Source organism: Nomascus leucogenys, chromosome 12, assembly GCF_006542625.1.
Source record: "Nomascus leucogenys isolate Asia chromosome 12, Asia_NLE_v1, whole genome shotgun sequence".
Lineage (NCBI taxonomy): Eukaryota > Metazoa > Chordata > Mammalia > Primates > Hylobatidae > Nomascus > Nomascus leucogenys.
The window spans coordinates 43,068,795-43,140,883 of NC_044392.1; the positions used below are offsets into that span (position 1 = coordinate 43,068,795).

At 39.8% G+C, this 72,089-nt stretch overlaps 2 protein-coding genes across 7 annotated transcripts in view; both read right to left on the reverse strand.

Annotated features, from left to right (window-relative positions):
* Positions 1-7,059: 7,059 nt before the first annotated feature.
* Positions 7,060-31,007, reverse strand: CD1A (CD1a molecule). 3 transcript variants are annotated; one of them, XM_012511529.2, is made up of 6 exons: positions 16,865-16,940; positions 9,978-10,244; positions 9,044-9,322; positions 8,268-8,546; positions 7,821-7,911; positions 7,060-7,651 (listed from the first exon to the last, which is right to left on the reverse strand). In XM_012511529.2, the coding sequence occupies exons 1-6, from the start codon at positions 16,887-16,889 to the stop codon at positions 7,642-7,644; spliced, it is 951 nt and encodes a 316-aa protein (XP_012366983.2). In that variant the 5' UTR covers positions 16,890-16,940; the 3' UTR covers positions 7,060-7,641. The 3 variants fall into 3 exon arrangements, with proteins under 3 accessions (XP_012366983.2, XP_003258697.2, XP_012366984.2); XM_003258649.3 differs by lacking the exon at positions 16,865-16,940 and adding an exon at positions 10,589-11,179; XM_012511530.2 differs by lacking the exon at positions 16,865-16,940 and adding an exon at positions 30,923-31,007 and having other exon boundaries at positions 7,066-7,651.
* Positions 31,008-64,644: 33,637 nt separating this feature from the next.
* The window catches only part of CD1D (CD1d molecule), an 8,400-nt gene continuing 955 nt past the window's right edge, over positions 64,645-72,089 (reverse strand). Inside the window, exons 1-7 of one of the 4 annotated variants that reach the window (XM_030823209.1) lie at positions 70,909-71,124; positions 69,909-70,252; positions 69,344-69,610; positions 68,755-69,033; positions 67,913-68,191; positions 67,033-67,132; positions 64,645-66,939 (exon numbers count right to left, since the gene is read on the reverse strand). In XM_030823209.1, the coding sequence (XP_030679069.1) occupies positions 66,918-66,939; positions 67,033-67,132; positions 67,913-68,191; positions 68,755-69,033; positions 69,344-69,610; positions 69,909-69,969 (1,008 nt within the window). In that variant the 5' untranslated portion in view covers positions 69,970-70,252; positions 70,909-71,124 and the 3' untranslated portion in view covers positions 64,645-66,917. Of the gene's footprint in view, positions 66,940-67,032; positions 67,133-67,912; positions 68,192-68,754; positions 69,034-69,343; positions 69,611-69,908; positions 70,253-70,908; positions 71,125-72,089 lie in introns of those variants that run through there. The other 3 variants (XM_003258648.4, XM_030823211.1, XM_030823210.1) reach the window with 3 other exon arrangements.

A 72,089-nucleotide genomic window follows, 5' to 3' on the forward strand; every position in this document is an offset into this window, starting at 1 on the left:
CGTCTCTGCCCGGCCGCCCCTCTGCCCGGCCACCCATCGTCTGGGAGGTGAGGAGCGCCTCTGCCCGGCCACTCATCGTCTGGGAAGTGAGGAGCGCTTCTGCCCGGCCGCCCCGTCCGGGAAGAAGTGAGGAGCACCTCTGCCCGGCTGCCCCGTCTGGGAAGTGAGGAGAGCCTCTGCCCGGCCACCCATCGTCTGGGAAGTGAGTAGCGCCTCGGCCCGGCCGCCCCATCTGGGAAGTGAGGAGCGCCTCTGCCCAGCCACCCATCGTCTGGGAAGTGAGGAGTGCCTCTGCCCGGCCACCTATCGTCTGGGAAGAAGTGAGGAGCGCCTCTGCCCGGCCGCTCCGTCTGGGAGGTCTACCACGAAGGCCAGAAGCAATGTGGGGGCTGGACGTGGTGGCTCATGCCTGTGGTCCCGGCACTCTGGGGGGAGAGGCGGGTTGATCACTTCGGGCTAGGAGTTCGAGACCAGTCTGGCCAACTTGGCGAAACATGAAAAATACAACAGACAAACCAACCAACCAACTCAGTGACAACAAAACAGGTCTACCATGGAGTCATACTCTAATTTTTTCTATTTTCCTCCCTTTCTGATCCTTTATCCCACTTTCTTTTTCTTCCTCTTCCTTCTCCCTATGAATGAGATTTCTGATCATATGTCCTCTCTTTTTTTACTAATTCTATTCGACTTCCATGTGTAATTCTAATATGTTTGTACCATCTTTTGTTTGTATGTATTTTTAAATGTTTTTTTTTTGTGCAAATTAATTATAGAAAACATATTTCCAAGCATCTGTGTCATGCTTGAACTTTCTGTTTTGTCCTAAATTTTTTTTAAAAAATTCATTTATTTTTAGGAAAAAAAAATGCTGTCAGATTGTTTTCTCAGCGGACACACATACACTGTTGGTGGGAGTGTAAATTAGTTCAACCATTGTGGAAAGAAGTATGGTGATTCCTCCACAGCTAAAAACAGAAATACCCATTCAACCCAGCAATCCATTACAAAGTATATACCCAGAGAAATATAAATCATTCTACCATAAAGACACATGCGCAGAAATGTTCACTGAAGCACTATTCACAATAGCAAACATGGATTCAACCTAAATGCCCATCAACGACAGATTAGATAAAGGAAATGTAGTACATACGCACCGTGTAATACTATGGAGCCATAAAAAATAATGAGATCATATCTTTTGTGGGAACATGGAAGGAGCTGGAGGCCATTATCTTTAGCAAACTGGTGCAAGAACAGAAAACAAAATACCACATATTCTCACTTTTAAGTGGGAGCTAAATGATTAGAATTCATGAACAAAAAGAAGAAAACAACACACACTGGGGCCTCCTTGAGGATGGAAGATGAGAGGAGGGAGAGGGGCAGAAAAAAATAACTATTGGGTACTAAGCTTAGTACCTGGGTGATGACATAATCTGTACAACAAACTTCCATGGACCCCAAACCTAAAATAAAAGTTTAAATAAATGTTTAAAAAAAAAGACTCTTGTACAAAATTATCCTCTCTTCTTTTTAACCTTTCTTGCCAAAAATACATCTTTATATCCTTAACTTTCTTCACATCTCTCTCCCCTACTTACTGGTTCCTTTCTACCTTATTTCATAAATAAGTTTTTCAAGTCCATAATTGGAATCAAACTTTAGAAAACATTTGAATTAGACAAAATTATTCTATTTCTCAATAAGAAAACACCTTATTTGGCAGGTTTTATATACTAAATTATATATTAACTACAATTCTTATTCTTAGTAACCTTAAATTTTAGTGAAACTAGGAAGCAAGAAATCTTTAACTGTCTATCAAATATTTGCCTTTTATAGATGAAAACATTCCACAATTTATAAAAACATGTTTCTTCATATCACAACCCTTTCTTAACTGAAAATGACCCAGACATCCAAGAAGAATCAAAAATAATTTTAAGATTTTAAATTACACAAAAAGCTCACCTACAAGCATGTATCCCATTTACATGTATTCAATTCTTTCATCTTTTTAAACAATTTATAGGCCGGGCGCAGTGGCTCACGCCTGTAATCCCAGCACTTTGGGAGGCCAAGGCAGGCAGATCACGAGGTCAGGAGATCGAGACCATCCTGGCTAACACGGTGAAACCCCATCTCTACTAAAAATACAAAAAAATTAGCCGGGCCTGGTGGCGGGCACCTGTAATCCCAGCTACTCGGGAGGCTGAGGCAGGAGAATGGCATGAACCCGGGAGGCAGAGTTTGCAGTGAGCCAAGATCGCGCCACTGGACTCCAACCTGGGCAACAGAGCAAGACTCCGTCTCAAAAAAGAAAAAAAAAATTTATATAAGTGGCTTCTGAAAACTGAGGTATTAGACAAAGGTAGTCATCATTTCAGGTTGCTCTGTTGACCATTATTTGTAGCCTATGAATATTAGGTGCTCACCTAAGTAAGCAACTTAAATACATAGGTATTTTTGCCAATAACTTAGAAGATTCAGCTGTTTTTATTAAACTAACAACATTTAATTAGTCTTATTTGCCAAAGAAGGCACACAAACAAAGATCATTTTGTTTTGGCTGGGTTTATACTTTTATAACCTTCTGTGCCAAACACTGACACCTCAAAGTATCTAGCAAAGACAATTATAAAACCCAGACGAAAATGTATTCTAACACTGTTAAGACATTCTTATTTTTATCTTACTAATGATTTTAAAGCCAGCTTTTTAAACAAACATTTACTTAAGTCACATAAAATTGAAAATTGCTTAGATTTATTTATTTAGTGTATAAGATGCTCTTTTATTTATAAGCCAATTTGGTAGACACAACATACAACATAATAAATGTACATACACATAAACCCATCTAAACATGTATACACATATACACACAAAGATCCAATAGCTTTTACCTTGGAACTCTAGCCATGAGATAGCAATACCAACCCACTGGTTTAGGAACATGTTCACATGGCTCAAGTTTGTTTGCCCCAATATGTAATCCAATGAAAGCTTTGAACCAAAATTTGGGTAAAGCAGTTTCCATGGCCGCTTGATTACTAAAGGTTAAATTTCCCCAGGCTCCAAAGAGCACTAGGGCCAAACAGCACTGTAGAAGAACATCATGTACTAACCAGGCCCAACCCTGCTTAGAACAGCAGCCTAAAAGCTCAGATACACGTAACACCGTTAACACCGTTCCACTGTCTCATTCAACAGCATGACCCATGGAGAAGCCAAACTTCTCCACATTCCAAAGAACACTGAAGACAAACAGTGTTACGAAATATTATCAGTTTATCAAATTCTGATTTCCTGTGACTATATTAACACACACAAATAAACAAGCACTCACTAAAACACTGTCCAATTGCTGCAGCAACCAACGAGTTCCAATATCAATCAGTTGGGCTTGTTCAACCTGCAAATGGAAATTCCTTCAGAATTCCCCAAATTGAGAGGAGAAGATCCCACTGTCTGGCACCCACAAAAGACATTCACCCATCCAGACTCAGATGACACATTTCAAAGGCTGCTCTTCCTAGGCAATCAGGAACACAGCTGGGGCTGGCAGAGGTAGGGCCAGAGAAAGAAAAACCAACACCCACCTGCAGCCAAAAAAGTGTTGGGCAGCTACTTAGGAGGACTTTCGAGAGTCTTCCTGCCCACAGCAGTCAAGTCACTAGCAATACATTCCTGGCCAAGGAACTAAACCTTGTCAAAAACAACTAAAACCTACCAAACTACTGCATCTGGACAACAAGATGCCAGACTCCTCACCCATCATGATTGCTTAAGCAACTACCTGCTTGCTGTTGACCAACTCTTCTTCCTTACCTCTCCCTAATTCCTATTTTGCCACACAGGGTTCTGTTTCTTCCCTGCCCTATAAATCCCTAATTTTTGTCAATCAAGGAAAATGGATTTGAGATTGATTTCCTATCTCCTCGGCTGCAGCAGTCAATTAAAGCCCCCTTCCCTGGCAATACTAATTGCCTCAGTAACTGGTCTTCTATGTGGCAAGCAGCAGGGCGTAGACCAAACTCCTGGCATTTTAATAACACTAGATTGCCTTTGCATTCCTATGAAAATCCTAAGAGTATATATTTTTGCCTCCATTTAACCGAAGAAAAGAAGGAAGATCAGGGAACCCTTCCAAAGTCACTCACTTAGCAACAGATGCAGCACTTTTATTCCTGGTCAGAAATATATGAAAAGTTCAGGAGAGTAATTAATTCAGGCAGCATAGTTAAAAACAGGACAGTGTAGAGTTTAAAAAGATAAGGACACATATAAGAAAAAAACTATGGGTCAGGTATTCCTAATGTGAAAATCTGAAATGCAAAATGCTCCAGAATTTAAAACATTTTGAGCACTGACACGATGCTGAAAGAAAATGCTCATTGGAGCATTTCAAGTTTCAGATTTCCAGATTAGGGATGCTCAGTGGATGGGTGTATGGAAATGTTCTAAAGCCCCCCAAAAATCTGAAAACTGAAATGCTTCCAATTCCAAGCATTTCAGATAAAGAATACTCAACCTGTGAAAGAAGAGAAATCAATTTTAAAGTATAGCCAATCCCAAGAAGGGAGGAAGAGGAAGATGGAAATAAAGAGGAATACTTCAACCAAGAGTAAAATCAGCTAAGCGTACCCTAGGGTCCATGTACATCAGATAGGATGCTTTCAAGCACAAACAAGAGAAAACCCAACTTGACAGGCTGAAACAGTAAAGGAAATGTATCACCTAACATCACTGAGAAGTCCAGGGTTCATTCCGGCTTTGCATACAGTTTAATCTGGACTCTTCTGAGAATCCATTGCCTCTACCTTCTTGCCTGTGTGATTTCTCTGGTGCTGAAAAAAAGTGACTTGAGCTGTTTCAAGCTTTATACCTCACATCGTACCATCCAGGACAAGAGAGAGAATCTCTTTTTCCTATTGTCAAACACAAGAATCAGGCGTCATGTAAACAGCGTCATTTTAGAACAGGTACATAGCCCTGAACCACCACTCTGAGCAAGGGTAAGTGGGATCTATACGATGATTGGCTTAAATCTCAGGTTACCTTCCATCCTTTAGCCTATCACACTGTAAAGAATGAGTTATCATGATTGCCTTAGGCTGACCACTAGAGCTGAAGGTGGTATCAACCAACCAAAAGCCAGATGACTACTATGCAAATGTGGCAAGGTGGATTGAAACCCAAATGAGTTGGAACCAATCATGTCAAACACAGGTAGAAAGACTGCAGCAGTCCCATTCTTTGCTCTCCTCTGTTGCATATTTTTCTTTTCCCCCTCACCCATCACAACTTCATTTTCCAAAAATTTCCATCTATGCAGCCGCTGCCAAATGCACCTGGTCTGCCTGGATGTTTCCCTTGCCTTGGGCCCCTTTTCTCAGTATCCTAAACAAATTAGACCTAAGTCCCTTTCCCCAAGTTCAACTCAAATAAGTTAGTATACTAGAGAACTGAGAAATAAACAACAAGAAATGAAAATGGCAACCTGCAGAATCATAAAAAATATTTGTTTAATTAATTCATGAATCCTAAAGTAATTGAAGTCTAGCTATGGATATCTTGACAAATACTACCATCTGGGGTCAAGAGTCAGTCCTCATTATTTAAAAATGTTATATTTGCTAATTCGTCTACTTGCCAAATTTTATTTGTAACCCCTAGATATATATTCATAGCACTTTCACAATCATTCATGAGTATGTGCAGAGAGGTACAAAATTCGAGTCCCCCAAAGAACATGTTCGTAACTAAGGTCGCAAAAGGTGGTGCTCTGTCTTCGTGCTCCAGCTCTCACACAGTAAACAAGTATCCTTTTTGTAGTCTATATAGTGCCAACTTTTCCACATTTTTGTGTTTTGGGTTGGTGATTTCACAATCTTAAATGGCTCCCAAGTGTAGTGTTTAAGTGCTGTCTCATTTTCCTAAGCATAAGAAGGCCGTGACATGCCTTACAGAGAAAAATGTGTGTGTTAAATAAGCTTTGTTATAGTTACAGGATTGTTGACTATGAATTCAATGTTAATAAATCAACAGTGCAGTACATGCAGGAAAGCGGGGAGGAAATTCACCCGTCTGTAGGTGAGGCTGCTTGGGAAAGTAACATCTATAATGCTATGCTGAAGCTATGGGAAAATAGCTACATTTGTGGATTCATGAAATGACAACCATTTTTTTTAAGTGTAGTGGACAGCAATGTTGTGAAGCTGAAAACCAAAGAAATTTACGATCATGTTAACCAAGGTCAGGAATAATTAAACACTTCTTAGGTAGTGTTTTATTATACAGAAATACTGCATATAATGAATTAATTATAAATATATGCATATATAAAATAAGATGTTTTTAAACAGAAACACACATAAAACAAGCTTATGTATTCATCAGTTAACAAAAATATTGTGAAAAATCTCACAAGAACCTAACACCTGTATTTCCCCTGGGAACAATGGCTCAGTGCTCACGAATTCAGTGTTTGCAGCAACTGCACAGAACATAACTGCCGTGAATAATGCAAATGTGCAGTAGGTACATTACTTGCCTTGATCTCACTTCAATCTTGAGGAGTGACACTCTTGTTCTCTTTTTTGCTCATTTTCAGTGACACACTTGTACTACATCTCAGGCATCACCAGCATCAGTGCCTCACAAATTTTAATGGACATGTGAGTATCCTGCTGATTTTCCAAAACAAAAATTATAATTCAGTAAATCTAAGATGAGGCCCAAATTCTACCTTTCTAACAAGCTCCAGTGTGAGAACTCTGCTGCTTGTCCCTGAACCACTGAATAGTAAAGATATACATCCTGCCTTGCATACCTGGAACAATAATTTAACTCGAAGAGCTCTCTATAGTTGAATGACAGAAGTAGTAAGAGGCAAAATTGTGTTTCTCCTCTGGAGCTCAGAGAACAAACTATAGAACTAGGAATGTGTAAAATTTCCTCCAAGAGAGAAGACTTTTAACCAGAAGAGTATCAAATGTCTCAACTACTTCAAAAGCACCAGGAAGGAAAAGAATAAGAAAACACTACAAATTTGGCATACATTCAACACAGAGTTTTATTGAGAACATGTTTCATGCAGGCAAGATCCTTCACCAGAGATGCATATATTAAAAATACATGTACTTTGCATTGAAGGAGCTGAAAAATTAGAAAGAAAGGGGGGACCTAAATAACTGCAACGAAGGAGAGGAAGTGAGGAGCACAGTTAGCAAAGTACGGCTAAAATGCGGCAGGAGTTCAGACCGGCGAGAGACTGCCTCCCACTTGTGAGTCAGGGAAGGCCCTCTGGAGTAAGGGATATGTAAAACAGGCCTGATGATCCATTAATAGTTGAACATGTGGAGGTTGCTAGGACCCCATTCCATTTGGAGATAAAATTTGAATTTTAGAGTCCCAGAACACAGGTCAGAACAACAAATCTTGCAAAATTAAATTGAGCTTATATTGACAAACGATCATTAATCGGAAACAAGCAAAAATAACAAAAGTTTTATTTTAAGGAGAGTTGAGAGGACGTCATCACCATGATGTGTTCAGGTGTGTCCTGAGCCCTTGGGCTGCTGGTCTCTCACCCTAAAAGGAGAAGGGTGACGAGGAGGCTCATGGTGTGTCTTAACAGAAACTGGATGAGAACAGAGACAGAAGTCACTCTGAATAAGGTGGAGCTGAGAATTGTGGAGTAAGAGGGAAGGGGACTGGGGAGAGAGGAACTGAGGAGAGAGAAACAAAAAACATAGGAAGAAAAGTGGGGTAGAGGCTAAGAGTAGGAAAGACACATGCAAATAACTCACCAGCATTTCCTGAACCAAAGCGCAAGACCTGTCAGAAGAAGTAAAGGCACTATCACCGCCAAGATGATCAAGCCCACGGAACTGTGATGTTCTGTGAATTTGGGGAGACACCAAGGATGTTATAATCCACCACATTTTACCTCATCCACTCCCTGTTTCACTGCATTCCCTGGGCTTCTTTTTTTCATTTGAGTATCCAACTTACCAATCTTCTTTCTTTCTATGCTTTTCTCTCATCCCTACTCAGAGATGGATTCTTCAGCTAACCCTCAGCATCCTCCTGCATCTACAGGGCCCTCATTTTCAACACTTCCATTTCTTAGATTGTCTATTTTTATTCGTGTTGGGGCTATAATCCCTGAAATCCTAAAATTTTCAGCTTGCCCTCCCTCTATGCCTGAGGACCACTTCCTGGCATTTGCAGCCTAGGCCTCAGCTTTTTCTCACCCCAGTAGAGGACGATGTCCTGGCCCTCTAGACTGCTGTGCTTCACCCGACAGGACAGGCCAGCTGCCTCCCCAGCGGCCACCTCCAGGGTTGCTCGGAGATACCATGTCCCATCAGCACTGGGCAGAATGTCCCCTCGCTGAGTGCCCTGCTGCTCCTGCTCACCCCGCGTCCACATCACCCACACGGGCTTTGGGTAGAATCCTGAGACATGGCACACAAGCTGCAGATGGCCAGGACCAGGACTGGGGCCACCGGACAGCCAGGCCTCAGGCTTCACTGCAAAGGACAGAAAAGATATTCAAATACAGACTTGGAGTTTCATATCTCCACAACAGTTTAGAAGTTTAGATAGACACATCGCTCCCATTTCTCTTTTTTTCGAGACAGGGTCTCACTCTGTCACTATGCTGCAGTGCAGTGGCATAATTATAAATTATAGCTCACTGTAACCTCAGACTGTTAGGCTCAAGCGATCCTCCTGCCTCAGCCTCTTAAGTAACTGGGACTACAGGTGTGTGCCACCATGACTGGCTAACTTATTTTTATTTTTTAGAGACACTGGTCTCACTATGTTGCTCAGGCTGGTCTGGGACTCTTGCCCTTAAGTGGTCCTCCAGCCTCAGCTTTCCAAAGCACTGGGATTACAGATGTGAGGCACTGCACCCAGGCTTTCCCACTTCTGGGTGGCTCTTCCTTATTCTAAATTGGAAGGGGGTGGTGGAGGGGTATGATTTTCAAATCAAAAGTTCTTGGAGCGAGGGTGCAGGACTGACCTTGCCGCTGGAGATATGCCTTTCCTGCATCAAGAAGACCCAAGATGAAACGTGGGCAGGTGTCACTGAGGAGACTGTGTGTTATGTCATTTTCATGCTGATTCTGATTGGCCACTTTGCAGAAATGCTTGGCCCTATTCCCAGCCGCTGGATATGGCAACCATGAATTGTTCTGGAATCTCACGAAATCTGATCCTTGATAAGCTAACCGTAAGAAGCTTCCTGAGACCTTTCCAGAGTGCAGCTTGCAGCCTCCTGTCACCTGTATCTCAAAAGGATCTGGGATTATGAAATAGAGGAAAGAGGAAGAAAAAAAAAGATAAAATGGAATGAGTAGAAGCAAAGATTGTAGAAGCAGAAGGGGGAAGTGTGCAGGGTTTGACATAATGGAATAAAATTTGGTTTGGTCAGGCATTCAAAGAAAGAGGAATTGGTGGGAGCTGTAGGTGGAGGAAAAGATTAATAACATGAGGAAGAGGGCAAATTGGTCAAAGAAGGTGCTGTGAATGCTGTGGGTGAGGAAGGACTTGGTGTAAGAGAACTGGGATTATAACAACTTAGGTTGAATGAAATGCAATGGGTTACAATTGAGTATGTATACAGAGACTGCTGAAGAGAATGAATGAGAAAGTGAGAAAGCTGAAGGTATCTGGTTGCAGGGCAGGCAAAAGGGTGGCCATGGGATACCTGTAAGAAAAGATAACAATGTGCAACCCTGCAATCAATGAGAGAGGAGTTCATAAGTAGCAGAAGTGTTTGAAGAATTAGGGTCTGGATGATAGCCCTTGCCCAAAAGTGTGCAATTACAGTTTTATGGTGGAAAGAATAGAATAAGATACAGAAGACAGTCAGGCTGTTTCCTACAGGAATAAGAAACATTGAGACAATCCCTCTCTCCCACCTCACCACTCTCCATGGAGGAAACTGAACTCACATTCAAACTGCAATTCATGGGCGTGTCTAGGAATTCCCTCAAATAACTGAATGGTGCGTATACGGAATAACATTTCCAGTTCCTTCCACTCCCCATTGCTGAAGTTTCCCCTGGACCAGGGCCACAGGAAAATGATGGTGCTGGAATTTCTGTCCCAGGCATGAGTCTGCAAATCACTCAGCCAACCTGAGGACAGACATCGTTTCCAGGAATGGTTGTAAAAGGATGCGATGTGGATGACATGGAAGGAGACAGGCTCCTCAAGCCCTGTGGCAAAAGAATAGATAGAATGGGGAGAAAGACATTGAGAAAGAGAATGGAGAGAGAAAGGTGCCAGAGTGGAGGAACTCAGAATCTGGAGAAAAGGGGATCCATCATGATCTTAGCAGACATTCACTTGCCACACAGTCCCATGCCTTATCAACCACCTTCATAAGAGCTCGGGGGCCTGCAGTCATGGATAGTCAGAATGGAACCAGCCTGGCACTCTCACTTTCCAGGTATATGCTAGGGAAACACCACACACACACACACACACACACACACAGAGAGAGAGAGAGAGAGAGAGACCTTCATCCACCACCCAACTGGGCAGTTGTCAGAGTTCTTACCGTCTGCATTGCCATCACCTGGGACAACAGCTAACAATGGAAGTAGCAAAAACAGCATGTCATTTGCAGATGTTATTTCCTTCTCTCAGAAAAATTGGTCTTTGATTTCTGTTCCAAACAAACCTACCCCACTATATCTCTATTCTGACTTCTTTCTGCAACCAACAGGCAAACCTCCCCTGACTGCAACAAAGAAAATCCACTCCTTCAAAAACCCTGAGATGCCTGCTCAGTCTCTCATTTCCCTCTGGTTCTGACTCTCTTCTCTGTTCCAGCTTCTCTCCTTGTCACCAACCTCCAACTTATTCACCTTCCCCTAATTCAACTGCTATGGAACAAGTCTGACACAGCACTGAAAAGCCACTTAACCACTATGGGCATTTTTTTCTCAATCATACAATAAGAGCATAAAACGAAATGGCTCCCAGTGTGCTGCCCAATGTTCCCATGTCTCTGCTCTTTTTGATTACTCTGTCCTTTACAATATTTTCCCATGTATTCTCTTCCCCTGTCTCTTCACCCCCTTACTACATTCACATTTCTGATTTAACATTGATTTATTTGCTTTTTCAGAGTCTCCTATGACTGCCCTGTGCGACAGTACAAACTAACACCTTTTCTCCATTATTCTTAGAGAAGAGCCAGTAACCATCACACAAAAAAAAAAACCACAGGAACACTAAAACATGTAAAGAAAATTTCCTCTGTTTGATTTTCACTGACATACATTCACTCACCCAACAGTCTCTCTTAGCACCTGCCTGGAGTCAAGCATCTTGGTACACTTAAGAATATGCAGTGGTTGACATTACAATCACTTTATTGAAGGAGCTTTTTCACTACTTAGGGAGAAAAACACGCCATGAACTATAAATCTTGGTGTACTGAGTTTCATTATACTGTATACACTCTCTGGATGAAAACAAGCCTGCTTGAAATAATATTTTCTAAAATGGGGGCTCCTAACTAATGTTTGCCAGCCCAGAATTTTGATTTCAATGTTTGACTTGGAGTGTTAGTTCCATACCGTTATCGTACTGTATCCCCACCTAACAGAGTACCTCGCAAGTGGTAGGTGCTTAGTGAATATTTGTCAAATGAATGAATGAATTCAGCCTATGCATCCATTTTTTAATTATGGAGGTGATATTCAACATGAAACTTTTTAAAGATATCATAAAAGTTACTTGTAACCCTACATAGTGAGATGAGAATCTCATACAGTTTTATTTAGGATAAAAGTACAAGTTACTAGCATGAGATTTACATAAAGGATCCTGCTATAAATTTCCTATTATAAGAAACTAGTCAGAACTTGTGAGCAGTGAAGTTAATGGAGTATTCCAAAGTCTTTATCCCAGGATCCCTTTTTATTAGTCCTATTTGGATGTTTCAGGGTTGTTTTGTCATAAATGAGTCTTTGCTGGACACATTTACATTCCTCTTTTATGCTGCTTGTAACTGTTCAAGGGCTTCTGAATATATGTTTGTGCTTTGTAGGTATGATCCATATAAATTTGTTTGGGCTATTTATTTTTTGGTTTTCAAAAAAAAGTATCTGAAGCTAATTTAGGGGGAAAATAATTTTTTTCTTGAGACAGGGTTTCACTCTTACTCAGGCTGGAGTGCAGTGGAATAATCATAGCTCACTGTAACCTCAAACTCTCGGCCTCAAGCAATCCTCCTGTGTCAGCCTCCCAAAGTCCTGGGTTTATTGGCATAAGCCACCAGGCATGGCCTGCAAATAATTTTTTTATTTGTGTTTTGTTTTGTTTTGTTTTGAGACAGAGTCTCACTCTGTCACCCACGCTGGAGTTCAGTGGCATGATCTCAGCTCACTGCAACCTCTGCCTCCCAGGTTAAAGCAATTATCCTGCCTCGGTTTTGCAAGTAGCTGGGATTACAGGTATGCACCACCATGCCTAGCTAACTTTGATATTATTAATAGAGATGGGGTTTTACCATGTTGGTCTCAAACTCCTGACCTCAGATGATCCACCTGCCTTGGCCTCCCAAAGTGCTGGGATTACAGATAATTTTTTTAAAGTTAAGATTAGCATGCAAAAAGCTGGAAAGAGCTTCCTTTTCATACTTATAATTTTTTGAAGCCGGACCATCAAAATCACAACTTGAATTTATCAAAGAACTGAAATATCAGGGCAACCAGTTAACCCAAAATATAAAGAAAGACAGACTCCTCCAAGGACACATGGAATGCAAACCCTTGTTTACTTGGGACAGATGCCAGATACTATACAAGCCAGTAAGAATAAGAATTCAGCTAAAATTTTAGACAAATTAGTAAAGGCTAGCATGAGTATATAGAAGCCCTGAGAGTCACAAAAACAGGGAAATTCGCATCAGTCTCTAAGCCCTTTTCTATGAACCTCACCAGGGTCTTCTGAAACATTAGGGTCAGAGATGTAAACCAGATAAATCCTCTCTCATGATGCAGGACTGAGGTATGAGAACAGCCACTGCATGGGAAGGGTAGTAAGTCCCAACCAGACCCATCTCCTCTACTGCAACATAGAAAAAAAAAAAAAACCCTGGCCGGGTGTGGTGGCTCACACCTGTAATCCCAGCACTTTGGGAGGCCAAGGAGGGCGGATCACAAGGTCAGGAGTTCGAGACCAACCTGGCCAACATGGTGAAACCCCGTCTGTACTAATAATACAAAAATTAGCTGGTTGTGGTGGTGCACACCTGTAGTCTCAGCTACTTGAACCCGGGAGGCGGAGGTTGCAGTGAGCCAAGATCGCGCCACTGCACTCCAACCTGGGTGACAGAGCAATATTCCATCTAAAAGAAAAAAAAAAAAGCCCTAACCTGGTGGGGAAAGGGCAGAAAGTCCTGCTGCCCTCAGGGCATATGTGAAAACCCACTGCAGCTGAGGAGGAGAAAAACAATGGGAAGGAACAAGAAAACATCCTGGTTCCAGATTATTAGAGGTCCCAAACTGCTGGAAGAAAGGCAGGAACACTTAACATGACAAAACTTCAAAAAATTCAAAAACAACTGACCTGCCTAAGAATGAGACTGCACCAGAACAAAAGATAGTGCTCCTACTCCTTCTCCCAAGCAGTATCATAAATATCAATTACAAGACAAGTCTGCAGCTAGAAGAATGGAAAGCATGGTGGTAGGTCCTCTAGAGATATTTCACAAAGGAAACACCAAAACCTGAGAGTGGAGACATTACCAAAACCTCTGGCAAACCAGCCCCACCCTAGGAACAGAGTAATGTAGAGGAACTTGAAGACTATTGTAGCAACAGCAAAACAGCAAACTCAGTTAGCTCCAGACTAGATTGACTCAAACCCTCACACTGCAGTTCACTCTTGAATAACATGGCTTTCAACTGCATGCGTTTACTCATATGTGGATTTTCTTCCGACTCTGCCACCACTAAGACAAGGCAACTCCTCTTCCTCCTCCTCTTCTGCCTACTGTACATGAAGACAATGAAGATGAACATGTGATGATCCACTTAATAAATAGCAGATATATTTTCTCTCCCTTCTGATTTTCTTTAAAATATTTTCTTTTCTCTTGCTTACTTTATTATAAGAATATCATATATAATACATATAACGTACAAAATATGTGTTCATCAACTGTTTATGTTAGTAGTAAGGCTTCCAGACAGTAGTAGGCTATTAATAGTTGAGATCTGGAAAAGTCAAAAGTTATACATGGATTTTTGACTGCACTGGGCCGTCATCACTCCTAACCCCCATGTTATTCAAGGGTCAGCTGTACAAGTTTAGCAAGCTTATCCTGATTTCTCACATGGAATGGCTCCTGGGGAAACCTTAGAGATATAGGGACTGTAATCCTTAAAAAGCTCTTTTAAAACTTTATAAGGCTTCTCCCTCATACAAATGAAATAGAGCTGCAGGGACGGCAGACTTCACGCCAAGGTAACAAAATGAGGGCACTAAAGCTAGCATACACACACAAATGTTTCCCAAGTTAATGCAAACAGCAGGGAATGAAAAGGTGAGGGAGATGGGAAGAGAGGAATAACATTGGTCTGATCAGGCACAAGACATCTGCACAACTCTGACCAAAGTGGAAGATGGCAGAAATGGTTGGCGAAGGCTGAGCTAACCAGGGTCGTAGGATGCAAAGTCTGAAAGAGGCAAAATTCTCTGAAGGTTGTAAAGAGGCAAAGTCAGGATCATCCCCCAAATAGTGAGTTAATTGGTGTATTGTATATCCCGGGCTTGCTTCATGGGGCATGCAACTAATGCAGCATCATAGTTGATGCCCTATGATCATCATCCTTAAATTCTTCATAATTTTATCTTAATGTGTGTTTTATAAATGAAGTCAAATGAGCCAAAAAAACTTGTGTGAGAGCTTCTCTACTGACATGTGGTCTTGGCTCCCATCACTTCACCTCCCCAGCACTGATTCTCTGCCATCTGCTCCCCAATGTCTGGGGCCACAGGCAATTCCTGCCCTCCTGTCCACCACTACCCTGCCACTGTCTGCCCATGCAGCCGTCTGATCTCATCAGCAGAGGTGGCCCCTTCTGCCATCACCTTTCACAATTCCCTTGCTTTTGGCAGGGACACAGGGAGAATAAGATTTGGGGGCATGCATCCCACAGTGTCTGCACAGAGCTTGGCTTTAGCCATCCCCACCCAGGCTGCACCACAGAGTGTTTTGAGACAGATCAGGACGACCTGCTTTCCCACCCTTGATCCAAGAATCAAGTGCATCTCCATACAGTGGTTGCAATTTCATGGTGGTCACCCATCTGTGGAGGGTTGGAGTGGCCACTGTGGGAAGGAGAGACTGACTTCCTCTTCCCAGCAAGGGGAACCCAGCAGCCAGTGGGCAGCTCGCACGCTCCAGAGTCAGGGAGTGGGGCCCCCGGGCACCTAAGAGCCTCTGTGCTCACCCTGTGAGTATCCCTGTGCCCAAGGGGTACAACATTAGCAAATTAAACAAATAAACAAAAATAACAAAACAAAACACCATAACAGGTTGAGACAGAGAGAAAGAGAGAAAAACTTTAGAAGGAATGAAAAAGTTTTATGTTTTATTACCTTTAAAAGCACTCTTCTCCTGCCTATTTGAATACAGACCTGCTATGTTCTGAATCTTTGTGTCTTCCCAAAATTCATATGTTGAAATTCTAACCCCCAATGTTATGTTATTAGGAAGTGGGGCCTTTGAGAGGTGATTAGATTATGAGATTGGAGCCCTCATGAATGTGATCAGTTCCCTTATAAGAGACTCAAGAGAGACCCCGATCCCTTCCACCATGTAAGGACACATCCAGAAAATGTACTCTATGTAACAGAAAGCAGGCCTCCACTAGACACTGAATCTTCCTTGATCTTGGACTTCCCAGCCTCCGGAACTGTGAGAAATAAATTTCTGTTGTTATAAGCCACCCAGTCTGTGGTATTCTGTTGCAGCAGCCTGAATGGAGAAAGACAGGGCCCCAGATTTTTGTTCTGCACAACCCCACAAATTATGTGGCATACAACCTTGAATATGGGGTCAGAAAAGCAAAGAGGAGTCAGCTTAGGTTTGATAAGGAAAAGAAAGAGAATTAACTAATTGAGAAATGGAGCTCTGGGACCAAAGGTTTGGGAGCTGATCAGAAACAGCAGGGGCATAAAAGATGCTAAACAAGGAAGAAGCAGGAGAAGAGGAAGTTGGGTGCAGATTGGAAAGAGAAGTGGAGCCAAGCCACAAGTATCTCCACCCCAGCTTTCTGTGGGCAGAGCTGATCTCTATCAGAGACCCAGGCAGCAGCTGGTGAGAGCTGTAGTCCTACTGTGGGTCTGTAAATTTCCCAGCCAACTCCACTCCTGAGTGTGCACTCAGCTATGATGGGTACAGGGCAGGATCTGAAGGAGGGGAAGGGAACAGGGCTTCTTGGGAGCTGGCTGGGGGTGCTGAGAAATTGGGGGTAGGGGCTGAGAAAGAGCAGAATGCTAGGCAAAAATCAAGAGACAAAATAGGTAAGGAAGGAGACCAGGACTGGAGAAAAGGAAAATAATTAAGAGAGAAGGGGATGGCTATCACTAATCACTGATAATTTTGTACTCCTTGGACACAGGGTTTCCCAGAGAAGCAAACTAGGGTGAATAACATATATCCCAATTAGAACTCAGTCAGACAGGCGTCCCAGCTATCCTAGGCAAGTCCATATACTTCTCTTTGCCACCAAACCTTTCCCCAGGATCCACTTTCTTGAACCATTGGTGTTCAGGCCAAAAGCATGTTCCTGTTCACTGTAACAGCGCTTACCTGTTGCTCCTCCAAACGCAAACATGGCTCCTAAATTCTTCCTTCCCCATTGAAGCTCTCCTCAGAACCCAGATATGAAAGCTCCCTCCCCACATGGTCTCATCTCATCTGACTTCCTCTTCACTAACAGAAACCTCAATTTCCTGGCCACAGAAACTACTTCCTCTCATAACCACATGCCTTTTCCCTCTCACTCTGCTTCAAGTTTTTCCTTGCCATTCTGGCTTCTGGAAGGACTCGCTTTATCTGCCTGTGTGCTGCTGGCCTCTCACAGCACATCTCTTGCAGTAAAAGGAGCTGTAGACTGAGTCAAGATGAACCCCCACGTGGGACACCTGTTGGATGTGTTGAATTGGAGAGATCCTTAACACTTTGGCCTCAGTTTCTTTATCTGTAAAATAACTAGATTGAAAGAACTGAATAGTCTCTAATATCACTATGGCTTATTCTTTGTGTCTTACCATGCTCCTGTTCCTTCCCATGCATGTGTTCTTCTTCCTCCATCTTTCTCACTCTTCTGTGTCTTCACTGTCATCCTCCCCTAGCCTTTATCTCAGCTCCCAGAGCCTCCTCTTCATTTTCTCATACTTCCTATCCATTCAGTCTAACCTCAGTCCCTCCTCCTGGACTCAATTTCCTAACCTAAAGCATTGCCTTGTCACATGACCCTTGGATTTCTGTGTGTAACACATAAAACAGCCAGGGATTCTGCTTCTGGAAAGACAGCACACTACATGACCTGAAAAGACATACTAACACAAAACACCCAGAAATGCAATATTTTTAAAAATTATTTTTAAATGCATAGCTGCATTTACAATGAAATAAAGGAAGCCCTCTGGGGGCAAAGTAAACAAATGGAAACCCAGAAAGGCAAATAGGATCCACACCTGGACATATTAAACATTGTCTTGTATAGATCCCTAGGAGTCTGGCTACTGTTAGTCACTTGGATCAGGAAACAAGGCCTTAGGATTAAAAAAAAAAAAATAGGTAATAAGAGTTGCAACTGAGGCTTCTGCTACATCCTCACTTCAGTGATAGAATGGACAAAAAGAGTAGACAAAAATCCATCCAATTATATGGATTGGATTGTTTTCTGGTTTTTCTCCTCCTGAGAATTGCTAATCACAGGTCTGAGTTTGAAGTTCAAAAGTATCTACTTGCACGAGCCTGAAATTCACAAATTACGAAATTAATTTTAAAAGTAATTCCATGCTGGGCACAGTGGCTCACGCCTATAATCCCAGCATTTTGGGAGGCCTAGGCGGGTGGATCACTTGAGTTCAGAAGTTTCAGACCAGCCTGGCCAACATGGCGAAACTTTGTCACTACTAAAAAGACAAAAATTAGCCAGGCGTAGTTGTGCACAACTGTAATCTCAGCTACTCAGGAGGCCTAGGCACGAGAATCTCTTGGGCCCAGGAGGTGGAGGTTGTTGTGAGCCAAGATCGCGCCTCTGCACTCCAGCCTGGGCGACAGAGCAAGTCTCTGTCTCAAAACAAAACAAAACAAATGAAATTCCAGGTGTGCCATCTGGTGGAATTTAAAGCAAAGTTATCTCAAGAGAACCACCCTCAATACAAGCTGCAAAGGATATTTCACAAAAAGCCTTTCCTAAGATGAGGTCACCATCCAAAATTAGCACAAGGAGAAAGATTCCATGATGCAGGAAAATTGGCAGACAGAATAAATAGTTTCATTTCCCTAAGATATCACATATAGAGGAATTTATATTTTAAAACCTTAAAGTCAAAAGATTTGAAAAGAAAAGACATTATCAAAAAATATCAAACATATTTTAAAGCAAATTAAACTTCTAGAAATATAAACTCTAATTACTATAATTAAAAACTCAATGAGTGGATTAAACAACAGAGACAGAAAGCAATTTAAAAAGACTTCTAATTTGGGAGAGCTGAAGAATTTCCTCTAATGTAATATAGAGATAAAGAAGTGTTGAATATGAAAAAAGTTAAGATATACGAAAATTAGTATGAAATCTAATATGAGCCCAATAGGAATTTCATTAAAAGACAAAACACATAATTGGAAGAGGAAATATTTAAAGAAAGCATGGCTGAAAATTTTCCAGAAGTAATGAAAGACATGAATGTTTAGATTCAGAAAAGGCAAAAGCACCAAAGCAGAATTAATGAGTTTTTAAAATAATGTTTATTTTTCATAGTGAAGAAAAAAACTTAAAGATGTAGGTAACTCAGAATATAAGACAATAGAAAGCAAAGTTCCTTTTTATTATATTTCAGTTATTATATTTCAGTTACAAACAATCGTCTACAAATATCAAATGTTATGCTAAACACTTAGATTACAAAGAGTAGAAAGATAAAAGCTCAAACTACAGAAAGAAACCTGTAAATCAATCATAGAGTGTGATAATTCTCTCATGAGAGAAAGTATAGGGAAATGAACGAACCTGATTAAATCTTTCTTCTCCATATTTTCACTGTTTGCAGGGCTTTGCTCACTCTGAGCACAAGACTTTGGGCTGCAATAATCAGGCAGGACCTAGAGAGTGAGACCATATATTCATGAGAATATCTCAAGTGATTTTTTAATTCAGGAATGTATGAAGGTATAAAAAAGGATTAAAACTGCCTGGACATAATGAGCACCACATATGACACCTCATTCAAGTATCAACTTCTCCTAACTCCTCAGTGAGAAGCTGATGAGAATTCTTGGGCAATCAGACAACATCTTTTTAGCCATGCTTAATAGTTCTCACCAGTTCTAGCAATAACTAAAGGATAACAGATAACACACTTGGGAGATGCCAGGGGTACTCTTGTATCAATTGTAATTAATGTTACTTTTTTCTTGTTTGTCAGGGCCCTTATTATCATATAGAAAGTAGGTGAAGACACTCTTTGCTATGTGATTGCTCAAAGTTCTCCTTAAGAGGATTCTTTACAAATATTATGCTAGGAAGACTTTGATTTTCCCAATATGTTCTGAAAATGCTGCGTAAATGTTTAATTATCTTGCAATGCCTGTTACATGCGTGTTTGCTCTCTTGCTTAACGACTAATCCTCTCCTAGAAGAAAAATTTGCCAACAGTGGATGTATTCCTTTACAGGACCATCATTAAAAAAATCACAGACTGGGTATGTTAAACAACAGAAATTGGTTTCTTGTGAGGCCTCCCTCCTTTGCTTGCAGGTGGCCCTCTTCTTGCTCCACCCTCACATGGTCTTCCCTCTGTCTATGAGACTATATTTGGTCTTTATCTCTTTAAAGGCTCTCTCTCCAAATACAGTCACATTCGGAGGAACTGGGAGTTAGGGCTCCAACAATGGAATCATGATGGGACACAATTCAGCCTATAACATGGGACATGCTCCCTTTCCAATTTCTTCTCCATTTTTGGAAGCTACACTTGCAAATTTTTTTTAAAACAGAAGCGTCTTACAGACATCTAGACTTCAAAGACACTTGCTAAGGCCCATGAAAATAACCTTTAACTTTCAAAAATGTTTGTAATTCCATACTGTTTTCTTTTTAATAATTGTTGCCATAATATTTATGTTTAACATCTCTGTTTTCTAATATGTATAATCAATTCTGATTTTTTTCTTTAAGCCCAAAAGGAATATTATATTTTCCCCTTCTTTCACATGATTGCAGAAACAACAACCAAAACCCATGATACTGCTAGATTACTTATTTAAGAATTTGAAGATCTATCACCTAAAATAATACTACCCTATTACTAAAATTATGCAATTTTTTCTTTGTTTCTGTGTTGTGTTATATAGTAGGTATACATGTTTATGGGGCACATGAGGTATTTTAATACAGGCATACAATGTGTAATAATCACCTCAGAGTAAAGGGAGTATCCAATACCTCAAGCATTTATGCTTTCTTTGTGTTACAAACAATCCAATTAAACTCTTTTATTTTTAAATGTGCAATGAATTACTGTTGGCTGTAGTCACCCTGTTGTGCTATCAAATACTGGTTCTTATTCAGTCTATCTAATTATGTTTTTGTACCCACTAACCATCTCTACTTTCCCCCACCCCCACTACCATTTCCAGCCTCTAGTAACCATCATTCTACTGTCCATCTCCATAAGCTTAATTGTTTTACCTTTTTTAGCTCCCAAAATAAGTGAGAACATACAATGTTTGTCTTTTTGTGCCTGGCTAATTTCTCTTAACATAATGCCCTCCAGTTCCATCCTTGTTGTTGCAAATGACAAGATCTCATTTGTTATGGCTGATTAGTATTCCATTATGTTTATGTACCACATTTTCTTATCCATTCATCTGTTGATGGACACTTAGACTGCTTCCAAATCTTGGCTATTGTGAATAGTGCTACAATAAAAATGGGAGTGCAGACATCTCTTCAATATACTGATTTCCTTTCTTTTGGGTATATACCTAGCAATGAGATTGCTGAATCATATGGTAGTTCTGTTTTTGTTTTTTTGAGGAGCCTCCAAACTGTTCTCCATAGTGGTTGTACTAATTTACATTCCCTCCAACAGTGTATGAAGGTCCCCTTTTCTCTACATTCTTGCCAGCATTTGTTATTGCCTGTCTCATACAAAAGCCTCTATAGCTGGGGTAAGATGATATCTCATTGTAGTTTTGATTTGCATTTCTCTGAAGATCAATGATGATGAACACTTTTTCATATACCTGTTTGCCATGTGTATGCCTTCTTTTGAGAAATGTGTATTCAGATATTTTACCCATTTTTAATGGGATTATTATATTTTTTCCTATTGAGTTGTTCAAGTTCCTTATATATTCTGGTTATTAATCCCTTGTCAGATGGATAGTTTGCAAATATTTTCTCCTATTCTCTGGGTTGTCTCTTCACTTTGTTGTTTCTTTGCTTTGCAGCTTTTTAACTTGGCATGATCCCACTTGTCCATTTTTGCTTTGGTTGCATATGTTTTGGAGGTATTTTTCTCAAGAAATCTTTACCCAGTCCAATGTCCTAGGGAGTTTCCCCAGTGTTTTCCTGCAGTAGTTCCATAGTTTGAGGTCTTAGATTTAATTCTTCAATCCATTTTGATTTAATCTATGTGTATGGTGAGAGATACAGGTCTGATTTCATTCTTTTGTATGTAGATATCCAGTTTTCCCAGCACCGTTTACTAAAAGGACTGTCCTTTTCTCAATGTATGTTTTTGTTACCTTTGTCAAAAATGCATTCACTGTAGATGTATGAATTTATATCTGGGTTCTCCATTCTGTTCCATTGATCTATGTGTCTGTTTTTAGGCCATTACCCTGCTGTTTTGTTTACTATAGCTCTGTAGTATAATTTGAAGTCAGGTAATGTGATTCCTCTAGTTTTGTGCTTTTTGCTAAAGATAGCTTTGGCTTTTCTGCGCCTTCTGTGGTACCATATAAATTTTAGGATTATTTTTTCTATTTCTGTGAAGAATGTCATTGGTATTTTGATAGAGATTGCTTTGAATCTGTAGGTTACTTTGGGTAGTATAGACGTTTTAATGATATTGATTCTTCCATTCCTGAACATGGAATATCTTCTTTGTGTGTGTGTCTACTTCAATTTCTTCCATTAATGTTTTATAGTTTTCATTGTAGAGATCTTTCACTTGTTTGGTTAACTTAATTCCTAGCTATTTTTTAGGAAGTTTTTAGCTATTGTAAATGAGATCACCTTCTTGGTTTATATTTCCAATTGTTTTCTGTTGGCATATAGAAATGCTACTGATTTTTGTATGTTGCTTTTGTATCCTACAACTTTACTGAATTTGTTCATCACTTCTAATAGTTTTTTGGCAAAATTTCTGGGATTTTCCAAATACAAAATCATAGCATTTGCATAGAAAGATAATTGGACTTCTTCCTTTCGAATTTGGATGATCCTTATTTCCTTCTTTTTTCTGATTGCTTTAACTAGGACTTTCAGTACTATGTTGAGTAACAGTGGTGAAAATGGGCACCCTTGTCTTGCTCCAGATCTTAGAGGAAAGGATTTCAGCTTTTTCTCCATTCAGTATACTAGCTGTGGGTCTGTCATATATGGCTTTTATTGTGTTGAGGTTTGTTGCTTCCATACACAGTTTTTTGAGGGTTTTTATCATTAAGGAATGTTGCATTTTATCAAAGACTTTTTCAGCATCAACTGAAATGATCATATGATTTTTGCCCTTCATTCTATTGATGATTAATGGATCAAATCAATTTATTTGCATATGTTGAATCATCCTTACATCCCTGGGATAAATCTCACTTGATAATGATGAATGATCTTTTAACGTGTTGTTGAATTTGGTTTGCTGGTATTTTTTGAGGATTTTTGCCTCAATATTCACCAGGGATATTGGCTTGTAGTTTTTTGTTGTTTGTTTGTCTTTTGTTTTTTTATGTGTCTTGTCTGGTTTTGATATCAGGATAATACTGGCCTTATACAATGAGATTGGAAGTATTCCCTCCTCCTCTATTTTTTGAATAGTTTAAGTAGGATTGATATTAGTTCTTCTTTAAATGTTTGGTCAAGCTCAGCAGTGAAGCCATTGGGTCCCAGGCTTTTCTGTGCTGGGAGACTATTTATAACGGCTTCAATCTCATTACTTGTTATTGGTCTGTTCAGGTTTTGGATTTCTTCATGGCTCAGTCTTTTTAGGTTGCATGTGTCCAGGAATTGATCCATTTCTTCTAGGTTTTCCAATTTATTGGCATACAGTTGCTCATAGTGGCCACTAATGATCCTTTGAATTTCTGTATTGTAAGTTGTAATGTCTTCTTTTTCATTCCTGATTTTATTTATTTGGGCCTTCTCTCTTTTGTCTTAGTTAGGCTACAGCTTTGTTGATTTTGTTTATCTTCCCAAAGCCAACTTTTCATTTCATCAATCTTTTGTATTTTTTATTTCAATTTCATTTATTTCTGCTTTGATATTTATTATCTCTTTTCTTCTACTAATTGTGAGTTTGAGCTTACTCTTTTAGGTCTTTAAGATGCAACATTAGGTTGTTTATTTGAAGTTTTTCTACTTTTTTGATGTAAGGACCTCCAGCTATAAACTTTCCTCTTACTACTGCTCTTGCTGTATCCCATAGAATTCAGTATGTGCTATTTCCATATTCGTTTGTTTCAATAAATTTTTTAATTCCCTTCTTAGTTTCTTCATTGACCCACTACTCATTCAGAAGTATGTTATTTAATTTCCATGTGTTTGTATTGTTTTCAAAATTCCTCGTTATTGATTTCTAGTATTATTCCATTGTGGTTAAAAAAGATACTTGATATGATTTCAATTTTTTTAAGACTTGTCTTGTGGCCTAACGTACGGTCGATCCTTGAAAATGATCCATGTGCCAAGGAGAAGAATGCGTATTCTGCAGCCATTGGATGAAATGTCTTTAGCTATCTATTACGTCCATTTTGTCTATGGAGTAGATTAAGTCCAATGTTTCTTTATTGATTTTCTGTCCAGATGATTTCTCCATTGCTGAAAGTGGACAGTTGAAGTCTTCAGCTATTACTGTATTGGGAACTATCTCTCTTTAGCTCTAATAATATTTGCTTTATATCTGGGTGCTGCAGTGTTGGGTGCACATATATTCATTTATTATACCCCATTGCTGTATTTGATCCTTTTATGATTATATAATGACTTTCTTTGTCTCTTTTTATAGTTTTCTTTCCTTGAAATATATTTTGTCTGATATAAATATAGCTACTCCTGCTCTTTTCTGGTATCCATTGGCATGGATTGTCTTCTTCATCTCATAATTTTCAGCCTATGTGTGTCTTTATAGGTGAAGTGTGTTTCTTCCAAGGAACAGATGTGTTGGGTCTTTGTTCTTTCATCCATTCAGCCACTCTTTGCCTTTGATTGGAGAATTTAGTCCATTTATAGTCAATGTTATTATTTGTAATAAAGACTTACTCCTGCCATTTTATTATTTGTTTTCTGGTTATTTTGTAGTCTTCTCTTCCTTCTTTCCTTCCTTCCTGTCTTCCTTTTACTGAAGGTGACTTTCTCATGGTATGCTTTAATTTCTTGCTTTTTATATTTTGTGTATATTTTGTATGTTTTCTATTTGAGGTTACCATGAGACTTGCAAATAATATCTTATAACCCATTATTTTAAACTGATGACAGGTTAACACTGATTACATAAACCAACTAATAAACAGGCAAAAAGAAAACTAATAAAAACTCTACACTTTAACTTAATCTCCCCACTTTTTAGCTTTTTGTCATTTCTATTTGTAACTTATTATACTGTCTATGTCTTAAAAAGTTGTTGTCATTAATAGTTTTGATAGGTTCATTGCTTAGTCTTTCTAATTGAAATATGAGTAGTTTACACACCGTAACTACAGTATTATAATAGTCTGTGTTTTTCTGTGTACTTGCTATTACCAGTGAATTTTGTACCTTATATTTCTTATTGCTCATTAACATCCTTTTCTTTAAGATTGAATATCTCCCTTTAGCATTCCTTGTAGAATAGATCTGGTGTGATAAAATCCCTGCTTTTCTTTGTCTGGGAAAATCTTTATTTCTCCTCCATGTTTGAAGGATATTTTTGCTGAATGTACTACTCTAGGATAAAAGTTATTTTCCTTCAGCACTTTATATATGTCATGTCACTCTATTTGGTCCTGTTTTAAGGTTTCCACTAAAACAGTCGGCAGTCAGATGTATTGGAGCTTCTTTCTGTTATTTGTTTCTTTTCTCTTGCTGCTTTTAAGGTCCTTTCTTTATCCATGACTTTTGGGAGTTTGATTATTAAGTGTCTTGTGTTAGTCTTGTTTGGGTTAAATCTACTTGGCATGCCACAACCTTCTTGTACTTAAATATTAATATCTTTCTCTAGGTTTGAGAAGTTCTCTGTTATTATATTTTGAATAAATTTACTATGCCAATCTCGCCTTCTACCTCCTCTTTAAGGCCAATAGCACTTTTGCCCTTTTGAGGGCTATTTTCTAGATCTTGTAGGCATTCTTTTTCTTTTTCTTTTTCTTTTGTCTTCTATGATTGTGTATTTCAAATAGCCTGTCTTAAAGCTCACAATTTTTTCTTCTGCTTGATCTACTCTGCTGTTAAGAGACTCTGATGTGGGCCAGGCACAATGGCTCATGCTTGTAATCTCAGCACTTTGGGAGGCCACGGTGGGAGGATCACTTGAGCCCAGGAGTTTTAGACCAGCCTGGGCAACTTGAGGAGACCACCATCACTACAAAAAATATTTAAAAAATTAGCTTGGCATGGTGGTATGTGCCTGTGTTCCCAGCTACTTGGAAGGCTGAGGTGAGAGGATTGCTTGATCCCACGAGGTCGAGGTTGGAATGAGCTATGATTGTGCCACTGCATTCCAGCCTGAGTGACAGAGCAAGACCCATCTCCAACAAGGGAGAGAGAGACAGAGAGACTCTGGTGAATTCTTCAGTTTATGAGTTGCATTTTTCAACTCCAGAATTTCTGCTTGATTCTTTATAATTATTTCAATCTCTTTGTTAAATTTATCTGATAGGATTCTAAATTCCTTATCTGCGTTATATTGGATTTTGTTAAGCTTCCTTAAAACAGTTATTTTGAATTATCTGCCTGAAAGGTCACATATCTCTGTCTCTTCATGGTTGGTCACTAGTGCCTTATTTAGTTCATTTAGTCAAGTCATGTTACTTTGGATGCTCTTGATGCTTATGGACATTCATGAGAGTCTGGGCATTGAAGAGTTAGGTATTTACTGTACTCTTCTCAGTCTGGGCTTATTTCTACCCATCCTTCTTGGGAAATCTTTTCAGATATTTGAAGGAACTTGGGTGTTATGATCTAAATATCTGGTTATTGCAGCTATATTTTCTTTGGGGGACACCCCAAACCCAGTAATGCTGTGGCTCTTGCAGACTCATAGAGGTGCCACCTTGGTGGTCTTGGGTAATATTCAGGAGAATCCCCTGGATTGCTAGGCAGGGACTCTTGTTCTCTTCCCTTACTTTCCCCCAAACAGAAAGATTTTCTCTCTCTGCCTTGAGCTGCCTGGAGCTGGCGGAGGGATGATACAAGCACCCCTGTGGCTACCACCACTGGGACTGTGCTCTGTCAGACCTGAAGACATAACAGCACTTGATCTTTCCCAAGACCCACAGTGACCACTGCCTGGCTACCGCCTGTATTCACTCAAGGCCTTAGGGCTCTCAAATCAGCAAGTGGCAAATCTAACCAGGCTTGTCCTTACCTTCAGAGTGGCAAGTTGCCCCCAGCCCTGGGCAGGTCAGAGATGCTTCCTGAGATCCAGGATTTAGAGTTGAGAACCTTTGGAATCTACCTACTGCTGTATTCTACTGCAGCTGACCTTGCACTAAAACCCCAAGACAAAATCCTTCCTACACTTCCCTCCTCTTTCCTCAAGCACAGAGGTCTCTCCCCATGGCCACCACTGCCCACAGCAAGTACTGCTAGGCTACTGCTGATGTTCACTCAAAGAACAATGGCTCTTCAGTCTGTTTGTGGTGAATGCTGCCAGACCTGAGTGTGTCTCTTCATAGCAGGGGACTCCCCTCTAGCCCAGGGCAGGTCCAGAAATGCCACCCAGGAGCCAAGGTCTAGAATCAGGGACCTCCAAGTGACCACTTAGTGCTCTACCCCACTGGCCAAGCTGGTACCCAAGTTGCAAGACAAAGTCCCCTTTACTTGTCCCTGTCTTTTCCTTAAACAGAAGGGGTCTCTCTCCATGGCTACCACAACCGGGAATGTGCTGGGTCACACCTGAAGCCAGCACAGCTCTGAGTCTGTCACAATGCCTGCAAAATGTACTGCATAGCTACCACTAATGATTATTCAGGGTCCAAGGGCTCTTTAGTCAGCAAGTGATGAACCCTGCCAAAAACAGCTCCTTCCCTTCAAGGCAGTAGGCCTCCTTCTGGCCCAGGATGTGTCTAGAAATGTCACATAGAAGCTAAGGCCTGAGATGGAGGCCTCAGCGCTCTTCCTGGTGCCCTATTTATTGTGGCTGTGTTGCGGGATTTAGGAGGATGAGAGAGACTTCAGGTTAAAACAGGAGAATCTTTTATTGAGTGCACTCAGGCCCAGCAGACTCACATCCAAAGACTGGGTCCAGAACAAAGACAGCACTTGACTTTTATAAACACTTCACAAAAGGGGGTGGGCTAACTTGAAGCAAGCTTAAAGTGGTGTGAAAGCAGGGATACAGAGGCAGGACAAAGACAGTTAATCAAATTGTAACAGGTTCATAACACAGGATTGCATACAACCATTGCTATGCAGCCCAGATATCTGTTATCTAGGTTTGTCTAGGCATGGGCTTATCTCATAACCTTCACCATGGTGCCTAGACAGCTGTAGTTCAGGCCTGCTTAGGCTTCTCAGGACCTTCGCTGTACTTCTTAGATAAAACAGAATACTTGAAGTTACTAGTTACAGAGAACAAGAATCTATAAACTCATACCATAAAACAAAGGAAAATTTGTTTTTCTTCTCCCTATGTTGAGGGAGTGCTGGGAGAGTCTCCAGAGCACATTATATAATATTATCAAGACTTTTCCTGGGTCTGGGCTATGCCTATTGCTGCCTCTGGGACAAGTCAGCCTAATACAGGAAAGCTTATTTTTCTTTCTTTTTAATTTTATTTTTCTTTAATTTCCCACCTCAGCTGAGCTCATACCCAAGTTGCAAGACAAAGTCCTCTTTGCTTTCCCCCATCCTCTCCTCAAGCAGAGAGAAGTAGTCTCTCCTGGAGCTTCAAGCTTCACTGCCTGGAGTTGGGGAGGGGTAATGCAAGCACTCCCTCAACCACCCTGGCTGGTGTCTCATTAGGTTGCATGCACCCCAAGTTCACTGGCTCTGAGCCCCGCACAGCACCAGGACTTGCTCAGGAATTGCAGTCTTTTTGGCCTCGACTACCTTTCAAATTTACTTAAGGCCCCATAGCACTTTAGCCCAGGGCTTTAGCAGGGTTTACCAGAATGATTTGCTTCTGATTCAGGCTAATCTAAATGCTCCCTCTGCGGGTTCTGCCCCATGTTGTTTTCCAGTAAAAAAGCAACATGGGCAGCACTAAGTTCCAATGCAAAGTCCCACAATCACTGCACTCTCCCTTTCCTAAGCACACAGATTCTCTCTCCATGCTAAGCGGCTACTGCTGCAGAATCAAGGAGGGGTGGTGTAGGTGATTCAAGACTGTTTTTCCTACCCACTTTAGTGCCTCTTTCCTTAATAGGATATTAAAGCCAAGTGATGTGACCACTCACCTGATTTTTGGTTCTTAGGAAGGTGCTTTTTGTGTGAATAGTTGTTAAGTTTGGTTTTCCTGCAGTGGAAATGAATGCTAGAGGCTTCTCTTTGGCCATCTTGCTATACCTCCTATCAAGTTATATAATTTTTAAAGTTACAGCTGGGCACAATGGCTCATGTCTGCAATTCCAGCACTTTGGGGGGCCAAGGCAAGCAGATTCCTTGAGTGCAGGAGTTTGAGACCAGCCTGGGCAACATGGAGAAACCCATATTGACTAAAACAAAAGTTAGCCAGGTGTGGTGCTGTGTGCCTGTAGGCCCAGCCATTTGGGTAGCTGAGGTGGAAGGCTCTGAGGTGGGGTTTCAAAAGAAAACATAACAAAATTAATCAGCTAATCCAAAAGAAGGCAAGAAGAGAGGAATAGATGAATAACAAAAAAAAGAAAGAACAAACAGAAAACAAATAGTAAAACAATAGATCTAAATCCAATTTATCAATAATTATAATAAATGTTAAAGGACTAAACACCACTTAAAAAGTACATGTTGTCAGAATGGATATAAGTGCAAGACACAACTGTATGTTGTCTACCAAAAAAACCCACATTAAACTTAAAGACACATAATGTGAGAGCAGATTGATGGATTGATTGAAAAAGAAAAATGATACAAATATTAAGCATTAAAAACTCTACTGGTTTTACTAATATCATGTAAAATAGACTTTAAAACAAAGAGTATTATCAGAGATAAAAAAAGTATAGTTTATAATGATAAATGGATCAATTCATTTGAAAACCTAACAACCATTAATGTGTGAATTGGAAACTTTAAAGAATAATGGATATATTCATTATTTAGATGTGGTGATAGTTTCATGAGTGTATACATATGTCAAACATCAAATTGTACACATTAAATACAAGCAGCTTAATATATGTTAGTTAAGAGCTGACAATATTAAGTATAAGTGAAAAGAAAACTTATGGCTATTTGTAAAGGTCTCTTTAATCAATCAAACTTCAATTAAGACAAAAAAACCCATTCTACAGAATTTAGATTATACATATTTATGATATGGATGATTTATGACATGAGAAATGTGTGTGTGATTCTATCCTGAGGGGTTCTGAATCAAATATATTGTAGAGTGGGGAGGCTACTGAGATGGCACATAATATCTTCTCCTATTTCCAAAAAATTCATTGTCCCTGGGAATCCCTTAAGAACAAGCAAAGAGATCACCAGCGAGAAATACTTTTTAAAAGTGGAGCTTCTTTGTGATCCAGACAACAAACTCATGCTTATACTAATCTGTCACAAAGCCAAGCCTCTGTGATGGAGACTGTTAATACCTTCTTCCCAGAGCACAAATGATGCATGTACTCATTCTATAATTCTTAGTATCTTCAACATCCTAGAAAATGTTCACTATCAGAAAATCTTGAGGTCTTTCACATAGCATTCTAAGAATGTGCTTTTGCAAACCCTTCTCACAAAAGAATTTCAAACAACAACATAATCGCACCACATACTTTTAAGCCAACATCTAAAATTTTCCTCATAAATTTAAGCAGTTCCAAACAATACAATTTCTAGTATGTTGTAGATATTGACACTTTAAAATGAACCTGTTATATCCAGTATATCTAGGGGAATCTAAATATGATAATTTAATATTTTCCATCATCCATTTAAAAAATACATAAGCAAACATTTTTAGACAAAAAAATACATAATTCATTTTTCACCTTGTATTAGTCCATTTTCAAGCTGCTGATAAGACATACCTGAGACTGGGCAACTTACAAAAAAAAGGTAGCTTATTGGACAGTTCCACATGGCTGGGGAGGCTTCACAATCATGGCAGAAGGCAAGGAGGAGCAAGTCACATCTTACGCGGATGGTAGCAGGCAAAGAGAGAAAGCTTGTGCAGGGAAACTCTGATTTTTAAAACCATCAAATCTCATGAGACTCATTAAGACCCCCATAATTCAGTTGCCTCCCACTGGGTTCCTCCCATGACAGGTGGGAATTGTGGGAGTTACAATTCAGATGAGATTTGGGTGGGGACACAGCCAAACAATGCGATTCCATCTCTGGCCCCTCCCAAATCTCATGTCCTCACATTTTAAAACCAATCATGTCTTTCCAACAGTCCCCAAGAGTCTTAACTCATTTCAGCATTAACCCAAAAGTTCACAGTCCAACATCTCATCTGAGACAAGGCAAGTCCCTTCTGCCTATGAGCCTGTAAAAGCAAAAGCAAGTTAGTTACTTCCTAGATACAATGGCGGTACAGGAATTGGGTAAACACAGGAATTGGAGAAATTGTCCAAAATAAAGGGGTTGCAGGCCCCATGCAAGTCCAAAATGCAGTGTGGCAGTCATCTTAAAGCTCCGAAATAATCTCCTTTGATTCCACGTCCTGCATCCAGGTCACAATGATGCAGGAGGTGGATTCACATGGTTTTCGGCAGCCTCCCTTCTGGCTGCTTTCATGGGATGGTATTGAGTGTCTGCAGTTTTTCCAGATACACAGTGCAAGCTGTCCGTGGATCCACCATTCTGGGGTCTGGAGAACAGTGGCCCTCTTCTCACATTTCCACTAGGCAGTGCCCTAGAAGAGATTCTGTGGGGGGGCTCCAACCCCACATTTCCCTTCCACACTGCCCTAGCAGAGGTTCTTCGTGAGAGCCCTATCCCTGCAGCAAACTTCTGCTTGGACATCCAGGCATTTCCATACATCCTCTGAAATCTAGACAGAGGTTTCCAAACCTCAGTTCTTGACTTCTGTGCACCCTCAGGCTTAATACTTTGTGGAAGCTGCCAAGGCTTGGGGCTTGCATTCTCTGCAACCATGGCTCAAACTGTACCTTGTTCCCTTTTAGAAATGGCTGGAGTGGCTGGGACACAGGGCAACAAGTCCCTAGACTGCACACAGCATGGGGACCTGGGCCCAGCCCATGAAACCATATTTTCCTCCTAGGCCTCTGGGCCTGTGATGGAAGGGGCTGCTGCAAAGGACTTGGACCTGGGGACATTTTCCCCACTGTCTTGGTGATTAACATTCAGCTCCTCATTGCTTATGCAAATATCTGCAGCCAGTATGAATTTCTCCTCAGAAAATGGGATTTTCTTTTCTATCCCATTGTCAGACTACAAATTTTCTGAACTTTTATGCTTTATTTCCCTTTTAAAACTGAATGCCTTTAACAGCACTCAAGTCACCTCTTGAATGCTTTGCTGCTTAAAAATTTCTAATACCAAATACCCTAAAACATCTCTCTCAAGTTCAAAGTCCCACAGATCTCTAGAGCAGGGACAAAATGCCACCAGTCTCTTTGCTAAAACATAACAAGAGTCACCTTTGCTCCAGTTCCCAACAAGTTCCTTCTCACCATCTGAGACCACCTCAGCCTGGACCTTATTGTTCATATCACTATTAGCAATTCTATCAAAAAGATTCAAAAGTCTCTAGGAAGTTCCAAACTTTCCCACATCTTCCTGTCTTCTTCTGAGCCCTCCAAACTTTTCCAACCTCTGCCTGTTACCCAGTTCCAAAATCATTCCCACACTTTCAGGATTAATTAATTTTTTAATTTCAATGGAAGAAAGCAGAGAGATAACATGCTCATATAACATATAACAATGAAAGAATTTTAAATACAATGTTACATAATTTCTTGTATTCCAGCTAAGTCATACCTCAAAATTCATATAATGATGTATCACCAAAAATTTTCAGCAATGCCCCACTCTACTGGTACCAATTTACTGCATTAGTTTGTTTTCATACTGCTGATAAAGACATACCCAAGACTGGGAAACTTACAGAAGAAAGAGGTTCATTGTACTTACAGTTCCACATGGCTGGGGAGGCCTCACAATCATGGCAGAAGGCAAGGAGGAGCAAGTCACATCTTATGTGGATGGCAGCAGGCAAAGAGAGAGAGCTTGTGCAGAGAAACCCCCATTTTTAAAACCATCACATCTCGTGAGACTCATTCACTATCATGAGAACTGTGCAGAAAAGACCCACCCCTATAATTCAATCACCTCCCACCAGGTTCCTCCCATGAGGAACTGTGGGAATAACAATTCAAGATGAGATTTGGGTGGGGACACAGCCAAATCATATCACAACTTAAACTCATATTTTCACCTCACATTGTTTACATAATTTTATTGTCATTTATTATGTTTTATACTTGAAATTCTTTTATTAATCACCCTCTCATACATACTTGGCTCCAATAAAAATTTTATACAAATTGAAATTTTAAAAAACTTAGTTTTCTGTGACTCTAACCTCCACATGTTAAAAGCTCTCTCCTAGATGCAGTTGTTGTTATTATTAATTCAAGATTGATCAAAACAGCCAAAATATACCATAAATTTTAATGTTATTATTAAATGTATAAAATAGAATTGCATTGAAAATACAACTCTTAATGAGATGAATGAAATTGAAATTATTTTCAATTAGTCATATTTATGGATGAATATTACTTATTGCTAGAATAAGACAGGGTTTGACACCGTTTTCTAATTTTTTAATTTTTATGGAGGAAAGCAGAGAGATAACATGTTCACATAACATATAGCAATGAAAGAATTTTGAATACAATGTAACATAATTTCTTGAATTCCAGCTAAGTTGTACCTCAAAATTCAAAAAATGATGTGTCATCAAAAATTATTTTTAATAATTACACAGATGAAAACTCACTTAGGTCTTATTTCAGTTTTTTAAATTAAAAAAAGGAACTCCAATTAATTTGAAAAGGGATTTCTTTTTTTTTTCTTTTTTTTTAATTATTATACTTTAGGTTTTAGGGTACATGTGCACAATGTGCAGGTTTGTTACATATGTATCCATGTGCCATGTTGGTGTGCTGCACCCATTAACTTGTCATTTAGCATTAGGTATATCTCCTAATGCTGTCCCTTCCCCCTCCCCAACCCCACAACAGTCCCCAGAGTGTGATGTTCCCCTTCCTGTGTCCATGAGTTCTCATTGTTCAATTCCCACCTATGAGTGAGAACATGCAGTGTTTGGTTTTTTGTCCTTGCGATAGTTTACTGAGAATGATGGTTTCCAGTTTCATCCATGTCCCTACAAAGGACATGAACTCATCATTTTTTATGGCTGCATAGTATTCCATGGTGTATATGTGCCACATTTTCTTAATCCAGTCTATCGTTGTTGGACATTTGGCTTGGTTCCAAGTCTTTGCTATTGTGAATAGTGCCGAAATAAAGATACGTGTGCATGTGTCTTTATAGCAGCATAATTTATAGTCCTTTGGGTATATACTCAGTAATGGGATGGCTGGGTCAAATGGCATTTCTAGTTCTAAATCCCTGAGGAATTGCCACACTGACTTCCACAATGGTTGAACTAGTTTACAGTCCCACCAACAGTGTAAAAGTGTTCCTATTTCTCCACATCCTCTCCAGCACCTGTTGTTTCCTGACTTTTTAATGATGGCCATTCTAACTTGTGTGAGATAGTATCTCATTGTGGTTTTGATTTGCATTTCTTTGATGGCCAGTGATGATGGGCATTTTTTCATGTGTTTTTTGGCTGCATAAATGTCTACTTTTGAGAAGTGTCTGTTCATGTCCTTTGCCCACTTTTTGATGGGGTTGTTTTTTTCTTGTAAATTTCTTTGAGTTCATTGTAGATTCTGGATATTAGCCCTTTGTCAGATGAGTAGGTTGCAAAAATTTTCTCCCATTTTGTAGGTTGCCTGTTCACTCTGATGGTAGTTTCTTTTGCTGTGCAGAAGCTCTTTAGTTTAATTAGATCCCATTTGTCAATTTTGGTTTTTGTTGCCATTGCTTTTGGTGTTTTAGACATGAAGTCCTTGCCCATGCCTATGTCCTTAATGGTATTGCCTAGGTTTTCTTCTAGGGTTTTTATGGTTTCAGGTCTAACATTTGTGTCTTTAATCCGTCTTGAATTAATTTTTGTATAAGGTGTAAGGAAGGGATCCAGTTTCAGCTTTCTACATATGGCTAGCCAGTTTTCCTAGCACCATTTATTAAATAGGGAATCATTTCCCCATTTCTTGTTTTTGTCAGGTTTGTCAAAGATCAGATAGTTGTAGGTATGCGGCATTATTTCTGAGAGCTCTGTTCTGTTCCATTGATCTATGTCTCTGTTGTGGTAAAAGTACCATGCTGTATTGGTTACTGTAGCCTTGTAGTATAGTTAGAAGTCAGGTAGCGTGATGCCTCCAGCTTTGTTCTTTTGGCTTAGGATTGACTTGGTGATGCGGGCTCTTTTTTGGTTCCATATGAACTTTAAAGTAGGTTTTTCCAATTCTGTGAAGAAAGTCATTGGTAGCTTGATGGGGATGGCATTAAATCTATAAATTACCTTGGGCAGTATGGCCATTTTCACAATATTGATTCTTCCAACCCATGAGCATGGAATGTTCTTCCATTTGTTTGTATCCTCTTTTATTTCATTGAGCAGTGGTTTGTAGTTCTCCTTGAAGAGGTCCTTCACATCCCTTGTAAGTTGGATTCCTAGGTATTTTATTCTGTTTGAAGCAATTGTGAATGGGAGTTCACTCATGATTTGGCTCTCTGTTTGTCTGTGATTGTTGTACAAGAATGCTTGTGATTTTTGTACATTGATTTTGTATCCTGAGACTTTGCTGGAGTTGCTAATCAGCTTAAGGAGATTTTGGGCTGAGACAATGGGGTTTTCTAGGTATACAATCATGTCATCTGCAAACAGGGACAATTTGACTTCCTCTTTTCCTAATTGAATACCCTTTATTTCCTTCTCCTGCCTGATTGCCCTGGCCAGAACTTCCAGCACTATGTTGAATAGAAGTGGTGAGAGAGGGCATCCCTGTCTTGTGCCGGTTTTCAAAGGGGATGCTTCCAGTTTTTGCCCATTCAGTATGATATTGGCTGTGGGTTTGTCATAGATAGCTCTTTTTATTTTGAGATACGTCTCATCAATACCTAATTTATTGAGAGTTTTTAGCATGAAGGGTTGTCGAATTTTGTCAAAGGCCTTTTCTGCATCTATTGAGATAATCATGTGTTTTTTGTCTTCGGTTCTGTTTATATGCTGGAATACATTTATTGATTTGCGTATGTTGAACCAGCTTTGCATCCGAGGGATGAAGCCCACTTGATCATGGTGGATAAGCTTTTTGATGTGCTGCTGGATTCGGTTTGCCAGTATTTTGTTGAGGATTTTTGCATCAATGTTCATCAAGGATATTGGTCTGAAATTCTCTTTTTTCGCTGTGTCTCTGCCCGGCTTTGGTATCAGGACAATGCTGGCCTCATAAAGTGTGTTAGGAAGGATTCCCTCTTTTTATATTGATTGGAATACTTTCAGAAGGAATGGTACCAGTTCCTCCTTGTACCTCTGGTAGAATTCAGCTGTGAATCCATCAGGTCCTGGATTCTTTTTCATTGGTAAGCTACTGATTATTGCCACAATTTCAAAGTCTGTTATTTGTCTATTCAGAGATTCAACTTCTTCCTGGTTTAGTCTTGGGAGGGTGTATTTGTCGAGGAATTTCTCCATTTCTTCTAGATTTTCTAGTTTATTTGCATAGAGGTGTTAGTAGTAGTCTCTGATGGTAGATTGTATTTCTGTGGGATCAGTAGTGATATCCCCTTCTTCATTTTTTATTGCATCTATTTGATTCTTCTCTCTTTTCTTCTTTATTAGTCTTGCTAGTGGTCTATCAATTTTGTTGATCTTTTCAAAAAACCAGCTCCTGAATTCATTAATTTTTTGAAGTGTTTTTTGTGTCTCTATTTCCTTCAGTTCTGCTCTGATTTTAGTTATTTCTAGCCTTCTGCTAGCTTTTGAATGTGTTTGCTCTTGCTTTTCTAGTTCTTTTAATTGTGATGTTAGGGTGTCAATTTTGGATCTTTCCTGCTTTCTCTTGTGGGCATTTAGTGCTATAAATTTCCCTCTACACACTGCTTTGAATGTGTCCCAGAGATTCTGGTATGTTGTGTCTTTGTTCTCGTTGGTTTCAAAGAACATCTTTATTTCTGCCTTCATTTCATTATGTACCCAGTGGTCATTCAGGATCAGGTTGTTCAGTTTCCATGTAGTTGAGCGGTTTTGAGTGAGTTTCTTAATCCTGAGTTCTAGTTTGATTGCACTGTGGTCTGAGAGACAGTTTGTCATAATTTCTGTTCTTTTACATTTGCTGAGGAGAGCTTTACTTCCAACTATGTGGTCAATTTTGGAATAGGTGTGGTGTGGTGCTGAAAAAATGTATATTCTGTTGATTTGGGGTGGACAGTTCTGTAGATGTCTATTAGGTCCACTTTGTGCAGAGCTGAGTTCAATTCCTGGATATCCTTGTTAACTTTCTGTCTCATTGATCTGTCTAATGTTAACAGTGGGGTGTTAAAATCTCCCATTATTATTGTGTGGGAGTTTAAGTCCCTTTGTAAGTCACTCAGAACTTGCTTTATGAATCTGGGTGCTCCTGCGTTGGGTGCATATATATTTAGCATAGTTAGCTCTTCTTGTTGAATTGATCCCTTTACCATTATGCAATGGCCTTCTTTGTCTCTTTTGATCTTTGTTGGTTTAAAGTCTACTTTTTCAGAGACTAGGATTGCAACCCCTGCCTTTTTTTGTTGTCCATTTGCTGATAGATCATCCTCCATCCCTTTATTTTGAGTCTATGTGTGTCTCTGCACATGAGATGGGTTTCCTGAATACAGCACACTGATGGGTCTTGACTCCTTATCCAGTTTGCCAGTCTGTGTCTTTTAATTGGAGCATTTAGCCCATTTACATTTAAAGTTAATATTGTTATGTGTGAATATGATCCTGTCATTGTGATGTTAGTTGGTTATTTTGCTCGTTAGTTGATGCAGTTTCTTCCTAGTCTCGATGGTCTTTACAATTTGGCATGTTTTTGCAGTGGCTGGTACCGGTTGTTCCTTTCCATGTTTAGTGCTTCCTTCAGGAGCTCTTTTAGGGCAGGCCTGGTGGTGACAAAATCACTCAGCGTTTGCTTGTCTGTAAAGTATTTTATTTCTCCTTCACTTATGAAGCTTAGTTTGGCTGGATATGAAATTCTGGGTTGAAAATTCTTTTCTTTAAGAATGTTGAATATCGGCCCCCACTCTCTTCTGGCTTGTAGAGTTTCTGCCGAGAGATCCGCTGTTAATCTGATGGGCTTCCCTTTGTGGGTAACCCGACCTTTCTCTCTGGCTGCCCTTAACATTTTTTCCTTCATTTCAACTTTGGTGAATCTGACAATTATGTGTCTTGGAGTTGCTCTTCTCGAGGAGTATCTTTGTGGTGTTCTCTGTATTTCCTGAATCTGAATGTTGGCCTGCCTTGCTAGGTTGGGGAAGTTCTCCTGGATAATATCTTGCAGAGTGTTTTCCAACTTGGTTCCATTCTCCCCGTCACTTTCAGGTACACCAATCAGATGTAGGTTTGGTCTTTTCACATAGTCCCATATTTCTTGGAGGCTTTGTTCATTTCTTTTTATTCTTTTTTCTCTAAACTTCCCTTCTCACTTCATTTCATTCATTTCATCTTCCATCACTGATACCCTTTCTTCCAGTTGATCGCATCGGCTACCAAGTCTTCTGCAATCTTTGCGTAGTTCTTGAAACTTGGCTTTCAGCTCCATCAGCTCCTTTAAGCCCTTCTCTTCATTGGTTATTCTAGTTATCCATTCATCTAATTTTTTTCAAAGTTTTTAACTACTTTGCTATTGTTTTGAATTTCCTCCTGTAGCTCAGAGTAGTTTGATCATCTGAAGCCTTCTTCTCTCAACTCGTCAAAGTCATTCTCCATCCAGCTTTGTTCCGTTGCTGGTGAGGAACTGTATTCCTTTGGAGGAGGAGAGGTGCTCTGCTTTTTAGAGTTTCAGTTTTTCTGCTCTGTTTTTTCCCCATCTTTGTGGTTTTATCTACTTTTGGTTTTTGATGATGGTGATGTACAGATGGGTTTTTGGTGTGGATGTCCCTTCTGTTTGTTAGTTTTCCTTCTACCAGACAGGACCCTCAGCTGCAGGTCTGTTGGAGTTTGCTAGAGGTCCACTCCAGACCCTGTCTGGCTGGGTGTCAACAGCGGTGGCTGCCGAACAGCAGAATTTTCGTGAGACCGCAAATTCAGCTGTCTGATAGTTCCTCTGGAAGTTTTGTCTCAGAGGAGTACCTGGCCGAGTGAGGTGTCAGTCTGTCCCTACTGGGGGGTGCCTCCCAGTTAGGCTGCTCGGGGGTGAGGGACCAACTTTAGGAGGCAGTCTGCCCGTTCTCAGATCTCCAGCTGCGTGCTGGGAGAACCACTACTCTCTTCAAAGCTGTCAGACGAGGACATTTAAGTCTGCAGAGGTTCCTGCTGACTTTTTGTTTGTCTGTGCCCTGCCCCCAGAGGTGGAGCCTACAGAGGCAGGCAGGTCTCCTTGAGCTGTGGTGGGCTCCACCCAGTTAGAGCTTCCTGGCTGCTTTGTTTACCTGAGCAAGCCTGGGCAATGGCGGGTGCCCCTCCCCTAGCCTCGCTGCCGCCTTGCAGTTTGATCTCAGACTGCTGTGCTAGCAATCAGTGAGACTCCGTGGGCATAGGACCCTCCGAGCCAGGTGCAGGACACAATCTCCTGGTGTGCCATTTTCCAAGCCCGTTGGAAAAGCACAGTATTAGGGTGGGACTGACCCGATATTCCAGGTGCCGTCTGTTACCCCTTTCTTTGACTAGGAAAGGGAACTCCCTGATCCCTTGTGCTTCCCGAGTGAGGCAATGCCTCGCCCTGCTTCGGCTCGTGCACGGTGTGCTGCACTGACTGTCCTGCACCCACTGTTTGGCACTCCCTAGTGAGATGAACCCAGTACCTCAAATGGAAATGCAGAAATCACCCATCTTCTGTGTCGCTCATGCTGGGAGCTGTAGACTGGAGCTGTTCCTATTCGGCCATCTTGGCTCCACCTCTCAAAAAGGGATTTCTTATCTAGCCAGCAGAAGAACTTACTTTCTCAACCACATCAGCAATGTTTCAAATTGTTCTTTTTTTGGAACCCCTGAAGTTTAGCATCATTCCTTGACAATACACCAAAATAAGGTTTTGAGGGATGAGCTATATGCTTTTCCTCATGGGAAACCAATTATGAAAAGGGTCATGGGAAGTTAGAAGCATCAAGAAAATTACCTAAGCAGGTGAATTTTGGTGAGGAGTCTGTATAAAATTTGGAAATTTATCCCCTTAAACTATCCATCCCTATACCCCCTTTGAAAGTTTTTATGTACCTACTAGGTATATATAAAGTCTTTATGTACCTACTAGAATATACTTTGGCAGAGCAATGATTTGTAGGCCTATGAAGTTCCACAGAGGGATATCACGCAAAAGGGAAAATTCATCTGGTTCTTGTCCATGTACATTTATAATATCTCCTTGTTCTAGACACTGAAAGAATCTACCCGTATTTTTCTAAGTGATGGAGATTATGAGCCCTGCTATGGTCTTTGTGCTTGAGTTGACTCCTTCCATGAAACTTCAATCTGCCTTCTACCACCTCGTGCTCTTAAGAGATTCACAAGAATCCACAAACCAGCCTGGACCCAGTGGGCTTCTGTCACTTGGGATCGGCTTTCAAATATTCCATATAAAAGATTTTAGACTTCTATCAATAACATAATTGACTAGAATACTTATACACAAGAACTAAGAAATACCTTTTGAGAAAATGATAAAGGGGACGTTCCCAACCAGAAATCTAGATTATCATTATCCATTTAAGGGGTGAAAGTGTTACGGGATCTTTGGGGTGTAAATTTTCTGGCTGGAATCTTCTGTGGCCAGAGGCACCTTTATCCAACTTTCCGTCAGAGACTGCTGGGTTCATTCCACCCACTTGGTCTGGCAGGCTGCACTTGACTCACACTGCCAGTCTGGATCCCACACCTGCCAAGGGCGAGCCAGGTGCAGAGTGGCAAGAGGTGTGTGAGACAGCGTGGGATCCAGCCACTGTACACAGTCAGACACACCAGCTGCTGCCACGGGGTGGGCAGTTCCAGGTACTGGCATGGATGCTGGCTCTCTGCAAGGCTGTGGCTGGATCAGGTGCACTGCAAGCAGGTTCCCTGGCTAGCACCAGGGAATGCAGTGGCACCCAGAAGGTTTGAGACACTAGGAACTGCAGGACCCCAAAAAGGAAACCACAGCCCTGGCATGGGGAGCTCTTAGGTCTGGGCTCCTGAAGAGCCACAGCTCTTCTTTCCTTCTCGTCACCCACAATGTGGCAAGTAAGGGGCATGTCTCAGCCTCATTTGTGTTACAGCTCTTTTAGCCTTGCCATTTGGTAGCTCCTGAGTTTCTGTCCTGCAACCAGGAAGAATGAGGTATGCAGACAAGTGGAGGATGAACAAGATGAAGATGAGCTTTATTGAGCAATAGAACAGCTCAAAGGAGGGCATACACTATAGTCTCAGAATACAAAATCAATGTACGCAAATCAGTAGCACTGTTATATACCAACAATGACCAAGCTGAGAATCAAATAAAAAATTCAATCCCTTTTACAACAGCTACAAAAAATAAAATAAAATACTTAGATATATGTTTAGCCAAGGAGGTGAAAGATCTCTGCAAGGAAGACTACAAAATGCTGCTAAAAGAAATCACAAATGACACAGACAAATGGTAACACATCCCAGGCTCATGAATGGGTAGAATCAATATTGTGAAAATGACCAAACTGCCAAAAGCAATCTACAGATTCAATGCAACTCCCATCAAAGTACCATCATCACTAGTCACAGAACTAGAAAAAACAATCCTAAAATTCATATGGAACTGAAAATGAGCCTGCATAGCCAAAGCAATACTAAGCAAAAAGAACAAATTTGGGGCCATCACATTACCTGACTTCAAATTACACTACAAGACTATAACTACAGTTAACAAAAAGCATGATATCAGTATAAAAATAGGCGTGTAGACCAATGGCGCAGAATAGAGAACCCAGAAATAAAGCCAAATACTACCAACTGATCTTCGACAAAGCATACAAAACCATAAAGTAGGGAAAGGATACCCTATTGAAGAAATGGTGCTAAGATAACTGGCAAGCCACATGTAGAAGAATAAAATTGGATCCTCATCTCTCACCTTATACAAAAATCAACTCAAGATGGATCAAAGACTTAAATAGAAGACCTGAAAACATAAAAACTCTATAAGATAAAATCAGAAAAACTCTAAAAGATAAAATCACTCATCGGCTTAAGCAAAGAACTCATGACTAAGAAGCTAAAATCAAATGCAACAAAAACAATAATAAATAGAAGGGATATAATTACACTAAAAAGCTTCTGCACAACAAAAGAAATAATCAGCAGAGTAAACAGAAAACCCACAAAGTGGGAGAAAATATTCATAGATTATGCATCTGACAAAGGACTAATACCCAGAATCTACAAGGAATGCAAACAAATCAGCAAGCAAGAAAACAAATAATTCTTTCAAAAAGTGGGCAACTGACATGAATAAACAATTATCAGAAGAAAATATAAAAACAGCCAATAAACATATGAAAAAATACTCAACATCACCAATGATCAGGAAAATGCAAATTAAAACCACAATAAGATACCACCTTAATCCTGCAAGAATGGCCATAATTTTAAAATAAAAAAAAATTAGATGTCAGCATGGATGTGTTGAAGAGGGTACACTTTTACACTGCTGGTGGAAATGTAAATTACTACAACCACTATTGGAAAACAGCACGGAGATTTCTTAAAGAACTAAAAGTAGAAACACCATTCAATCCAGCAATCCCACTACTGGGTATCCGCCCAAAGAAAGAAGTCATTATAGAAAAAGGACACATACATGCACAGGTTTATAGCAGCAAAATTCTCAATTGAAAAAATGGAATCAACCTAAATACCCATCCACCAACGAGTAGATAAAGAAAATGTGGTATATATGCACCATGGAGTACTACTCAACCATAAAATGAAATGATATAATGGCCTTTGCACGAACCTTGATGGAGTTGGAGACCATTATTCTAAGTGAAGTAACTCAGGAATGAAAAACCAAATATTGTGTGTTCTCACTTATAAGTGGGAGCTAAGCTATGAGGATGCAAAGGCATAAGAATGATATGATGGACTTTGGGAACTTGAAGGGAAGGGTGGGAGCAAGGTGAGGGATAAAAGACTACATAATGAGTACAGTGTACACTGTTCAGGTGACAAGTGCACCAAAATCTCAGAAATCACCATTAAAGAATTTATTCATGTAACCAAAAACCACCTATTATGCAAAAACTATTGAAATAAAATAAGATAAAATTTGAGGATATTTAATGAGAGTTACAGAAAAACTAGAAAGGAAAAACAAAATGAAAATATATGAGAATATAAAAATGTATGAATTTACAAGGACCAAAACTTTATTCTTAATGGAATATATGTCTTAGCTAGTACAGCAGATTTCTCTTTCTTTTCTTTGCCTCCACTCTACTGACAAATTCCCATGTGAAAGGTCAAGAACCAAAGTTCAATATGTTTGGTCACAAATTCCAAATTCTTCCACTACACCATCTCTCTTCCTCTCCCTCTCACTGTCTACCTTCTTCATTCGCTTTCCTTTTCACATGTGAATTCCAGTCTTCATCCACAATGAAGCAGCAGGCACCTGTATATAAATACCCATCATTGGATAGGGATGAGATATTCACGTTTCTTTGGATGCATGAGCACAACAATCACGGAAGCCATGATAAAGCCCAATGGCATATTTCCCCTTAATTGAGAGGACAAAATATATATCTCTTTAAAGACTCAAACCACAAGAGTTTAGCGTCATATGGCTAAGAAAAAGGAGAATTTAAAAGCTATAGAAAGGATAAAAATAGTTGCTTTTAAAAAGAAAGGATTTTTTGGCCACCAATTACTCCTGTAAAGTTTATGCAGAATTCTGCTTACAGCCATGATGAACTAATTAGACCTGGACTTAACTTCCCACTATAAACAACTAGGAAATGACAAAAAATGTGAAACAACTGTTTTCAGATATTAACTAATAGTCAGTGTAAGACCATGATCCATTAGCGAATAGAAACAAACAAAATCAGCCATGTGACACCTGTAGTTTAATGAATAGATGCACTTTCCAGACTACTATGTTGGAGGACAAAGAGTCTCAAAGAGAGCATGACATGCATGCTGAGTTAAGGAGATGGAGAGGGAGTTTGGGGAGGCTGTGGTGGCTGTAATTTGTAAAACAATGTACTAGAAAAGGGGCACTTATGTACACAAAGACTGCATAGGACTTCCCTTGAGTCTGTTGACAAATACAAAGCTGTGTACACATACTACAAAATTCCACAAGGCACGGCAAAGAATGACCAAGGTTTCACGAGCTGAAAAATCCCCGGAACTCACACAGGGTAGGAAAATTTTTGAATTCTGAATAATCAGAGTGGGGAGTCTTAAGGGAATAGCCAGGGCATTCAATATTAACTCCAAGAGCATAATGACTTGTAATATGATTACATAGCCTCAGAATAGACTATTTTATACCTACCCTAATAAAGCTTCAAAACAAGCCTTGTAAAGCTCAATCTGATCCTTAAATAATTTAACAGCATGCCATAACAAGGTCCAACACTTTAAAATAAGAAAACAAAATCTTGAGCTTAACTACACAAAATTCATAATGTTTAGCATCCAATCTCAAATTGCTAGACATTACAACCAACCAGAAAACCATTAACAAAATGGCAGCAATAAGTCTTAACCTACCAATAATAACTTTGAATGTAAGTAAATCCAATTTCCCATTTAAAACATATAGACTGGCTGAGTGGATTAAAAAAAAAAAAAAAACAACTACCCAACAATATGCTTCCTAGAAGGGATTTGCTTCACCTTAAAGGACACTTACAGACTGAAAGTAAAGGGATGGAAAAAGATATTCCATGCAAATGGAAATCACAGGAGAGCATAAGTAGCTATACTTATTTCGGCCAAAATAGACCTCAGGTAAAAAAACTATGAAGAGAGACAAAGTAGGTCATTATAGAGTGATAAAGGGATTGATTCACCTTAAGGATATAACAGTTGTAAATATATATGCACCCAACATTGGAGCAACTAAATATATAAAGCAAACATTAATAGATTTAAAAGGAGACAGACTGCAACACAATAGTAGTGGAAGATTTCAATAACCCACTTTCAACAATAGCCATATCATCCAGACAAAAAACAATAATAAGGAAACACTGGACTTGAATTACCCTTTAGACCAAATAGACCTAGCAGAAATATATAGAACATTCCCCCCAACAGCAACGAAACACATATTATTTTCAAATACATATAGAAAATTCTCCAGAATAGATATATGCCAGGCCACAAAACAAGTATTAATAAATTTAAGAAGATTGAAATTATAAAAATTATCTTTTTGGCTACAACAGAATAAAACTAGAAAGCAATAACAGAATAAACTATGGAAAGTTAACAAATATGTGGAAATTAAACATTATGCTTCTGAATAACTATTGAGTCAAAGAAGAAATTAAGAAGAAAATTTAAAAATATCTTGAGGCAAATGAAAATGGCAACATAACATACCAAAATGTATAGGATGCAGCAAAACAGAGTTCTAAGGAGGTTTAAAGGAATAAGTTCCTGCATCCAAAAAGAAGAAAGATCTCAAATAAACAACCTAACACTACACCTCAAGGAAACTGGAAAAAGAAGAAGAAAATAAGCCCAAAGTTAGCAGAAGGAAAGACATAACAAATATCAGAGTAATACCTAGAAAAACAATAGATAAGGTCAACTAAACTAAGAGTTGGTTTTTTGGAAAGCTAAACAAAATTCACAAACCTTAGCTATACTAAGTAAAAAAAAAAAAAAAAAGAGCAAGAAAGAAGACTCAAATAAATAAAATAAAAAATGAAACAGGAGGCCGGGCATGGTGGCTCACACCTGGAATCCCAGCACTTTGGGAGGCAGAGGCAGGCAGATCACTTGTGGGCAAGAGTTTGAGACCAGCCTGGCCAACATGGAAAAACCCCGTCTCTACTAATAATACAAAAATTAGCTGGGCGTGGTGGCAGGTGTCTGTAATTACAGCTACTCAGAAGGCTGAGGCAGGAGAATCACTTGAACCTGGGAGGCAGAGGTTGCAGTGAGCCAAGATCACACTATTGCACTCCAGCCTGGGCAAAAGAATGAGACTCAGTTTCGAAAAAAAAAAAAAAAGAGCAATTACAACTGATAAGACAGAAATACAAAGGATCATAATAGACTACTATGAACAACTATATGACAAGAAACTAGATGACCTAGAAGAAATAAATTCCCAGAAAAACGTAACCCAGTAAGACTTGAATTATGAAGAAATCAGAAATCTGAATAGACCAATAACAAGTAAGGATATTGAACAAGTATTAAATATCTCTTCAGAAAAAAAAAAAAAGAAGAAAAAAACCCAGGTCCATATGACTTTGCAGCTGAATTCCTTACCAAACATTAAATATCTAATACCAATCCTCCATCCCATCATCTGGGGAATAGTAAGAAAAGCAAATTCCTGGATTTATCCCTGAACCAAAGAATTAGAAACTCCAGACCCAGTAATCTTTAAAAAGCCTTCCAGGTGGTTCTGATGCCCACTCAAGTTGACAGTCCCTGATAACGGAGAATATTTCATAACCTTGGAGTAAGAGTAAATAATTTACTCAAGTAAGTAACAATTACCATAAGGAAAAACATCAATAAACTATATCCCATTAAGAAGAAATTCTTTGTATCAAAATGTTGCTTTAAGACAGTAAAAGGAAAACTAGAGATTGGTAAAGAAAAAAATATGTACATAGATATATATTCACAATACATGTATCCAACAATGAACTAGTACCCACAAAATATAAAGAACGTCAAATAAAGAAAACATGGACACCCCTCTGCCCCAAAATAAAAGCTAAAAACCTAAACAGGCATTTCACAAAAGAATACATCCAAATGGTTAAACTGCATATGAAAACATGTTAAGTACCATTCATCAACAGGGAAATATGAACTAAAACAACAATTAGATACACTACACTCCCATCAGAGTGGCAAAAGTTAAGAGTTAGTAACACCAAATACTGGCGAGGATGCAGAAAAGATGGAAGGCAAAACTGGTGTAACCATTATGAAAAACTGTTCTCCAGTGTCTATTAAATGTTAGCAATATTTCTAACCTATGACCAAGCAATTTTATTTCTATGTTTATTCACAAAAGACATGAGTGTTTATGTTCACAAAAAGACGTGTACAAAAGTATTTAAAGCAACATTATTAAAAATAGCTAAAATCTGGAAACAATTCAAATGACTACCCAAAGTACAATGGATAAATTGTGGTACATTTTACACAATGGAATACTACACCACAATGAAAAAGAGAGAACTACTGCTACATGCCACAACATGGATAAATCTCACAGAAATAATGTTGAATGAAAGAAAGCAAGCTGGGGCAACATGGTGAAACTTCATCTCTACAGAAAATACAAAAATTAGCCAGGTATGGTGGCCCCCGCCTGTAATCCCAGCTACTCTTGAGGTTGAGGCTGAAGTGAGCCAAGATCACACCACTGCACAGAGCGAGACCCTGTCTCAAAAAAAAAAAAAAGAAAAGAAAAAAGAAATTACGAAGGCAAACAAAAAATAGTACTGGCCAGGATTCCAGTAATGTGAAGTTCAAAAATAGAACGAATAGATTATCAGTTATCTTTTAAAGAGCGTTGAATGGGAAGAGGAGCCATGAAGGAGAGTTCTGAGTGCTGAAAATGTAGTAGTAGGTTATGCTCGGGGTAGTAGGTTATGCTTGGGTTCCTTACAGGAAGCTGACTCTAAAACAGGAAAGGAGAGAAAGCCAAAGTAAACTACATTGACGTGGGGAGCTTTATAAATGACTTTACTTTGGGACATGTTACCAGATACTAAGGCTAATATATTGGGAAGAGTAAAACAAGAAAGGAGAGAAAGTCAATAGAGTGGTGTTATCAAGCTGGTCGCCACTATGGAGAACTGGATCTGACCACACCGGAATCCTCTGATGAGCAATGAAGATCTTGCCTCAGAATTGTCCACCTGAGGCATATGAGAGGAACAGAAGCCCTGACTCCCGTCCCCTAATAGTCACGAATTGCCCATTGGGTCTTAATTCCCCCCACACTTGCGGTTTTGAGCATTCATAAATGCTAAGTAGCTTCCCACAGGTGTCCCAACCACTTTGTGAATAAAGACTTAGTGCAAAAAAGCAGGGGATATGCAGTGAGCTGAGCTGAGGTTCTGTAACCAAGAGCCTCATCAAGGGCTGGAGGAAGACAAATGGGCTGAGGTGTAAGGCACGGTACAAGAGATGTCTGCTACTGTCATGTTTTAAGGTCAAACAAAAAATATATAGACACAAAATAAAAAATCAAATTTTTTTTCCATAGGAAAACTTCAACATTCAAACTTCAACACAAAATAAAAAATCAAATTTTTTTTCCATAGGAAAACTTCAACATTCCACAGCCTGTTCAATAACTGTTTAACTTTCAGCGCCACCTAGTGGTGACATTCACAAGCATCGTGTTACAGCTTTTTAATGGTTTCAAGGGAAAATCCTCGCAATAGTGTATGTGGTTCAACTTCACTCCATTATCAGTTGAAAATCCCGTGCCTGATGTAGAACACTCACCTGCAGTAACAGCTGTTCATCTGTTGGGACCCTTATCTTAACTCACCACTTTCAGAAGAGCAGACAAACTCAATTTGGTACTTGTAAGTAAACTATATTGATGTGAGGAGCTTTGTAGATAAGACCTGACTGTATATGGAGGATTTTAGCTGCCTCTGGGCTACTTCCCCCCTATTTTATCTCAAAGTTACAGTCATTGCTAAATGAGATCTCCATGTTGCATCTGTAATCTAAAAATCCTAATTTCTCTAGCCTCCTGGAGTCACTGTTTACTTAACTCTCCAAATTAAAGTATACCAAATGAATTCCATTAAGCCAAGTTAATTATATTATTATAAAACCACAATTAAATAATTTTTCTCATTTTATCTTTGTTGTATTAAAAGTATATTCATTAGCATCAACTCTTTTTCATATTAAAAAATTATTCATGGTGAAAAAAACACTAATTGGTGAATCAAATATGAATTTCACCTATACAAAGGGTTTGCATTTGTGAGTTTTCTTTTGTAACCATTATTTCTTAAAAATTCAATTTTTCCAGGTTTCCAAATTGATTTAAATGTTTCTATATGCCATTTTATCCATTATAATCCATTACAAATCATAGTTTGTGTTGGTTTTGCTGCTATTCATATTTATTTAAAGTTTTAGATAAAGCAAAGGTAGCTTGTTAACACATTAATGCATTTCTAATCAAATTTCTATGATTGTCCTTTGTCCTGAATTGGATTACCATATTGTTAATTTGCTTCTCTTACCAACTTTGCAAATTGTATACTAACTATGCAGGCTAGAGAATGAGTAAAAAGCTTACACTTTAATTTTCAAATATTAAGCCAATCTTTCTTTTCTGTGATAAACCCCACATAATCATGATTTAATAACCTTTTATATATTGCTAGATTTTATTAAACTATTTAAAGATGTTTGTGTCTGGCTTTATGAGTAATATTATTCTGAATTTTCTTTTCTTGTAATTTGTTTATAAAGTTTCAGTATTAGGAATATGCTATCTTCCTTAAGTAAGATTTTAAGTAAGATTGATATTTTTTCTTCTTTAAATGTTTGATAGAATTCACTAAGCCTTCTGGGTGGTGATTTTTCTTTATAAGAGGGATTTTTAAAACAAAATATGTTAATATTTGTTATTTATTATTTTATTTTTACTTTATCTTATTGATTTACTATTTATTTATTATTTTAATAAATTATTATCATCATAGAGCTATTCAAATGTTCTGTCTTTCTGTCTCACTTTCAGTAAATTGAGTTCATTAAGGAATTTTTTCATTTAAAAGTACATTTTCAAATATATTGGTATAAATTTTTTCATTAAATTTTCAACTTATTTCTTTAATAATAAGATTTGTTATAATATTCTTTTTTATTGTTAATACTGGTAATTTGTTATTTTTCTCTTTTTTCTTGATCATTCTTGCTAGGAAGCTATCAATTTTATTAATCTCAAAACTAAATGTTTGGCGTTATTGATTTTCTCTATTGTTTGTTTTCTGTTTTATTGATTTCTTCTTTATCTTTATTATTATCTCCTATTTATGTTGGATTTACTTTGCTCTTTTTGTTCTTGCTTTTTAAGGTGGAAATTAGCTCACTGATATTAAACATTCCTTCTTGTTGTTGTATAACGTGAATATTTGAAGCTCTGAAGTTCCTGTTTGCACCACGTTTAAAGTATCTCACATAATTCGATACATTGTCTTTATTATCATTTATTTAAAAATGTTTTCTAATTTCTTTTTTGAATTCTTTACTAATCCATGAAATATTTAGAACTGTGATGCTTAATTTTTAAATATTTGGGTATTTTTTAGATTTCTTGTTATTGATTCTAAATTCAATTCCATTGTGATCAGAGAACATACTCAGTGATTTGGGTCCTTTCATATTTATTTAGACTTTTTTATGGCTCAGCATGTGGTCTACCATGGTAAATGTTCTCTGTGTGCAGGAAAAAAAACACATATATTCAGAAGTTATTAGATGTAATGTTCAATAGGTGTATATCAGGCCATATTGATTGGTAGTATTGTTCAAATCTTCTATATCTTTATTGATTTTTGTTCAGTTTATCAGTTGCTGAAAGAAGGTGTGTTAAAAATCTCCAACCATGTTTGTGATTTAATTTTTGCTTTGTTTCTATTAATCTTTTTATCATTAATTTTGAAATGTTATTAAGTGCATTGACATTTATAATTTTTATTTCTTCTTTGTGAACCGATTAATTTATTATTATAAAGTATTCCACTTATTTACTATTTTGAATTCTTTTCCATCCTTCTTTTATATCTGAGTTTATAAGGTGTATTATTTCTCTTCATCTTGACAGACTTCTTTTAGCATTTCTTAGTAGGTCTACAGGCAATAAATTCCCTGCACTTTCATTTTCATTTTCAAAATGTCTTTGTTTCACTTTTATTTGTAAAGGGTATTTTTGCTGCATGTAGAATTCTAAGTTGATGAGTTGTTTCTTCATGCTTGTTTGTTCTTAGTACTTTAAAGATGTGTTTTATTCCCTCATCTCTGGCTTCCATTTCCAATAAGAAATCAATTGCCATTCTTCCCGTTATTCCCCTCGATGTGCTATGTCTTTTTTCATGGTTGTTTTTAAAATTATCTTATCATTAGTTTTCAGCAGCTTATCTATGCTGAAAAGTTTCTCTATACTTTGCTTGGTCAGCAGTTTGACTATGACATGCCATGGCATAGTTTCTTTGTATTTATTCTGTTTGAAATTCACTAGGATTTCTGAACTTATAAATTAATATTTTTCAATTTGGGGAAAATTTGGTCATTATTTCTTAAAAGATTATTTCTGCCTGAGTCTAATTATTATTTCAAAAAGTTGTAGACACTGTATAGATTTATAAATATTTCAGTATTTTTTCTCTATGTCTTATTTTGGATAATTTCTATTGACCTTTCTTCAAAACAATTGACTCTTCCTTCTGCATTGCTTGTTCTGCTGTTAAGGCCACCAGGTATGTTTTTGTTTTTCAGAATTCATTCTATGAGTTTCTTTTTTAATTTTTATTTATTTTATAAGATTCTTCATATATTCATCCATTCATTTCATCTTTTACTTATAATTTCCCAAATATATTTATAATACTAGTTTTTAAAATCCTTTTCTGCCAGTTCCGATGTCTGGGTTATCTGTGAATTTGTTTATTTTGATTTGTTGATTTTTTTACATCTGTGGTCATGTTTTATGTCATGCTAAACACAGTATTTACATCTGTGGTCATGTTTTATGGTTTACTGAACATAGTATATGGATAACAGTGAAGACTGAGTTATGCAACTCTTTTGCTTTGTTTTTATTTCCAGGAGTGCGCAATCTTTTCTATGTGTGGCTGCTCAAGTTGGAAAGTGATTATTCATATTTCACTGAGTATCAGGTTAATCTTGAACTAAGCAGCGATTTTTAAGATTGAATTCATCACTGGTTAGGCTTTCCTCCTGATACCACAGCTGATTCTACCAAAGCCTAATTTCTTTTTTCTTTTTTTTTTTTTTTTTTTGACGGAGTTTTTCTCTTATTGCCCAGGCTACAGTGCAACGGTGTGATCTCGGCTCACTACAACCTCTGCCTCCCAGGTTCAGGTGATTCTCCTGCCTCAGCCTCCTGAATAGCTGGGATTACAGGTGCCCGCTACCATGCCCGGGTAATTGTATTTTTTAGTAGAGATGGGGTTTCACTATATTGGTGAGGCTGGTCTCGAACTCCTGACCTTGTTATCTGCCCGCCTCGCCTCCCTAAGTGCTGGGATTACAGGCATGAGCCACCGCGCCCGGCCTCCAAAGCCTAATGTCTTTGATCTTATCAATGTTTAATCCTGGAGCCTAGTGTGTCTTGGACCTGAGTTTTACCTTTTGAATCAGTAGGAGCAGAACTCTGTTCCCAGGCACCACAAGAATACGTAAGACTAGAAAGTTGTTACTGCTTTTTTTTTTTTTTTTTTTGAGACAGAGTCTCTGTCGCCCACGCTGGAGTGCAGTGGCGCGATCTCGGCTCACTGCAAGCTCCACCTCCCAGGTTCATGCCATTCTCCTGCCTCAGTCTCCCGAGTAGCTGGGACTACAGGCGCCCGCCACCACGCCCAGCTAATTTTTTTTTTTTTTTGTATTTTTAGTAGAGATGGGGTTTCACCGTGTTAGCCAGGATGGTCTTGATCTCCTGACTTCGTGATCCACCCACCTCGGCCTCCCAAAATGCTGGGATTACAGGCGTGAGCCACCGCGCCTGGCCTGCTTTTTAGCCCCGCCCTATTCTCAGTAAAATGGGAATGGGACGCCAGAAAGCATTTCTGAGTTAAGTATATTATTGTTGCATTTGGGAGTCTTCTAGACTCCAATGTCCCTGCCTGGCCACCAAAGTGCCAATAGCTCATCTGTCTCAGTCTTTGGCAGGCTTTCTTCTCCGCCTTTTCCTCCACAAACTGCCACTGCTTAACGGTCACTCACAAAGGGCTCCCCTCTCTGAAAATTAGTCCTTCTGGACTTGTCTTGCAACTACCATTCTTCAGAAGTTTCATAAACGAGTAAGAGTTTCATAACATCTGAGGGGTGGGGTTTTTTTAATGTTACCATAGGAACAAATGTGTTCCACATCCTTTCACACCCTACACAGAAAATTGTATATTGTGTTTAAATCACAGCCAAATTGCAAAGAAAATTATGGTTTCTTTATTTTGTTCATAACTGATCTAATCTTTCTCATAATTATATCCTACTAGGTTGAAAGGATTATAAAATGTAATTATGTTTAAAATTCCATGTGACCTAAAATTCCATCATTCTATCATGAGCCCAGGAGCTCCCGCTGCATAAAACATATGCTAATCAATAAATGTGATACATCACATCAACAGAATAAAAAACAAAAAACAGTATGATCATCTCCATATATGCAGAAAAAGCATTTGATAAAATTCAATATCTTTTCATAATAAATACTGGCAACAAATTAAGCATAGAAGGAATATATTTCCACATAACAAAGGCCATATATGACAAACCCACAGCTAACATTATACTGAATGGGGAGCAGCTGAATGCCTTTCTTCCAAGAACTGGAACAAAACAAATATGCTCTCTTTCACCACTCCTATTCAACACAGTACTAGAAGTTCTGTCTAAAGCAATCAGGCAAGAGAAAGAAATAAAGATTTTCCAAATTAGAAAAGAAGAAGTCTAATTGCCCCCTCTTTGAAGATTACATGATCTTATATCTAGAAAAATGTAGAGACTCCACCAAAAACTCTCAGAACTGAGCAACACAGTAAAGTTGCAAGATACAAAATCAGTCAACATGCAAAAGTCAGAAGCATTTCTATACACCAACAACAAGGTAGATGAAATCAAGAAAGCAATCCCATTTATAATAGCTACAAAAAAATTAAATACCTAGGAACGAATTTAACCAGGGGGGTGAAAGATATCTAAGGAAAACTGCAAAACATTATTGAAAGAAATTGAAGATGACACAAACAAATGGAAAAAACATCTCATCTGCAAGGAATGGAAGAATTATATTGTTAAAATATCCATACTACCCAAAGCAATATATAGATTCAACGTAACCGCTATCAAAATGCCAATGACAGTCTTCACAGAAATAGAGAAAACAATCCTAAAATTTGTATGGAACCACAAAAGACCCCAAATAGCCAAAGCAATACTGAGCAGAAAGAACAAAGTTGGAGGCCCGTCACGCCACCTGACTTCAAAATATACTACAAAGCCATAGGAAGCAGATGTCCTAGTATTTGTATAAAAACAGACACACAGACCAGGACAGAGAACCTAGAAATAAGTCCACATTTACAGCCAACCGATTTTTGACAAAGGCACAAGAACATACATTAGGAACAGGATGCGCTGTTCAGTAAATGGAGCTGGCTCTACTACTGTTTGGAAGGTCCTTGGGCTCTACTTTGTCCTTTGCATTGAAAACAGTGTGGGATCAATGTGTGTGTATGTGATTTGGTTGCTGGGTTGGCTTTGCTTTTTCATTTTTTATTTTCCTTATTTTAAAAGTACATCTTCTCCTCTCACATTTTACTAAATTAATTTCTGCTTTTGAAAAGTTGAGTCTCAAAGCGTAAGAACTAAGCCTTCATTTCTAAGGTGGATGTGAAGTGATTTAACTTTATTCATGCCTTATCTTACAGCTTTAATATCAAGTAGGTTAGGAGAGCCCAGGGGAAGTACTGGGGGAGGGGAGAAGGCAATTCTTTCTGAATGAATATATTTTTTGTTGTTTTGCATGTTTAATATACAAGTTCCTCGAGAGATCATGGCCTTTGAATATGCATACAACCTTTAAATTGTGCCTACTAATTTATAGCAGGATGCTTTGGTGTCCAAAAACTTCTGACTTTCTGGGATTATGATAGTAACTCCCAGCCATACTCCAACTTAATTTTGCCAACCATAATTGAAAACTGTAAATTACTGATATATTAATGTTTTATAGCACTTGGGTAGTCTAACTGTGACTATAATTATGTTTGCCAATTACCTGTTTGAAATCAATTTGTACCTGAACAGCTATTGAAACTGTTAAGTTGTACAGATATTATTCATGACGGTTTGTACTGTGGAAGGTGCTTAATAAAAAACAAAAGGTTTGACCTCTGTCCAATAAATCACTAAGTAATGTCAATAAATCAAGTACAGTATGACGCACTAAAATAAAATAAAATATGGTGCTGTGAAAACTTGCTATCCATATGCAGAAGAATAAGACTAGATTCCTATCTCTCAGCATATACAAAAATCAAATCAAAACAGAATAAAGACTTAAATGTAAGACCTGAAACCATAAAACCACCAGAAGAAAACACAGGGGAAATGCTTCAGGACATTGTTTGGGCAAAGATTTTATGGCTAAGACCCCAAAAGCACAGGCAACAAAAACAAAAATAGACAAATGGGACTATCTTAAACTAAAAAGCTTTATTTGCTCAGCAAAGGAAACAACAGAGTGAAGTGACAATCTGCAGAATGGGAGAAAATATTTGCAAATTATTCATTTGGTAAGGGCCTAGTATCCACAAAATACAAGAAATTCAAACAACAGCAAAAGGAAGGAAGGAAGGAAGGAAGGGAGGGAGGGAGGGAGAGAGGGAGGGCTTTCCAGCCCCAGACCCGGACCCGGACCTTACAGCCGCCGAGATGTCGATGCCTAATAAGAACTGGATTCCCATTTATGAACTCCTTTTTAAGGAGAGAGTCATGGTGGCCAAGAAGGATGTCCACATGCCTAAGCACCTGGAGCTGGCAGACAAGAATGTGCCCAACCTTCATGTCATGAAGGCCATGCAGCCTCTCAAGTCCCGAGGCTAAGTGAAGGAACAGTTTGCCTGGAGACATTTCTACTGCTACCTTACCAATGAGGGCATCCAGTATCTCCGTGACTACCTTCATATGCCCCGGAGATTGTGCCTGCCACCCTACGCCGCAGCCGTTCTGAGACTGGCTGGCCTCAGCCTAAAGGTCTGAAGGGTGAGCGACCTGCAAGACTCACAAGAGGGGAAGCCGACAGAGATACCTACAGGCGGATTGCTGTGCCCCCTGATGCCGACAAGAAGGCTGAGGCTGAGGCTAGGGCTGGGTCAGCGACGGAATTCCAGTTTAGAGGCAGATTTGGTTGTGGAAGTAAGTGGTCAGCCACCTCAGTAAAGTTGGAGAGGATTATTTTGCATTAAATAAACTTACAGCCAAAAAAACTTTTAAAAAAATCTCATTAAAAACTCAGCACAGGACATGAATGGAAATTTCCCAAAAGAAGACATACAAATATTCAACATCACTAATCATCAAGGAAATGCAAATCAAAACCACAATGAGATATCACCTTACTCCAGTTAAAGTGACTACTATCAAAAAAAAAAAAACATAACAAATGCTGGCGAAGTTGTGTAGAAAATGGAACTCTTATACATTGTTGATGGGAATTTAAATTAGTATAGCTATTATGGAAAACAATAGCACTAGTCACAATAGCCAAGATATGGAATCAATCTAAGTCCATCGATGGATAAATGAATAAAGAAAATGTGGTGTGGCCACGTTAATGCATACAAACATACAGTTAGATAGAAGGAATAAGTTTGGTGTTCAATACTGTAGTAGGGTAACTATAGTTAACATATTGTATATTTCAAAATAGCTGGAAGAAAAGATTTGAAATGTTACCAAGCACAAAGAAATGGTAAATGTTTGAGGTGATGGGTATGTTAAACACTCTGATTTGATCATTACACAGGTATACATGTATCAGAATATCCCATGCACCCCATAAATATATACAATTATTATGTATCAACTTAAGAATTTTTTTAAAAGTAAATAGGAGAGGTTCTTCTTTATGAGAGGGACAATGGGAAGCAGAGAGGAAGGGATACTAATTTTCTTTTCTGTCAGCATTTGTTTGAATTTTTAATCATATGTATGTTACATGATTTTTGTCATCAGGACTTATCCGCTGAAGAGGCACAATTTATTTTCTTTGTGTCACTAATTAAACTAGCTATTAATTATTTTTTAAAGAAATGGATAAAGATGTCAAATCAATAGCTTCAGCTTTTATCTTTAAAAGCTAGGAGAAAAAGAACAAACTAAACCCAAATTAAACAGAAGAAAGAAATCAATGAAAAGATTAATAAAACCAACAAACCTCTAGCCTGACTAATCTGTGGAGAAAAAAAGAGGAACAATACAAATTATCAATATCAGAAAAAGTTATTCAGATTATCTCTTTTTTTTTTTTTTTTTTTTTTTTTGAGACAGAGTCCCACTTTGTCACTCAGGCTGGAATGCAGTGGTGCAATCTTGGCTCATTGCAACCTCCACCCCCCAGGTCCAAGCGATTCTCCTGCCTCAGCCTCCCGAGTAGCTGGGACTACAGATGCCAGCCACTGTGCCTGGCTAATTTTTATATTTTTAGTAGAGACAGGGTTTCACCAGCTTGGCCAGGCTTGTCTTGAACTCCTGACCTCGTGATCCACCTGCCTCGGCTTCCCAAAGTGTTGGGATTACAGGCATGAGCCACCACGCCTGGCCATCTGTTTCTTTTTGAGTGAACTTTGGTAGTCTGTGTTTTTCAAGGTGTTTATTCATTTAATCAGAGTTGTTGAATAACTCTATATCTGTTAAAGAAAATGCGTTTGTAGTTAAAAGCCTGCCTAAAAATGTCCCAAGAGTGTATCTAAATGTTAAAACCAAATATACATCCAAAACTGAAAATGAAAAGTAGTCTGAGAAATGTGCTTTTACCTTTCCAGTTTCAGCAAACCAATTCATAGCATCCACGACCCTGCATTTTAGATGAAGTATTTCTTCACCTAGATTCCAATAATTTGGAAAAGAGAAAATGGCATTTCTACAAAATAAACTATTTTTCCTCCATTTTGAAAAGCTCTTGAATGACCCGCAATTGATTAATAGATTTTGGAGCAAGAGAGCCAGCACACTGATCAGGGGAGCTAACAAAGAATTAATAGATTCCAGGAGGGTGAGGAGTAGAGCCCAAAAAAATGGTCTCCAGGGAGTTAGATACCAAGAGTCAGGAAGGTGTGCTGTGGTAGCACAAAGCCATGCATTAAGATTTTACCTATTGGCAGGGCACAGTGACTCACGCCTGTAATCCCAGCACTTTGGGAGGCCAAGGTGGGCAGATCACCTGAGGTCAGGAGTTCAAGACCAGCCTGGCCAACATAGCCAAACCCCATCTTTATTTTAAAAAAATACAAAAATTAGCCAGGCGTGGTGGCAGGTGCCTGTAATCCCAGCTACTTGGGAGGCTGAGACAGGAGAATGGCTTGAACCTTGAACCTAGGAGACAGAAGCTGCAGTGAGCTGAGACTGCACCACTGCACTCCAGCCTAAGGGACAGAGTGAGACTCCGTCTCCAAAGGAAAAAAAAAAAAAGTTACCTATTCTTTTGAGGTGATAACCAAGAGTAAAAATTTTGTAAAATTTTAGGAAAGTAAACGGAGGTATTATCAGAGTCATATGGTATCTATTGTCTTAATGTTTTATCATACTTTCATATTAATATAAATTATGGTATCATATTTCATCATGCTAAGATGGTCACCAATTGTAATTATGCAAATATTTTATGTACCACTAAGAAAAGAAAAGAACTGTCAAATAAACCAACACAATATTTTTATCTCTTTGTGTTTTAACTGTTCAAGTGGTCTTTTGAACTTTTTTAGACAAGCATATTAATTATATACTGAAGAAACAAACGAAAATGTAAGAGAAATAAATTGGTTACAGATTCTCAAAACTTAGTAAAGTTGTTCTAGTTCTTTCAAGTCAAAGTTAATATATTTAACTCATTTCTTTCAATGACTGCCCATTGTTCTATTGTTTGCCTGTAACAGAAACTACAAGTTGCCTCATCAAATTCATTAACAACAAAACCTGATTTTTAGTTAGGCATATTCTCACTGGATTAAATGCTAGATATCCCAGCCTCACCGGCATGTAGGTGTGGTCACATGAATGCTTCTTATCAAGACAGTAGAAGAAGGCTTGTGTTCATGTATCCTACTTCTATTAATTCACTTTAAAAGTGGGGATAAAGGCGGTGTCCTTTTTTCTTCCTCCATCCTGCTACCCAGAAAACTCTTGTGATGGATCACACTTTAGCATTTAACATGGGGCATAACAACGAGTAACAGAGCAATCGGCTCGATGAAGCCGGGTCCCTATTAACCTCAGGAAGCTAGCCTTTGAGTGCTTATGTCTGGACTTCTATTCTGTAAGAGAACAGAAGTCTTGTTTAAGACTTTTACTTCTTTAAGTCTCTTTTTTGGGGGGCTGTTTTTGCTTTAAGCAACTACACCTAGTCCTAATTAATATCTATTTTCAGTTTTTGGCCACTACAAAATATATACATATATACATAAAGGGCTGCAACTACCATCTTGTACATACATCCTCAAACACTGGTGCTTTCATTTTAATAAAATATGTTCCCAAGAGTAGGATTTTTCAGTTCAGGGGCCCATTAATTTTTCATGTAAAGAGATTTTTGCCAAAAAGCTTTCAAAAAGCTGTTAAAAAGTATATTATCCTCCTTCATTGTTACCAGTTTGATAAGTTAGAATGGATATCTCATGATTCTGCTGTGACTACTAATGAGAATAGTTATCTTGGTTATGTTGGCAATGTTAAATTTTTCTTCACGCGTTATCTTTTCATAGTCTTTGCCCATTTATTTTCTGCGTGTTGAACTTATTCTTATAAATTCGTGAGTGACTATGCTCATTACTAATATTAACTAACACTATCTGTCCTTTGTAATATAGATATTTTCCCAATCTATAGTTGGTTTGTGCCATCTATTGCCTTAAAAACTTTTTATTTGTTAATATATCTATATTTTAGTTTATAGTTTCTATATTTCTGTTTTGATTAAAAATATTCAAAACTTCCATGTCTTTAATACATCCGGAGTTTGTTTATGGTTATTCTATGAGGCAAAGTTCCAATGAGTTTTTTCTACATGAATAGGAAGTCCATCCATTAATTATTCTTTGCAGTAATATGCAATAACATCTCATACATAGATTAATTTCCATATATACTGACATCTATTTCTTAGCTTTCTATTCTATTCCTCTATTCTTCTATTTGTCAACTTCTATTTTATTACCATGATGTTTTGATGACATTGGCTCTGGGTTTTAATATCTATTATGGCAGATTCCCCATTTCTACTATTTTTTATATGTTGGGGTCATTTTAATACTAAGAATTTTATTTAGTTTATAAATTTGAAGAGATAATTAATATTTAACTATATTAAATGTTCTAAACTAAGACTATAGCATGGCTTTTCATAAATTCAGAACATGTTTATTGTCCGTCAGAGGACTCTATACTTTTCTTGATATGGGTCCACAATATTCTTGTGAAAGGTATTCTTAAAGTCTCTAAAATTCTTGTCTTTTTTTAATGGACTATTCGTAGACTATTATTTCCCATTTACATTTCTACTTGGTTATTGTTAACAGGAAAAATAGCTTTGATTTTCATATATTCATCTTTTTTACCTGTTGAAATTCCCTTATAAATTCTAGTATTTGTTTTTCCAATTAAGGTTGCTTGGGTTTCCCAGGTATATGGTGACATCATCAGTGAAAAGAACTAAGTGTATCTATTCCTTTTCCATGCGTGGGTGACATGATGGTCCCTTTGCCCTAACAGCCAGCTCTCAGGCCCAGTAGAAGGCTGCTTTTGCTTGGCTCCCCAAATGCTGCAAAGTCAGTAGGCTATTTCAACCACTACATTTTTGAACTACCTCACTTGGTCTAGGATTATACCACCAACATTACATTAACTGTGTCAGGTTTCCTTTGATCATGGTGGTGAGAAACCAACTTCACTTCTGTTTCTCCTTTATGAGCTTCAGTTCTTTGAAGGTCTATAAGGCAATATGACTTTACACCTACCCAAAACTGTTCCCTATGAGCCAGATTCACATTTTTCAGTGGAAATTTCTCCAGGCCCGTGTCCATCTCTTACCAAGAAGCCGACGTTGCTGTGATAGCTGTGTTACTATTGTTACTATTGTTGAAATGTAGAGACTGAAATACAGGCCATTTATGTAACTTTCCACTTTCCTTCATTTCTAGTTATTTTTCTGAAACTAACAGAATTTAATCTTCTCAGAAAATTCTAACAAGACTGGTTTTACCCTGTTTTTTTCATCTTCCAACCACCGTATGTCCACTATGGGCTATAGATCATTCTTTAGTCATCTTGCAAACTGTGTTTACTATAGTCCACAGAAGTTTCAGGAATCAGTATTAAATTCTAATTCCATCTCCAGACTTCAAATAAATGTCCCCACACAGTCACAGCAATTGTCTCAAAATGTACTGGCTCCAGTGCTAGAGGTTATGATTTATCCAGGAGGTAGACATGTTCTGTAAAATAATTCTTGGTAATCCCACACAAATCCCACAGGTAATACATGTGAATCTTAGACAATATGTTGGATATCACTTTATTTTCCATTAGTTAACGTAATTTCTAACTCTGAGCATCATTCATCCAATGGTAGAAAACATGTAATTTTAGTTTTTCCTGATTTCTGCCCCCAATCCGTAGAATTCTAACCTTATACTCACTGACACTCATTTGTTAAGCCATACTGATTATCCCTGAAATAAACACATCACTTTCTGCACAGCCTTTTAAGACACAGTATCCTTTCTGATATTTCTGTGCCACAATTATAGGTATGGGTGTTTTGCTAAGGCTACCCATGACCTGTTGTCCAGCAGAACCTCATAGTCATTCTCTCTGGGTTTTTGTCCCCTCCCTGATAGTGCTGCTGGAAATAACACAGAGTGACTGGGAAACTATTTCTGTTTTCTATCATGCCACATTCTTCCCCTGAGGCAAAGAGAAATGTGTAAATATCTTGCATAGACAAGGAGGAGAAAAGAGGAAAAATGTAAGAAAAGAAATAAATGCATATGTTAAAATGTCAAAATATTATCCTCTGCTGAAGCAGAAGGCTCTCTTGAGCCCAGGAGTTCGAGGCTGCTGTGAGCTATGATTCTTCCACTGTACTCTAGCCTGAGTAACAGAGCAAGACCCTATCTCCAGAAAAGAGAGAGAGACAGAGAGAGAGAGAGAGAGAGGTTGTCCTACAACAAAAAGCATGTACAAACTCATCAAAATATATTAAACAAGTGTTTTCAGACATTGAGAAAAACCGAAAGTGAGTGTTGTGATACTGAGTATGGGAAAATAATCTAGGTGAGCCTTTGATTATTCCCTGCCTTTCCACCTAGAGGCAATTTGCAAATCACATCACAGGGAGTGGGAAGTGAGAAGACATATGTGGCCTGAGAATAGGGTCCAGGCCACAAAGGAAGAAGAGCCAGTTTAAGCAACTGCACGGCACAAATAGAAAAGAATAAACGAGCAAAGTTTGTCTGAGCCAGTCTCAGTTTACACCTGTCATCCTGCTTAATTATTGAGTGTGCCCTCTCAATTACAGTTACCCTAAGCAACAGAGACCCCAGGGAATGAGAGGAGAGGATACACTAAGAGTGGGGCAGCATCAACTCCAGATTGGATGAAGAAAATGTGGTGCATATACACCATGGAATACTAGGCAACCATTAAAAAGACTGAAATCATGTCCTTTGCAGCAACATGGAGGCAACTGGAGGCCATTATCCTAAATGAACTAATGTGGGAACAAAAAACTAAATAACACACATTCTCAATTATAAGTGGGAGCTAAACATTGAGTACACATGGACATAAAGATGAGAACAATAGACACTGCGGAGCACAAGAGTGGGGAGGGAGGAAGGGGGGCAAGGGCTGAAAAACTACCTATTGGGTACTATGCTCACTCTCTGGGAGACGGATTCATTTGTGCTCCAAACCTCAGCATCACACAATATACCTTTGTGACAAACCTAAACATGTACCCCTTGAACCTATAATAAATGTTGAGGCTGGGCGTGGTGGCTCATGCCTGTAATCCCAGCACTATGGGAGCCTGAGGTGGGTGGATCACGAGGTCACAAGTTCGAGATCAGCCTGGCCAACATGGTGAAACCTCATCTCTACTAAAAATACAAAAATTAGCCGAGTGTGGTAGTGTGCACCTGTAATCCCAGCTACTTGGGAGGCTGGGGCAGGAGAATCACTTGTACCCAGGAGGTGGAGGTAGCAGTGTGCCAAGATCATGCCACTGCATTCCAGCCTGGGTGACAGAGCAGGATGCCATCTAAAATAAATAAATAAATAAATAAATAATTGAAGAAGAAAAAAAGTGGAGCAGGCACTTCCTAGGATGGTTTTGGAAAAAAAAGAACATCCATTCTCAGCTCTTAAAGAAAGCTACACCGCAAAGCAAAACAAACCAACTCCATGCCATAGACTCATGAGCAAAAGCAAATTCAAGTAGTAGCTTTGGAAAGTTCACAGATTTCTGTGTATAGCTGAGAAGACACATATATCCTCCTGAGTCCAATCGGGAAATAGAAACTCCACCATGAGTTAAACAGAGGAAGCTTAACAGAATTATTAAACATAATAAGAAAACAATTATAATATATAAGAAAACTCAACAAAAAACCCTAGGGTGGAAGGAGAATATCCAAAGAAGAGCAACTCAGAAGTGTGACTCCTCCCCAAGGCTGGGGCGCAGATCTTATTGGAGAAGGTATGGTTCAGTCTCATACCTTGGGTAGCAGAGACATTCACAGGTTTACCCAGGCCAAAGCTGGCCTGAAGTAGCTAGACAAGCTGGAAGAAACCCTCCTGGCTTGAGGCAGGGGCTTGCAGAGGAAGTACTGCTCAGTGGAAACCTCCAGGCAGTGAGCAGATTAAGCACAGGTGATGCGAGGGTCTGCAGATAGAATGGGGTACAGGGCGGGGCAGGGACCACAGGCAGCGCCACACAGGATGTCTTCACACCCCCTTCATTGACCCACCATGCAGTAGCTGGAAGCTGCAGGAGAGCCCCTTCCTCCTGCTGTGTCCCTCCAGGGCCCTTTACTGAAAAAGCTTAACAATGTGCTGATTTAAAGGAGAAAGTCATTGTGCTGACTTTAAAGGAACTCTGTTCATTATCACTGAGCCTATTATGAAGAATGAATTTGGAGCAGAGTGGTAATAAATCGACAGTCAGCACAACACTCAATAAGAAACATGATATTCATAAAAAGAGTATTAACATGTTCTAAAATGAATTCTCAGAATTTTCTGAGATATTTGGAACTATTTATTTGAAGGAAGAAAAAATTTCCTGGAGAGATAAGCCTTTATTTTCTAAATAAATTAAAATTGTTTAAAGATGAGTCAGAGCTACCATAAATTCATGCAGAGGCATTTCCAAAAGGACATCAGTAGAGACTTTAACGCATGTGCCCTCAGAATGCAGAAGGCCAGTGGGGTTGGTTCACAAGCTTGACACTGCTAGAGGAACCTAAGCTGAAGAGCGCCACCTGAGGGCGATGCGGTACCAAACACAGAAACAGCCTCCACATCTTTTAAGGCATTACACACTTGAACTCCACAAGTCTAGGATATAATCAAGGCAGACATTATCATCCTCCTTTGGCACAGGAGGAAACTGGTTCCGAGGCTAGAACTCCAGTCCCCTCAGCCAGTGCATTTGCTGGTTCATCTCACTGTCTTTGTTTCTCAAAGCCCGGCTTCGAATTCCCCTCCCTCCAGGACGCCTTCCCCGACTAACGCCAGGCCAATCTCCTTTTCACTTAGCATTTTGAGGAAGTTGTTGTATAACACTGCACAATGTCTAAGAACAGTGGTTCTCTAATTTTAGCTAAGCAACAGAATCACTAGAGGGCTTGACTATCGAGCCCTCTCCCAGACCCAGAGTTTCTCATTCAGCGGGTATAGGATGAGGCCCAAAACAATTTGCATTTCTAACAAGTTCCCGGGTCCTGCTGAGGCTGCTGGTCAGGTTACTACAATTTGGGAACCGTTGATTTAGAAGCTAGCGTAATTTATTTTTTAAGACAGGGTCTCCCTCTGTCATCCTTACAGTGTAGTGACACAATCACGGCTCTCACTAACCTGGAATTCATGGGCTCAAGGGATCCTCCCACCTCAGCCTCCAGAGTAGCTAGGACTACAGGCGCTCACCACCACAGCTGGCTAATTTTTAAATTTTTTGTAGAGACAGGGTCTCACTATGTTGCCCGGGCTGATTTCAAATGCCTGGCCTTAAGCAATCCTCCTACCTCAGCCTCCCAAAGCACTTGGATTATAGGCATATCCAAGTGCTTTGAGATATATTGAAGCTAGCAGAATCTTCACCCACATCCTAAATTCATATGTGCAAGTCTAGTATAGAGAGTGTGAAATCTTACTTTTCTCAAGCAAACACTCCCCAGCAGTTAAGTCTCACTTATTTTTTCTGGGTGTTCAGGGGCCCTGACTGCCAGGAGATTTATCTCCCAGCTAGGCAAACAAGATTTTGGCCTCCTTATTTCTTTGGCATTAGAAAGGTCTGCTGCCCCTGTAAGTTTCCTGCTCTGTCCTCTCTAAGATAAGAACACAGCATAGCTGGGCTACCATCACCATCATTGCTGCAGCTCTTGCTTGCCCAGGTGGTGCTGGCCCTTTCCCTACATTGTCTCTTTTAATAGCCATAAGTAAAGGACACTGCTGTTGTTGCTGCTGTTGTTTTGGGAAGGAAGGGATGCCTTCATGACAATCTTCTTCCAGGAAAAAAGTGATGACCATTTGAGAGAAATATCCTTACTCAGAGTAGTTTTTTACAACATAATACACACACACTATGGTTTCTCTTCATTTATTAATTACACCAAGTAAAAATGTGAAACGCCTCTGTTTCTTATAACCTAACTTTCTTTTTAAGAGAAAATGTCCTTCTTCAGTTGTAAATCCAAGTTTACAGTAGAAACTGTGTCCTCTAACTGCCAATATGACATCCAGAGCAAACTTTTTATAGAAGAGACACAAACTCCTGGGTTTGTCATCAGTCAGTAGGTATGTATTTGGGGTGTCCCACATAGTATTTTGTCAAAACTTGAGTCGACCTTTTAAAATCAGGCACGTTTGCTGAAAATCCAGATTTCCAGTTTTCTTGAAAAATGGTTAAAGCCAAGCCAGGTCCTGACTTTATACTTGACAACAAGCAGCTGCAGCTGATTCCTTTGGATAGGACATGTGTGTTCCAGTTCATTGCAGATCCCATCACACACACTCACACCAGCTCTTACCTCCTTGTCCCTGGTAGGTCTTCAGATACAAGTTTGCACACATTTGCACCTCTGATTTCACAGAGCCATTTGGGCTTATAAACTTGTAGTGTAATTTTTAAAAAAGAATTTAAATTCTTTTAGATAAATGTTAAAAGGGTGTGATGAAAGCTGCCTTATGACTGTTCTCTACTTTTTCAAGGTATCTCTCCTTTCATCTTTAATTCCTTTCATCTTCAATTCCTGAGCAGACCAGGACTGAAGTCTTGGGAACCTGAGGTCCAGAGGTCCTGGGTTCCAGAGACACAGATGTGGCAAGGCGAGTCACAGGATGCCCTGATAGGAACTGTGAGAGAACAGAAAGGGAAAGACCATTAAGGAAAAGGGAAGCCAGAAATGAAGGGGAGAGAGGTTGAGGAAAGGGAAAGGGGAGACTTACGTTTGCCTCTTAAACCAGGAGGTAAAGCCTACAATGAGGAGGAACAGCAAGCATGCCAGGACTGCCAAGGCGATCAAGCCCACGGAGGTGTAGCTCCCACCTGCTTTGGAGGAACACAGGCTGTCCCTTAGCACAGGACCCCTCCCTCTCTATATCCAATCCCCTGGTCTAGGCATGTGTGTGAGGGTACCAGGTGCTTCTTATTTCCTCCTCCACTTAAAACCCCAATTTCTATTCCCCATAAGTTTAGATTCCCCATCTTGTTTTCAGTGCCTGGGCATCCCAAATTCAGCCCACTTTGGCATTTGCTAGTGTAGCATAGAGGGAAAGGGCAACAGCTTTGTAGCAAGGCAGACCTGAATCTAAATCCAGCCCGTCCACTTTCTATATGGCTCCAGGCAGTTAACCTATCTCAGCCTTCATTTCCTCATCTATAAAATGAAAAGAGCAGTACTTGCTTCAAAGAAAACTGTGAATGATGAGATGAGATACTATATGCAGATTCATCAGCCCCTACAGAGGGAGCACTCAACCAACCAAGCTATCTTTGCTAACCTGACTTCCCAAGGGCCTGGCTCTGTTTATGCTGAGGAATGAATCCTCCTGGGATTGTTTATTCACTGCCTACTTCTGGATCCTTGAGTTTTGTAGTCTTGTTTCTTCTTGTATACAGAACACTATTTCAATCCTTTTTGACTTTCAGGTCTTTATTTCCCTCCTTCCTGTATCTGGAACCCCTCTCTCTATCCCTTTTATTAGGGGCCTCATCTCTGAAACTCCTCTAACCTGGGTATATCAAGCCACATCCCTCCCCAGTGCCTCCCTCTATGCCTGAGAACCACCTCCTGCCATTTCCAGCCTGGGCCCAGCTCTTTCTCACCCCAGTAGAGGACGATGTCCTGGCCCTCTAGACTGCTGTGCTTCACCCGACAGGACAGGCCAGCCGCCTCCCCAGCCACCACATCCAGGGTCGCTCGGAGATACCATGTCTCGTCAGCATTGGGCAGGATGTCCCCTGGCTGAGTGCCCTGCTGCTCCTGCTCACCCCGCATCCACTTCACCCATACAGGCTTTGGGTAGAATCCTGAGACATGGCATACCAGCAGCAGATGGCCAGGGCCAGGACTGGGGCCACGGGACAGCCAGGCCTTGGGCTTCACTGTATCCAACAAGGGAATGGGGGGGAACTTAAAGTGAAAACTCTGCATTAGAGGCTCCAGGCCTCATACCATCCTTTTTGACTTTCAGGTCTTTATTTCCCTCCTTCCTGTATGCCCCTGACATGTTCACTTCTGGAAATGAAGTCTCCCACAACTTTCAATCCATTTGTCCCACTTTCTTCAGGGAGCCTGCCCTGATACTCTTTCTTCTTCTCTGGTCCCAGCCTCCTATGAATGCCCCTTGTCTGTTCCCCTATAACACCCTTTGTTTTGAAATAACATATGTAGCCTATTTCAAGCATTGCGTTAACTAACATCCCCCTACCAAGCAGGGATCCTAACTGCCTGACACCGTTCACCCCCAGTTGTTCATTAATTGAATTCATGGAACCCAAGAGGTGTTCAGTTGATGTCTGTGAAATGAATAAATACCCTCACCCCTTATCCTGCCCCTCCTGGGCCTTCCTCTTCTTTGAATGCTCAAAGGGAGGAGAACCCTGGAATGGAAAAGCCTGTTTGGAACCCTGAAGTGGAGTGCAGGGAGTAAGGAAGGTAGGCTGACCTTGCTTCTCCAGTTCCGACTTCCCTGACTCAAGGAGGCCACTGACAAATTGGGGGCAGGTGCCATTAAGAAGCCACTGCACTGTTTCCCTCGTCCACTTGTCCTGGTTGAGCACTTGGATGGCCGAGTTTACCCAAAGTGGGGCCTCTTGGGCTGGCTCCCAAGAAGTTCCTTGAAAACTCAGGATATCTCTTCCTTGAAATGCTACATGGAAGAAGTTATTTGAGACGTTCCCAGAGTGCACCTCACAGCCAGCGGATACCTGGAGCTCCACGGGATCTGTGGAGAGGAATGGAGAGAAATCAAAGAAGGGTTTAAAAGACTGGGAGAGATGAAAGAGAAGAAATTGATGTGCAGGTTATAATGGGGACCCAGACTTCAGGGAAAGGAAAGTAAGTGACCTGGAGTAGGCAGGAACGAGGGATACTTTGAAGAGCCAAAGGCTGGGACATCTCCAGGTAGAAGGGAAATCAGAAGAGGGTGGACAGAGCAGAGAATCTGATCAGGTGGTGCCACAGTCTACCAGTTGAGCTTCTGTGGCCATTCTCTCCCCTTGGGTACCGGCCCAGGATCCTATCCCTCAGCTCACAGGCTAAGCGTAGCATTTTGGCGAATTCCTTCACGTCCCTGGTGAAGCTGCTTCGATAAACCCGAAATACATGCTGCAGCGTCTCCCACTGCTGGTCGCTGAACGTGCCCTGGGACCAAGGCTTCAGAGAGCTGACGGTGTCCGAGTCGTTGCTCCAGCTGTGCGTCTGCAGCTCCCCCAGCCACACCAAGCCATCGGTACGCGTCCAGCTGCTATTGGCGAAGGACGAGATCTGGAGGAAGCGGAGGGGGAAAAGCCTTTGCGGGACTGGGAGAGAATGAAAATTGGAGGCGCGTAGCAAGTGGCCGGGAGAGCAGCCAGCGTAAAGAGAAGGAAGAAAGAAAGAAAGAAACAAGAGGAGATGAGCTTCAGGAGGGGGCTGATGCCAGAGAACTCTGTGCCGCGCTGCCTCTCCCCGGAGCCAGGGAGCAGCGAGTTTTCTACCTGGATCGCGCCAGTGCGTCCCGGGTCTCACCAGTCCCCATCAGGCGTTGCCCTCCGTCCCTACCCAGCTCCCTCTCTCCGCCCTCCCGCGAGCGCACCCAGGCGCCCTCGTTCCACCCACCTACAGCGCTTCCCCAAGCCTGGAGGAGCGCCCAGAGCAGCAGAAACAGCAGGCACCCCATATCGCCCGGCGTAGTGACATCGCGTAGCGCCGCCGCGCTCCGCCCTCTGACTTGCGCACTCTTCTCCCCTTCCGCTCAGCTCACGTCTCTTTGCGCTGGGTGCCAGCCAATTCCCAAGCCCGGACCCTGGCAGCCCTCCTCGCTGGGCTAGCCGGCGGTTTGCTGCTTCCGCGGAAGGGCGCCCTCGCCCTTAGCTGTGCAAGCTGCAAAGAGGTCGGGGTCCCAGCAATCCTGGTGCCGCCGCTCACTTCAGTAGGTTTCACAACCGGCGTGTCTCAATTTCCTGTTTCAACGGAGACTTTGGGTCAACGTGTGGGACGCTTTACAACCATTATTTATGTTTTGGAAGCAGGACATAAGGTTGTGATTGTGTTACAATTCCAACCATGGTAAAAATGCAAAGGGAAAAAAGGAGCAAAGTCCTTGCTTTAGCAGTAGATGTCTCCAGGTGGAAAGACTATGAGTGATCTTAATCTGCTTTACATCTTTGTTTTCCAAAATTTCTCAAGTGCAAGTACCACATTTACAATAAAGTAAACGCATGAAAATTAATTTCCTCATTGCACATTGAGAGAACTGGATTAGGTTGGCTACAATTCTTTACAACTGTCATATCCCAGGATTCCTCCACCTCAGTGTTCCCTAGCCTCTCTTTCCTCCTGTCATGGTCCTTGCTCTCCCTTCCCCGGCCTCTGCTCTGTCTTCCCTGACTCCTTTTTGGGGGCGCGCCCCCAGACTGTCTTCTTCCTCCTCTCCTCCCTGGCCTCTGCCGGCTTACCTTCTCCTCTGGCTCCTCACTCATTCACTCTCCAAATATAAGCCTCTGTTTTAAACAATAAGTGTAAGATGACAATGTGTACCTGGACAGCCAACTCGCCACTTCTCACACTGAAAATAAGAAAAAGTGACCAAAAATCGTGGTTCCAAGCCTTAGCTCACCTTGAGGAAAAGACCCCTCTTTGGCAACTCAGAACCTGGGCTGCAGCCTGGCACCTCCCTCTCCCTCACTCTTTTTATCCAATCTATCGCCAACTCATCTCTATTTCACTTCTTTTTAAATACCTCTTGAATAAATTCCTTTTTCTACATTTCCACTGTCACCATCACCCTAACCTTTTGCCTGATCTCCTGAAGTAGTATTCTTGGGTAGAAAACAAAATCAAATTAGCACAGCCCGCAAGATTATGCGCCCTCCAGCCCTGGTGTCTACCTTTTGACATCACCTCACACCCCAGCATCATTTGCTCTGTACTGTGTAGCCTGGCTGTTAGCTTTCAGTTCCTCCGCTATGCAAAACCTCTTCCTGCCTAAGGTCTCTGCACAAAGTTCCCTCTACATGAAAGTTCTTGACCTTCTCCTCACCTCACCCCCTCCCAATGCCTAGTTATTTCCACTAAGATATCAGTTCCAAGGTCACTTTCTCAGGGAAGTCTTTCCAGATCTGCCAGACTGTGTGACCCTAAGCAGGAGAAGTAGGCCAGTCCCCACCTCCACTGCTTGTACACTAACTGGCTTTGAGAAGCTATCCTCTCAGCATGTAGCAGAGTTTATAATTATAGAAATGGCCATATGTCTGTCTCCCTCTATGTCCTCTTCTAAATCAGCTGGAGAGGGGCCGGAATGCAAGGATCATGTCTCCCTAATCTGGTTCCTCCCATTCTGCTAAAGTTAATGTTTCCCTTCTCCCATATCCTGTTGCAGCAAGAGTCCTAGAGAAAATAGGCTACTGCACCACACTCTAGGCTGGGATCTTGTAGACAGTCGTAACCCAGCCTATCTAATTATGTGTAATTTGCCCAAAAAGGCTTAAAATAACATAGTAACCATGTTCTTGTAACAAATAAGGTGCTAAATTACTAAATTCGGATACAAAAATGCCTAAATAATGGCTAGGAGGGAAGCTATGAGAAGTAAAAAGAAAAATAATTATATAACTCATGGGGCAATATTTTTAACTTTACTTTCTTCAAATTTCCAAGCTCCCTTTAAAAACTTGAACAGTTCTGTTTAGTTTTTGTGTATCTTAAAAATTTTAAGTGCTAACATTCTTGCACACTTAAAGACAAGAAGCTGGTTTGTGTGTGTGGTTTTTTTGGTTTTGTTTGTTTATCAACAGAGGC

Bases quoted from the DNA above. Each gene is read 5' to 3' on its own strand.
- CD1A (XM_003258649.3), bottom strand. From the start codon at position 10,646: ATGCTGTTTTTGCTACTTCCATTGTTAGCTGTTGTCCCAGGTGATGGC. The intron at 9,323-9,977 runs GTGAGTTCAGTT...TCATAATCCCAG, and splicing joins CCATGAATTGCAGTTTGAAT to ATCCTTTTGAGATACAGGTG. The intron at 7,912-8,267 runs GTGAGAAAAAGC...CCAAATTCACAG, and splicing joins GGACATCGTCCTCTACTGGG to AACATCACAGTTCCGTGGGC.